Here is a 72,089-nt window from a genome sequence, read left to right as displayed (position 1 = left end):
CGGCGCTTGGAAGGTATATGACGCCCCAAAGTCACGTGGTACGGTTAGGCCAATGAACGCGTCGGCGGCGCGGGGAAAACGAATGCGGTACTCTGAAATGTTTTCCAGTGACTCTAATAAGATTCGGCCCCAGAATGACTCCACCCTCAGAGAGGGCGCGCGCATCGAGGCACCCTATTTCATCCTAAAACCCCTTGATAATTTGAAAGTAGCGACACTCTCCTCCTCACGGCGCTATCCTCCTTGATTCTCCTCGCCCGCCGGCTGCGCACGGCACGCTTTTCCTCCTGGGCTCCCGCGGCAGGCCGCAGGATTCTACGGAGGCGTTTTATTTTGGGCCAGTTGCGCGCCCCAGTGGGGTTGAAAATTTTGAGAAATGCTATAACAGCATCGATAATGCTGGAGGCAACGTTTAGGAGGAGGTTGGTTTTTTCTTAAAGCCGTCTGAACGGGATATACCAAGGTAAAGGGAGCTTTGAGGTGAGTTCTATACTGCAGACAATTTTTCAGCCCCGTGATCAGATGCTTTACTTCATGCGTCTGATCGAGTATTGCTTGTGACACATCCCTTTGTGTGTAGCTTATTAAGCGAAAGCCTTATACCTCTGTTTCAAGGTCCCGTTGTGAGCTACAGAAAACATCAAGTTACCAAAGGAAGGCGGGAAGCGAACCAAAGTATGTGCAGCTGCGTATAAGAAATGATTAATGATTAGCAAAGTAATGATTGATTAGTGATTTGATTAAGATGAATTCGGGTGTATTGAGGAGGTTTAAGGTAGATTAAAGTCGATGAAGGCGCATTAGGGTGAATGAAGTGGATTAAGGTGCATAAAGGAGGACTAGGTTGGGTTAAGGTCGATGAAGGTGTATTAGGGTGGATGAAGGTGCGTTGAGGTGCATTAAGGACGATTATAGTGGATTAGGGTGGATTAAAGTGCATGAAGGAGGTTAATGGTGGATTAAGAAGGACTAAATTCTATTAAGGAGGATTACGGTGGGCTAGGCTGAATTAGAGTGAATTAGGGAGGATTAGGGTGCATTAAGGAGGATTAGGGTGTACTAAGGTAGATCAGTATAGATACGGGTGGATTAAGGTGATTTAAGGACGATTCTAGTGGATTAGGGTAGATTAATGTGAATGAGGGAGCATTAGGTTCATTCACATTTAAAACAGCTCCAAAAAACACGGACAAGGGAGGACACAGGACGAGCGCAAGACAGCGCTCGTCTTGTGTCCTCCCTTGTCCGTGTTTTTGGCGCTGTTTTAAATATGAATGATCCGTACCAACTAGCTCGCACCCAAACCCTTCTGAGCATTAGGGTTGATTAAGGAGGATTAAAGTGCATTAAGGATGCTTAGAGTAGATTAAGGTGGATGAAGGTGGATCAGGGTGCATTAAGGAGGAGTTTCGTGGATTATGGTGGATCAAAGTGAATGAAGGAGGATTAAGGTCGATGAATGTGGATTCGGTGGATTAATGTGCATTAGGAGTATTATGGTAGAGTAATCGGTCTTAATACTCAATGAACCCTAATTCAGCTTAGTACACCCTAATCCACCTTCATAATCATCATCATCAGTCTGGTTACGCCCACTGCAGGGCAAAGGCCTCTCCCATACTTCTCCAACTACCCCGGTCATGTACTAATTGTGGCCATGTTGTCCCTGCAAGCTTCTTAATCTCATCCGCCCACCTAACTTTCTGCCGCCCTCTGCTACGCTTCCCTTCCCTTGGAATCCATTCTGTAACTCCTAATGACCATCGGTTATCTTCCCTCCTCATTGCGCGTCCTGCCCATGCCCATTTCTTTTTCTTGATTTCAACTAAGATATCATTAACTCGCGTTTTTTCCCTCACCCAATCTCCTCTTTTCTTATCCCTTAACGTTACACCTATAATTCTTCTTTCCATAGCTCGTTGCGTCGTCCTCAATTTAAGTAGAACCCTTTTCGTAAGCCTCCAGGTTTCTGCCCCGTACGTGAGTACTGGTAAGACACAGCTGTTATAAACTTTTCTCTTGAGGAATAATGGCAACCTGCTGTTCATGATCTGAGAATGCCTGCCAAACGCACCCCAGCCCATTCTTATTCTTCTGATTATTTCAGTCTCATGATCCGGATCCGCAGTCACTACCTGCATGTCCTAAGTAGATGTATTCCCTTACCACTTCCAGTGCCTCACTACCTATCGTAAACTGCTGCTGTCCTTAATCTTAATCCACCTTAATCTAGCTTAATATTCCCAATCCACCTTAATACAACCTAATCAACCTACATAGCCCCTAATGCACCTTAGCCTATCCTATATGGTCTTAATCCTCCTTTATCAATACTAATTCATCATAATCCGCCTTAATTCCCCTTCATCCATCTTAATCCTTACTCATGCACCTTAATCCAACTTAATCCTGCTTAATAGTCCCAATCTACCTTAATACACCATAATCCACCTCTATCAAACACAATCCAGCTCCATGGTCCCTAATCCACCTTAATCTACCCTATCCCATCCTAATCGGTCTTAATCCTCCTTTATCAACCCTAATTCACATTAATCGGCCTTAATTCCTTTACCCACCTTAATCCTCCCTAATCCTCGTTCATGCACCCTAATCCACCCTAATCGGTTTTGATAGCCTTTCATCAACCTTTCACCCTAATCCACCATAATGCGCCTTTCCTCCTCCACCCACCTTAATCTTTATTCATGCATCTTAATCCTTCTTAATGCACTCTAATCAACCTTAATCCTCCCTAATCCACCTTATGTCAATCACTAATGATTCATCAATTAACTTGGGTAATCTTTCTTTTATGCAGGAGTGGACATGCTTTAAGTCTCCTCTGGCCTTCCTTGCGTCACGTGAAACTTCCAGTTTACAACGCGACCTTGACCCACAGAGATAATAATAATATGATGATTTATTTCCATCACCATTACATTGATGGAGGGGATGGGAATAAAAGCGATTGACGCTTGACTAAGTTCCCACCCCCCGTACAGCAGGTGAGCAGTGGCATGCGACGGCACCTCTGTCACGACAGCAAATACAAAGTCAAAGAAAGCATTAGTATAAAAACAAGTATGCAAAATACACAATCACCTGTGTGTGTGAAAAAAAATATAAACCGATTCAAAAGAAATACAAGTACAGCAACTGAAAGCAAAAACGCTTACGAAACAGCGAAAGAACAGCAACCAAAAATGCGCTTATAACACAATTAGACACAAAAACGTTCACAGATGTCTAAATATTGGACAATCAAAGGGACGCGTTCATGAGAAAGTAGTTGCGAAGGTTAGAGCAGCTAATACTTCCCAAGTCTATATTTTCATCAATTAATTTGTTAAGTAAGAATGGAAGTTGAAATGCTACCATTTGGCGCCCATAGTTTGTTCTTACTTTCGCCTTAAAATTAAAAAAAATTCAATGTTGACAAGCTAACGCTCACTACGTGCAATACCACGGGTATACTTGCCACTAATTCTTTCAGGGCGCAAAGCAGAATCTATAATGCTGCACTTCCGACTGAATAACAACAGTTAGCGACGTGCGAGGTGATGGAGCCGCCCCAGAATATTAAGCATACTTAGGAGAACCGCAACAAAAACGCTGGTGAGCAGGCCGTAAGAATGAAAAAGAAATGCAGCATTACGGGATGCTTTGCTACGAGATAAGACGCCTCAGATCGCAAACAACGCTGTTCTTTGTCGGAACAAAATTCTTTCGGCCAATGTCATGCAGCCACTGCTTCCTGCGCAAGCCGTCACGCTTTCCTGGTGGTATCATAAAAACGGCATAACCATCTTGAGGCTTCTTGCTGCAGTTATATGTGCAAAAGCACGACATAGCGCTAGCACATAGAGCAGCAAACACAGCGTACAACGTTCGCTACGCCGAGCTAAAGCGCCGAGCCAGCCGTGCTCAGGAGGAAAATGGCGCGAACGAAAAAGAAAAACACAAGCAAAACTCAAGATCCGCGCGTTTCCAAGGGCAACGGCAGGGAGACCAATCGTCGTGAAGAAAAACGGGGGCAAAACTGGTTGCCGCCGGGGGAACGCACAAGGGGCGAGGAGGAGGCGAGGAGGGCGCGCGGCGGCGGCAGAGTTCAAAGAGTGTCGCTACTTCCAAATTATCAAGCGACCTTATTTCATCCTAATGTTCCTGTATATGATCCCGCAGGGCGCAGAGTTGCGCATAATTTTTCCGGCGCCGCTCGCACCGCTATTCACCGACTGCTATCACGTGTCGCAAACCGACGTCAAATGATCAACTGCGCCGCTGCAAAGCGAACTTTAAGGGCGCGACGCCGACTTGTTTTTGTCAGTGCCATCAAAATTGCAATCAGCGGACCGTCGAGCGTGCGTTGCACTGATCGGCTCCGGTTTGCAGGTACGTTATTCGACGATATTAAGTTAATAACTTTATTGAAGTGGTACGAAACACATCATTTTGAAACTTGTATTCTAGTATGACGGGGTGCAGCGCACCAAACTGCAGAAATCGCACGGAAAGTGGCAAAGGTCTTTACGCGGTGCCATGCAGATGGACCAGACCTGCCGGCTGCGAAAGGGACCAGGATAGGCGAGGTGCGTTCGCCTTGTTTACACAGGTCATTTCGGCTTGTTGACATTAAAGCGGCATTTTTCTCGAGTAACACTCATCTACATGCTGAAATGCATACGCCTGGCATGAGAGTTTGTTCACTTGTGCAATTTTTGGTGTATATGTGCAGCGCGACACAGACGCGGGTCAACGAATGAACGACACGTGTGTGTCGCGCTGCACATATAGGCCAAGAATCTTAACATACCAACTCCCCCAATTCGCTGTGTTGCTTGTACGATTGTTCTGACTATGCCCCTCCAGAAAAGTGTGTTAAGAACAGAGTAAATATTAGCCGGTACAATTTGCCCGCTGCACCCTGGCTTTTCTCTGCTCCGTTCTTTTTTAATCTTTTTTCGGCGTTCTGAATTTTTCATGTAAAGTCGATTGATGTGGTGTTCATTGTTTTGTAGTAAGTGAAAACACCATGCACTCCCGCTTGTGAGACAGCTGCGATATAGCTTCAGCGTTTACCGCCCGCAATATGTTGCTTGTTCGATCAGCCTTAGTCGACGTGAGGAATGTGAAATTATTTTTGTACGTTTAATAAGCTCTGCGTTATAGTGAATTAACCTGAGTAGTAGGAAGAGATAAAGAAAAATGTGCTGTCATTTACAGTCTGCAATGTGTGAACAATCACATTGCCAGTTTCTTATCTTATGTGATTAGTCCAACAAAATAACCTGTTGTTACTCTTAATAACTTGTTGCCTTTCCAGTGGCCTTGAATTCAGCCCCTCAAGGCGAAGAACCAGCACTCATCCCCTGCTGCCACTAGCCATTGCTCATCCATTCCCTTGTACGAAATAAATTTGATCTATAAGCTCATGCACCTTGAATCTTTTTCCACTTGCAGATTTGCTGCTACGAAGCAGCTGTTAAGTTTGCGGTATGAATCGTAAAAATAAGCTTTGCATAAGATGTGCGCATGTGAACATTTGAAATGCGTTTAAATTTACGTGTCCGCACCGCATATATGGAAAACGTGCAGCTGCTGTGAACGACGTTTAGTGATGAATGACGGTCGACGGTCAACGGTCACTAGCATAATTGCAGGCACGATATTTCTGTTGGCGACATTCATTATTCGTCTCGTTTCGGCAGCCAAAATGTGCTAACATAATTGTCTACCACACGTGTGTAAAGTTTTCTTTAAACACCACGTAAAACATTTCTTGCCTTCGGCCTCCGCGAGGAAACTTCACATGCATGCTGAAAAACATTACACCGCTTTTTGTTGCAAGGTAATGCGCTTTTGCACGAGAACTTTTGAGCTGTTCGAGCCACGGGCGTAGTCAGGATTTCATTGCGAGGGATGGAGGGGTCCTATGTATATGTACATTCGTGCGTGTGTTTGTATATGTGCGTGTATATGTGTACATGCAAACTACAAATTTCGGAGGGTTGCCGCCCTTCCGGCGGCGCCAATCGTTCGAGCGTCGCCTGCATTAAAAAGTGTCATCTTGCTCACCGCTTGCCAACAATTGCCACGTGTAGCTCACGACCAGCAGAGAAGAAAGCAAATGGAACACCGCGCTGCATTTGCCACCTGCGCGCTCGAGGAGTTGCTTCACTGCAGAGCTGGAACACAACGGCGGACCTATGCGCAACTCTGCTCCCTGCGGGAACATGTATACAGGGACACTATTTCATCCTAGTGTTCCTGTATATGCTCCCGCAGGGAGCAGAGTTGCGCATAGGTCCGGTTTATGATCCAGCTCTGCAGTGGAGCCACTCCTCGCGCGCGCAGGAGGCAAATGTCGTGCGGTGTTCCATTTGCTTTTTGTCTGCTGGTCGCGAGCTACACGGGGCAACTGTACGCAAACGCTGGGCCAGATGACACTTTTTAATGCAGGCTGAGTTTGACCGATTGGCGTAGCCGGAGAGGTGCCAACCCCCCGAAATTTTAGTTTGTGTGTACATTATACACGCACATATACAAACACACGCACGAATGTACATATAAAGAATAGGACCCCCCTCGATCCGTCGAAATAAAATCCTGACTACGCCCGTGGCTCGAACAGCTCAAAAGTTCGCGTGCAAACGCGCGTTACCTTGCAACAAAAAGCGGTGCAATGTTCTTCAGCATGCATATGAAGTTTTCTTGTGGAGGCGCAAGGCAAGAAATGTTCTAAAAGGTGTTTGAAGAAAACTTCACACACGTGTGGTAGACAATTATGTGAGCACATTTTCGCTGCCGAAACGAGACGAATAATGAGTGTCGCCAACAGAAATGTCGTGCCTGCAATTATGCCAGTGACCGTTGACCGTCATTCATCACCAAACGTCGTTCACAGCAGCTGCACGTTTTCCATATATGCGGTGCGGACACGTAAATTTAAACGCATTCCAAATGTTCACGTGCGCACATCTTAAGCAAAGCTTATTTTTACGATTTATACCGCTAACAGCTGCTTCGTAGCAGCCTGCAAGTGGAAAAAGATTCAAGATGCACGAGCGTCTAGATGAAATTTATTTCGTACAAGGGAATGGATGAGCAATGGCATGGTGGCAGCAGGAGATGAGTGCTGGCTCTTGGAGCCTTGGGGGGCAGAATTCAAAGCCACTGTAAAGGCAACAAGTTATTAAAAGTAACCACAGATTAGTTATATTGGACTAATCACATAAGATGACAAACTGGCGAAGTAATTATTCACACATTGCAGACTGTAATATCACAGCACATTTTTCGTTATCTCTTCATACTACTCCGGTTAATTTACGATAACACAACGCTTATTAAACGTACAAAAATAATTTCACATTCCTCACGTCGACTAAGGCTGATCAAACAAGCAACATATTGCGGGCGGTAAATGCTGAAGCTATCGCAGCTGTCCCAAAAGCGGGAGTGCACGGTGTTTTCACTTACTACAAATCAATGAACACCAGCACATCAATCAACTTTACATGAAAACTCAGAACGCCGACAAAAAATTAAAAAAACGGAGCAGAGAAAAGCCAGGATACAGCGGGCAAATTGTACCTCCTAGTATTTACTCTCTTCTGAACACACTTTAGTGGAGCCGCATAGTCATAATAATCGTACAAGCAACAAAGTGAACTGAGCGAGTTGGTAAGTTAACATTCGTGGCGTATATGTGCAGCGCGACACAGACCTATTGTCCTTTCTTTGTACCGCGTCTATGTCGCGCTGCACATATACACCAAAAACTGCACAAGTGAGCAGCCTCTCATGCCAGGCGTACGCATTTCAGCGTGTACAGGAATGTTACTCGAGATAAATGCCGCTCTACTGTAAACAAGCCGAACTCACCGCTGTGAACAAGGCGAACGAATCTCGCATATACTGTCCCTTTCGGAGCCGGCCGGTCTCGCACGTCCGCACGGCACCGCGTAAAAAACTTTGCCACCTTCCGTGCGATTTCTGCAGTTTGGTGCGCTGCACTCCGTCATACTAGAATACAAGTTTCAAAATGATGTGTTTCGTACCACTTCAATAAAGTTATTAACTTAATATCGTCGAATAACGTACCTGCAAACCGGAGCCGATCGTTGCTACGCACGTTCGACGGTCTGCTGATTGAAATTTCGATGGCAGTGACAGAAACGAGTCGGCGCCGTTTCCGTAAAGTTGGCTTCGGATCGCGCAGTTGATCATTTGACGTAATTTTGCACCACGTGGTCGCGCTCGGCGAATAGCCGTGCGAGCGGCGCTGGGAAAGTTATGCGCAACTCTGCTGAGCATATATAGGAACACTATTTCATCCTAGACGCCAGCGCTCGTTTCTCCTCTGGCGGAACGATTCAATCTCCACGGGTGTAGGTTTCCGCCGCCGCTTCCCTTCACGGTCGCGCCCGCGTTCAGTTCGCGCTGCGCGCGAAACGTCTCTTGTTTGCGACGGCGCCTTTACGGATGACCGGAAATTATTATTGTGTTGTTAACTGTCACGACAGCAATGTAAACACGAAAGGGTTGATGCCACCAGTTAAATTCTGCCGATTCACAAGAAAATGGTAAGAAAAAAGCAGACGACAGACATGGATTACTGCGGTGCGCCGAGCGAAGTAAACAATTGGCAAACGAAGCGAGCTCGTTCATTGATCACTCCTGAGTGTATGACGGTTTTTATATGTAACCCACATGAATTTAATAGTTACTCGGTACATAATCCTTTTATTCATACAAAAACTTTCCGTTGTTCGACGAGCGCTTGTGCTGTCTTCTTTCTCGTGTTTCGTTTGTGTGTGCGCTACCCAAGAATGGAAACCACTTCTGTTGTATGCGCTAGCAGTGGCCGAAGTTCACGCGTGCCGAGAAATTGAATATGTGCACGACGCATTGAACATGACCGGAGTTCATTCCCGCATCACCACTGCACCGATCGATCGATTTACTGGATGATACACGCCCGCGTCTTGGTCGCGCCCTGCATTGCTGAAGCAGGAACGATTACTGATACTTTCAACTTCCGTCTCTTGAGCACTGTTAAAAAATGGCCAAGCTGTCTACACTGCTGCCTGTATTCCATATTGCAGGGGACGTAATAGTAAAAGTTGTGTGCGCATGTCGTACTTGTGCTATGCAGCGATATTTTTTTGTTTATTTCCACACAGTGTCGATGGAAGTCCGTTGTCGCCATCAGAAACAACACGGATTTGTAGCAAACATATTGTGAGAAACTGCAAAAATGACTTTAGCTCGTATGTGCCGTATGTATGTGCCGCATCGTATATGCTGACGAGTTTTCCGGCGGCACATACGATGTCGTTTCCAATTACCTGCTCAGCGTCACTTACATGGCTAAGCAGACGCTGCCCTTTCGCCGCATTGCAGCCATAAAAATAATCGTCAAGCGTATCGATCTTCTTAAAGGCAAATGGAAGCGTGTACAGTCTGTTTCACACTTAGGGGAAAACTCGGAACGTATTGCATCGCGATGTGGCAAGCAATGGAGTCGTGCGGCGGCAGCATCTGGAGCAGGCGCAGACGCTGGAGGGGCGGAGTCGTGATCTGCGTCGTCTTTTACGGCGGCGCGCGCTGGCCGCATTGTCGGGAAGCGTGCTACTGTCTGGGGCAGTGCACCGATTTCATCGGTACTGCGGGAACTGAGCTGATGTTCTATACTAAACGTTGTGCGTCGCTAAACTCTGAGCCTTCATTGGCGATAATGGAGTTCCACAAACTTCTTTTGACAGCATGCTTCGTTTGTTATTTCGAAAGGCCGGGGTACTGAGCGCGTGCACGTATATTTCTTCACTGTGGGTGCTACCGTAATAAGCAGCGACAAGACGCACCAAGATGTGCGCGCAACGTGCTCAGTCTTTGTTTGACTCGAAAGCAAAACAAAGCACTCAACAATGATAACTACGGGGGTCGAACACGATGAAACAAACGGATACGATTAAAGGAATGTTTTAGGTTAAGACAATGAGCTGGAAGTGATTTTTCTCGACGATCATTCACTACACCAGACAGACCCTGCCCGCCGGCGTGGAACTGGACACGTCACGCTCGGAACTTCGGTTAGTATCTCGTCATGTCCCCAGAGGCAGTGATGACAGCGCTCATCCTGGAAGGCAGTGAAGTGTAGAATGACTTGATCGGGGATGTGTTCATTCGCAGCACGTCTCAGTCGCTGACGATGGTGGATCGAAGCCTATCCTCGGGCGAATAATAGAGGGGATGGTGCGCCAGCGATACTTTCAACGAGCCCCAGACATATTAAATGATGTTGGCGCCCGGGGATTGAGGCGGCCACTCCAAGAGAGTGACTGCGCGCTCTTCCAGCAGTTCTTGCACAACATGAGCAGTGTGGATCGGCGACCTAAAGCGTTAGAATATATAGTCGCCTTCCAGAAACGGGCCGTCAAGAATGTATGGAATCAGTACGTCGTCTATGACTGCCCTGTACCTTTCAGCGATGAACTTACCTTCGAGGCGTATCAGTGGGCGTCGCACAACGCTTAGTAAAGAATACCGGCTCATTTCACGCAGTAACGATGAGATCGGCGCCCTGCAACTGACAGTACAACGTTTCCCGACAATGCGGCCAGCGCGCGCCGCCGTAGCAGGCGACGCCGTTCAAGATCCCGCCCCTCGAGCACGTGCGCGAGCTGCTGCCGCCGCCTGACTCAAGCGCTCGCCGCATCGCGATGCAATGTGCTCCGAGTTTCCCCTAAATGTGAAACAGACTGTACACCGCCCTTCGAATGAAATGTCCACGCGCACACACGTAGCCACACACCGCGCGCGGCACGAAACGTGCCCAAACACGCGCAGTGCAGGAGGCAATCAAGGCGGTGCGAACGAGAGATGGGAGAGGGGCAATAGAATATTGCTTCGCATGCGGCGCTCTCAACGCCGGCGCAGCAGTGCGCTCTCGGTGCCGTTCTCGTCATGGCGGAGCTGGCGGAGCGCCTTGAGCAGTGACGTTGAGATCACGTGGTAGGAACGTGGCCGAAGCGCGGGGAAGCGGAGAACTCGCCTGCTCGAGCAGACGGTTCTAGCAGACGACGTGCGCTTCCAGTTTGGTATGCCTCGCGCGGTCTTCAACGAGCTGTCCATCACTCAAGTTGTGCAGCGTCCACTTGTTTGGGATGCTAAAATTAAGGATTTTCACAACCAAGGGGCGGGTTCTTTGGGAAGGAATTACGGATTGAAGCCGAAGGTATTCGTCGTCGCAAGTGACGCATACGTCCATGAAGTAAATCTCGGCGTCGCTCGAATAGGCCATGTCCGCCGCGCCATTTCTGGCACAAAACCGCTTTCATGTAAAACAGGCTTAATGCATGTAGAGGCGAAACGTGCTAAAGTGGTGAATGGGCGGCATTACAAATAAAAGCAATTCGCTTTTACATACATGGCGTAGAAAATAGCCGACTCATCCCAAACAAATATACCATACCACGAAAACATCCTATTGACACGTGTGCTTATCTTTATCGGCCGACCACGTTTCGCCGCTTAACAACTGTAATCGCACAGCGAGGGACGCGCCTGCATGTATCCGACGTTTCTGGAAAGTTATCGATGCTTCTACCCGGCTGTCTGTTGTCGCCGAACCTTGTGTTATCTGATTTCATCGCGTGACTCGAATGTTATAGAACTTTGTGGAAAGCATGCGGGTCCCAACGATTAGTCTGGAACATTCGACGACTGTTGTATAAAAGCCGACGCACTTGACCCGCTGATCAGATTTTCGACGATCGCCGAGCGTGTTCGCCGCTATCGTTGTGCTACAAGCGTAGCCTGTTTTGTGGGCACAGGTTCGCCCAATAAAAGTTTGTTTTGTCGTTCACAGTATTGCTACTGTGTTATTCAACGTCACCACCACGTGACACTATTTCCAAGCATTCCCCTCTTTCCGGGACTTATTTCCTGCACTTTAAGAGCACGAATACACGGGCTACTGTGCATTTAAAAAAGAACTTGGCTACAATCGACGCGATAGTACGCCGTGAATATACAGAGGTGGCCACAACACAGGCCCTCAACCAGACCATGCATGCTGGACGCTCGCAGAATTCTTTCTCCTTGCACTCAAGGCAAATACGTAGGTGCAAAGCCCGTCTTCATTTGTTCAGAAGACAAAGCTTTTGAGTTTCAACTTCCTGGTATTTGAGCTCCTTGGCGTTATCTTTTGCGTGTTCTGTCGGCGCAAGCAACACACTCCCGCTTTATCACTCTTGGCAATTGCTCGTCGCGTTTTGGACAGGCGTGAGTACCGAAAGAAGGTTTCAGTTATTGTGGGACCATAAAAATTGCCACAAACTTGTCGCAGTAAGATCCAATACACGCCAAACTACCCTTTTTAACATGGCCGAACTGCTTTTCGCTGGATCACGACAGGCGCGGCGAGTGTCCTCAAAATTATTCCAAAATGCAACGAAATTAATTACTATTGTGTTGGGTGTCAGAGAAAGCGTCACGAACTTGTCCCAATAAGATTCTGTACACGCGAAAGAACCACCACACAGCCAAGCTGCTTTTCACTATAACTGCATCACAAGGCCAGGCGTGGCGTGCGTGCCTCATCGGTAACAAAAAAGTACCGAAATTAATTTTTGAACAATGTTGGGCGTCAGCGAAAGTGCCACAAACTTGTATTGACAGTGCATTAAAGCGTGAAACTGCGTACTAGGGCGGAACTGCATTTTGCTAACGGCGTCACAATGCCAGGCACTTGAAAAGTACCCCAAAAAGTAATGAAATTAGTTACAATGATGTTGATCGAGGCTTAGAGAAAGCGCCAAAACTTGTCCCAGTAAGTTTCAGTGCACGCGAAACTGCGTCACCGCGCGCTGTGTGCCCAAAAACTACCGAAAGTTAAAATAATGTTCGGCCCATAAAAAGTGTCGCAAACATCTCCCAGTACGAGTCATTAACTCAACTGTGCCACGACGCTGAGCTGTTTTTTGCTAACTGCGTCACAAGTCTAGGTTCCGTGCCATAAGCCCAATTGCTTGAAATGCGTCGCACACTGTCGAATATTTCTCACCTTGCCGTTGTCCAATAATGCAGTGGTGCCATGTCGAAGTGCAGAAGGAACGCAATTAGCCAGAAGCCCAACAAACCAGGCTAAATACAAAAAACTCAGTGCCCTTCCACTCTGTGAAGGACGACCAGCGAAGCTGTGTATGTGTACCCCTTAATGTCGAACTGCACCTCCGCCACTCGTCGACCCTGCATTGCACTATCTTCGGGATCGGCCCCAGTGGCGTAGCAACAGGGGGGGCCGGGGGCCCCGGGTGCACGGGGTTAGTAGGGGGGGGGGGGTGTCGTATACGTCTGAAGACACCCGAAAATTGTCGATATCCTCGCCTTCTTCGACTACACCCGGGGGGGTGACAGAAGAGCTAAGGGCCTCGGGTGCCAGACGACCTAGCTACGCCACTGATTGGCCCACATATGGGGAGTGCTTAACGCCTGCTTCACTTATGCCGCGGGTTGGCCAGGCATTGCACTATCTCTGGAATCGGCCCACGTATGGGGTTTTTTGCTTACCACAGCGACACGAAAATTTCCTTGGACAGTAGAGGTATACAGCTTTGCTGTAAATACAATGCACAAATCAAAAGGTTAAAATTGTAGTGTTAGTACTGTGTAAACGCTCATGAAGGCAATGCACTTTTGTTGAGGAATCATTTTTACATAATTTACTGGCAGTGACAACCGTGTAAAGCCCTGTCAGGCTTCCTAGTGACTAGCTTGTATCAATCCTCAGTGCTCGACCTCAACTTCGGAGGGATCGTGGCTTCGATCTGTGTATTACTGTGACTGTCCCCCCTCCTCTTCTCTAAGACTTCGGTTTGAGAGTAAAAAATTAAGTCAAAGATGAGGGGGTGTAAATTAACACATACACATATAAAGTATTGACACGATGAGCACTTGTACTGTCTCTACTTCATATGTTAATTTGTGCCCTTCATTTAATAAATCTAGGAAGATTTTCTGAATACCCTCTCCATTCCTCAGCTAGCGAATACGTCTTGCAACAGTCACAGGCTTTGAATTTTCTTCATTGGGGTGTACACAGTGCTCCCAGTGAATGTTAAGCCTTGTGGGGTAGTCCCGGGTCTGAACCCCAGCTAGCCATTTCGGGCCAAACCCATAGGTCTTCTGCACTTTTCTTGCGATGTCGCTGCTGCTCTCCTGGAACGCTAGACGATGATTATCAACAAGGATTCATGCCGAGCTAACGGCAGCAACTTGTCATACAGTGCCACCAGTTCAGCGAGAACCTTTGATGCTGTGTCCCTCGAATTGCACAATGTGGATCGCTCCGTGTGCTTCAACCAACTTTCCCTTTGGATGCTGCCAGTTTTGTATTGATGCTCTAGCAGTTTCCTGCATAGAAATTTTTTTTTATTCTGCCAAAAAGAAACGTGCAGTCATTTTGATACCTATCATGTATGCCTGTTCCAAATTTATGGTATCAATAATACAGGCTTTAAGGCCTGCCCTTGTATTCTTCCGCAGCTCCGGCTGGCGTGGCACACTCCATAGCTTCTACTCCAGTGAAGACTTGGTGAGACAGAACAGAGTATTTTTCTTTCTTGCATGGGATCCAGAGCCGCGAAAATTGCAAGTAAAGAGTATTTCGTTGTATTTCAAAGTTCCCACATCTGATTCTACCATGCGTTGTCATAATTCATTCTGCTTTTTTATATGCCGAGAATATATTTAGAGAAAGTATGGTAGCTTTCAAAACATGCTTTAGAGATTCTTTACCCTGCATTATTGACTGGAGGATTTATCCCAGCTGATATCCTTTAAAAATAGAAAGGTAGAACAAAATGCAGCCAAACATTTAATGGATATATGAACAAAATTTATTGGGTTCCTTGTCTTACTTCGTCTTTTTGTTTTTTCAGATGAAAAAAACATGAGCAAAAATTTTATTAGTGTTGACACTGCAAAAAAAAAAAAAAAAAGAAGTTCTGGTACAAACACAGGGCTGACAGGTGCTTCCACATGAGTAAGGTATGCAGAAAATAAATCTAAAGATAAAATTCCAGGACTGCATGATGCTATGCTGAGGCCATGGTCGGGTAATAATCCTTGACATTCTGTATAGTCTCAACAACAGCATTGTAAGTGGCCATGTCTGGAAATAGAAAGAGAGCACAATTGAGGGCAAGTGCAACAATAAATCGCAATGTCACTTACAAGACCCACTCTTATCAGATGCATTCACACACTCACATTAAACTTGACACCCTTGAAGAGCCATTACTGTTGATTTGCAAAAGCATGAACTAATTTTGGCACCACTTTACTTATCACTCCCTCTGAGCACCACCAAAAGCAGTATATTTCAATGGCACTTTTTTCTTTTGCCATTGGCTTGAACACTGCCCTTATAACAGGGGTTAACCCCTAGGTGAGGCAGATGGAATGAGAATGCAAATTGACCTTCAATTCTCTGATGGCACTGTTTGACACCACTACATTGCATCGCTGTCACATTTTCTTTATTCTACATAGGCTTCACATTTTACTGTTTGACATTTTGGTGCTATTTGGCAGATGTGTTTAACCTTTTTTCAGGAACCACTGTACTTCACTGCATTGCCCTGCGAAAAATGTCAATAATCTGTGATCAGTGACAAAACAAACTAAGAATGAGAGGAGCTAGGAAGTGTAAAAATCACTAATCAGAAATGGACGAACTGCCTCAGCCTATTAGCATGCTTGCGGTGTTACGATATGCTGCTGCCGCTGCTGCCATGTTGGTGTTGTGCCTTGTTCTCCTTGACTGTATTTGTTTTATGAGAGAATTATTCAGCTAGCAGGCCATGATCGAAATCTGCGATGAGTGCCAAGAGGTCTTACCTGCCGATGGAAGCCTGATGAAATACAGCAAATGAGTGCCTTCCATTGAGAGGTTGTTCTGGTGGTTGAGAAGTTACTTTTAAAGGTAAAGGTAAACTGCCAATAATGCATGGTGATGGCTGAGGCACCACTACTCAAAGAGAGTGTTGGTGTGAACACTGACTCATTGCTAGTCTCATAGCCATAATGCAGAAACTTGATGCTCTCGTGAGTTTACCCGCACAGGTTGACAAAATCAAGCAATCAATTCATTTGATGTTACAAAAGTATGACGAAATATTAAACAAGCAGGTTCAACACAATAAGGACATAAATTTCCTGAAAAAGCTCGCTTGCAAATTCAAGAGTAGAGTCGCTGTCGTGCATGAAGTCCACATTCTATGTCCTAAATGACATAGAATGTGGAAGTAGAAGGAATAACACTGAAGTGTTAAGAAATCCACAATCCAAAAATGAAAATGTGCTTGCAAAGCTGAATGTCGTATCGGAATCAGTCAGCCTGCCCGATTTGTGTGACAACATCAAACATATGCACCCACTTTCTTTCAAGCCAGGTAGAAAATTTGGAATTATTGTTCGCTTCTCATGGCAGTCACTGTGATAGACGGCTAGCAATGCAGAAAGCCCTCATGAGTGCTAAATCACCTGTTGTAATCAACGCAAACATGTCTACACAAAATAAGGACCTTCTTCATTATTCTCGGGGATGGGCTGCCTCAAAATATGTTGCAACATAACTGCTTGTTGGCTTAGTTGGTGCTTGGTAACTGTAAACTGATGTAAAGAAAAACTTTGTACAGTATAGGAAATCTGAATCAAAGGTAAAGAGTAAAGTTGTCAAGCTATGTAAGGCGTTCAACTTGGCCAAGATATTAACAATCTGAGAGCTACAGCGCTAAACATATTTTTCAGTGCAAAGACGTGCAAGCCCAATATGCCGTTTAGCAGCATAGTGAGCGAACGAGGCACGTGGCAGTTGTTACTTAGTAGGCACATTCTAAAGGTGCTAAAATCTGTTAAAGTAAATTACCCTTTCTCGACAGGCAATTCAAAAGACATAGTGCAGTTTCTATGAAACAAGCAATCCATAGGCAATGTGTTTTCTGTGGATGTTGAGGATCTGTTTTATTCAATTCCTTATGATGCACTTTTTGTTGCGGTAAAGATATGCATGGAAGAAAGCGGCATCATAGCTTTTCAAAATACAGCTGCTGTTACACTTGAGGACTTTTTAACATTATTGGAAGCCTATCTTAATAGTACTATCATTTGCTTTCACAAACAGCTTTTTTTGCAAAAACGTGGCATTTGCGTTAGTTCGTGTATTGCGCTGCTGCTGTGTAACATATTCTTATCTAGTGTTGACTGCCTGCTTCGATGAGGCTTTTAAATGGGACAGCACTTCAACTATTTTAAATGTTTTAGGCACATGGACGACTTCTTTAAGGGCCCCTGAAACGGTTCAGACAAATTTTGTAGACACGTAGGGTACAGCATAAGTAGAACATTCGCACCACAATTTAAGTGAAGCATTATGTATTAATGGAGCTACAAGCAATTGCAAGTTACCCTTCTCCCTAGCCATGCTTTTCCTCCTCAACTCGTCCACCGAGCGATTGCAGCTAAGCTCCGTCTTCACTGGTTCTGCGTCACGATGCGACGTCACATCGTCCACTTCCGGTTGTTTTGGAGCCCGCCCCCGCCTGTGCGAAACCTCTCCGCTAGCTGCTTGGCCGTCGACCCCAAGCGACAGCTGTCGAAGCAGCGTGCGTTGCGAGCATTCTGACGTAGCGTCGAACGTGTCTGGTATTCCGGTAATCACACACTAGCCGAACGTTTGAATGGAACGGTGAAGGCATAAACTCAAGCTGATGAAGGAACTTTAGCATAGATATATGTGAGCTGCCTGATTGGTCTCCACGGTCCAGCCACCCATTGGTGCAGAGCTTAACCAGCTAAAGAAAGAGCTACTATTGCTGTAACCAAGTGCAAAACATTTTAAACATTTACAAAAACAACAATTACACTCCTGCGAAACATTTACACAAGCAGCAAAGAAGAATACATTTTGTTACTGCTACTGTGTGTGGTTGAGCTCTGTGCCATCAGGTGGCTACACCGTGCACATTTACACTTCTGTTCATCCCCTGAAATGACAATGACACAGAAGGGGACACGGCCAGGCCCTGTCCCCTTGCGCTTCGCGTTTACCCGAATACCGGACTCGCGAAACGCTATTGCGTTAGTAATCTTCCGGTGTAAAGTGACGGCCGCAATCGCGCAAATCCTGGCGCTGATCGGATAGCGGCAGTCCGATGCACTGCAGCCAGTCCGTTCGTCTACTGGCTTGCAGAGGGACACGATGTCACAGCTTGAAATATTGCCAGACGCTACGTTTGCAGTCTACAACGCAATAAAGTCGAATCATAGCGCTCACGAAAAGACAGACCGACACTGACGGCGGAGCTCTCGTCAAAGACATTGTAACGCAAGCAGGCGAAACTTCCTGTGCACCGGAAGTGCTTAAGTGTACTGAAAAACTGTTCTTGTGCATTTTTGTTATGTCACTTTCTTTTTATAAAAACAAATTAACTAACATTCCAACTATTACGCACATCATTTGTTTACCATAAAGTTGGAAAAATTATTGATCACGCAGTCAGCCAATCGGATAGCTGGCCCCACTGACGTCATATGGGTGATTTCTGTCATATGGGTAGGGGCGGCTTAAAATTCCGCCGAGCAGTGTGCTGCGATCGGCAGCAATGTGCATTTTTAAAACCGTATAATAATTTACACGCTTTACGCCGAGCACTTAGATGTGTCAATTAATGATCAGAAGGACCTACTCTAACGACTGAGTACATTTGTAGAAAATCGTCAAAATCGTTTCAGGGTCCCTCTAATCCTTTTTAACAGACAAGGCTCATTGAAGCGCTGCGATGATATTTTAAACATTTTTAGGGACATGGACGATGACATTTTAAACATTTTTAGGGACATGGAAAAGGGCTTTCGTTTACGCCTGAAATGCCACAGCGTAACACCCTGCACTTTTTAGATTTAAGATTAACCTTTCATGACAAGCAAGCTTGTTGGCAATATTTCCCACGTGCCTAGGAAGGGTTGCTGCCGTATAATTTATGTCATTCCAAAATTGTCAAGCGTGGTATTGCTCTGCTCTGCTTGGAGTCTGCCCTCGGAGAGTCGTGTACATAGACGATGCAGGCCTCCTTCAATAATCAAATTACGCGACTTAAAGCAGCATGGTTCTCTGATTTGTTGGTGACCTCAGTTACCGAAAGCCTTTTACGGAAACTTAAAGGTACAAGCGCCACATGGGAGGAAGAAAGTGCCACAACCGTAAGACCTGCAGTAATTCCTTATATTCATAAGGTCTCCCATAACCTCAAGAAGGTGGCAGGCCGGTATGGTGTACCCATTGCCTTTTCTGCCCCCATCAAACTGGGTCGACTATGTTCAAGATCCACTCGTGAAGAGATCGGTTTGCAAGGCTGTGGCAAGAAGCATGGCACGTCCTACGGGAGATGTGCTACAGGCGTGGTGTATGAAATTCCCCTTGAGTGTGGCAAGTCCTACATAGGACAGACTGGACGCTGCATAAATGAACGAGCCAGGGAACACAAACTAAATATAATGAAAGGCCTGCATGTGCAAACCACGTTTTTCTGAGATTAGGATTCTTGGCAGAAGGAGATCTCAAACAGCATGTGAGCTAACGGAAGCTTACATTAGCTTACATTAATTGCTTATGCGCATTGGCATGCGCGCAGGTGGATGGCGGACTGCGTTTTGTTCCGCAGGCGGTTTCGGCTTGTTGCGCTTGCAAAACTGATGTCTATCTTGTTACTAATCGCTCAAAGGGTGACCGCTTGTTTCTTGCTGGCTTAGTGCTCACAGGGGTGCCGCAGAAGAATGATGCCGCTAAGCATGCATTTCTGTTGCTTTTTTTTTTTTTTTGAGACTTGTGAAATCTAATTGCCTCTGGTTGGCGATAAGATGAAGATTAGCGGAAGTTGGCAGATTAGTGGAACGGGCACTAACCACACAGTTTTCTTGAGTTCGCGCACCTATGCAGTTCCATTACGCTGTGGATGTACATATTAGTGTAAGAGCAGGAACATTTGAGTCTAGCGAAATATTCTCGCGTGCACATTTCCTAAGCCTTGAACTATAACAATGCATCAAATTTTCAATTCTCACAAGTTTATTTCCTTTTTTACTGTTGTTATTCAGGAATGAAGAGTACATATATACCAACGCAAAATATTTTTTTCTCACTTTACGGTCACCCTAGAAAAGTTACGGTAATGTTTTTTCGAAATCAGTCCCCAAGAAGAATTGGAATCTGAAATTTAAAAAAATCGACCCTCGACAGGTTAAACAAGCCTGTCTTTGATGGCTGCGCACATGCCACATAGCAGCCGTTTGGCGACACTCTCAAGAGAAAATATCTAGGATTGTTTCCAGATAGACAGTGTCCACGGCACAGTTTTACATTGAATGTACAAAAGTCACCCCAAACGCGCGTTTTCGTGGAATTCAAGGAGCACATTTATTTTCATCAAGCTTTAAGCACCTTTGATGACCTTTTGCTTAATTCAAAGGTTTCTAAAACTTAAAGTAAGTGTACAAACTCTGATATTTGTCTAAACTACACAGTAGTTCAAAGTGTTTCTATAAGGAATCAATGTCTAAGATTGCTCATCTTATTGCTATCAATATCTTATTCATCTATGGCTGAAATTATCTCTGCTGATTTGATATATCATGCTGATTTAAATGAATTCTTGGGACCTGTGCTAAACGGTCTATTAGGTGTTTCTACCTAAACCGTCAATCGGCTAAAAATAAAGATGCTGGACTCGACACTTTTTAGCAGCTCGAATATTCACTTTGATTTTATAATACTGTAAAGAATGCGATACGGCCAAGCTCGGTACCATGGTGTCCTCTAAATTAACAGTGTTTGACCAGGCTCAAACCATTAAAGTGATTGGTGGTGTATCGTTACTTAGTGAAACAATTTTCATGTTGAGTGTACTGAAGAATTTTGCTGAGTAACAGATGAGTATGCGGTTTTATGGATTGTTTCTCATGCGAAATATTGAACTATCTTATGAAATACAAGGCCGCATAGCACATTTTGGTTATACGCTGGAAGTTGCTACGTCCCCTCTAGGAAGCGTTCTACCGCAATAATTTTTCAACTGGTTCATTAATAGCTGAGACAAATATTTGACGTACTATGAACACATGGTTTCAGGAGGAGAGCACCCATAGCAACAAGGAAACTCTCTTCGCTTATTCAAAAGAATAGCGCAAAGTAGCAGGGACAAAGACAGAGAAGACGACAGGACGAGCGCTCGTCCTGTCGTCTTCTCTGTCTTTGTCCCTGCTACTTTGCGCTATTCTTTTGAATAATCATGACACACCAACTAGCCCAGCTTTCTGCTTTGATCTCTTCGCTTGCCCCATCTAGCTCCCCCAAGCGAAATTCCTTCCCTGCGCTTTCCCATACCAGAGCTGGATGATCATTTGATGCACAAGACACAGGCCCAACCTTTTGTTTTCGCTTTCTTGCTGTGTGGTGAACTTCCGCTGACGGTCTCGTGCGTGAGCCATTGTGTTTTTCTCGTTTCGCTCAGCACTCGGTGTTGCGTGCTGTGTGCAATAACAGCTGCCTGACTAGCAGTACTATAAGCCAGTGCTGCACGAACACTGAGGCAGATGCAAGCGGATCACAGAGCATGACTGAGCGCTGGAACATGGTAGAAAATGACAGTTTTGTTTTCTGTGAGCACGCGACTGCACAACATGGGCACAAGTAAACAAAATGGAAGTACGTCTTTCTTGCTATGGTACAAAGTAAAACAAAGAACGCAGACATTTGGTTTGCTGCGTTTATTATTTCTCTAAACTTTGTTTCGTCTATTGAAGCAACAGATCAAATGAATAACTGCTGTTGCCTTGAATAATGCTCAGTCACATGTCACTGTGAGTGATATTACAGCACTGCAAACTACGTAGGCGCACTTGTGCGAATGATGTCCACTCTCATGCTGGTAGTGCGGTGCCCGACTCTCATGCTGGTAGTGTGAAGAAGGGCACAGGGTGCTTGATTTCAAATTTCAGCCCTTTTCACAGTGCTTAGCAGTGTGATACTATGCAGGCACGACCATTAGTGCGCATTGTATGCACTGTGCTTGTCAGTTCAGAGTGGCCAGACCTGGTGAGGGGCTCTTTAATGTCTGCCGAGCGGTAATGTAGCCTTCCTTCTTTTTTAACCTTTTAAACTGGCAGAACTTTTTAGCCTTCCTTGAAAAGTTCTGCCAGTACACATTCGACAACCGATGTGAGGTCATATGCAGGGGAGACATCAACATCAATAGGCTGTCTAACTCTACCGCTTAAAGAACTTTTGATCTGCTGCTATATATGCATGGCATTTTAATGCTGTCTCGGCACTAAAAAAATAACTTCTGTGGCATCCAGTTGTATAGGCTTGTTTATAACAATTATTGCCCCACAACATGTAAAAATCAGAGCACTTCTGTACAGTTTGAGCGATATTTGCCTACATTTCTCAGTGTGACTTCCCAAGTAAGAAAACCTCAGTGTAACTTTTCGAGTAAGAAAATCCTGTGGCTGCAAACCTGCTGTTCAGGCGTTTACAAAGAAGGGACTTTCGGACCTTTGAAATTAGATATATGGGCAGAGGTTTATGCAGCAGATATTGTGTACCAATTATTCCTGAAATATTTTAAGGATGTTTATGAAAAACTTTTCTTTGGCGAATCCCATGAGCACCCCTATCAAAAACTTGGAAACCATGGGTAACTACCGAACTTTTTGGCAAATTACAAAAGAAAGAAGCTTCATATAAATTCAATGTCTAACCTACAAGATCTTAAAATATTTAAATGATTTCATAGTAAACTGAACAATGAACTAAGTAAAGCTACACATAATTACTACTAAATGTTGTTCTCTTCCTACACACACAACACTAGGAAAACCTGGGATACAGTAAATTTCCTTCTGAACTGTTTACCACTCCCCCCTGAAATCTTATAAAGGGAGTGGCTATTCTGGACTCTACCCAATCTCGTTAATGTATGCATCACTGGCATGACAGGTCTAACTGACAACAGGTCTAACCTTAATATGAGTGCGTGCTGTTATATTAGCACCTGCTACAGGGACACAATAGTTTTGAATTGCACCGATGAATATGAGGTAATTTCCAATCAGCTGAGCAACAGCAATGATGTTTGAAATGCAGATGATGTGCAAATTAAAGTTGCTAGATTTGAAATATCATAAGAAGCCAACAAACACTGACACCAAGGACAACGTAGGGGAAATTACTTGTGCTTAATAAATTAAATAAAGAAACGATAAATTAATGGAAATGAAAATGGATGAAAAAAACAACTTGCTGCAGGTGGGGAATGATCCCACAACCTTCGCATTTCACGTGCGGTGCTCTACCAATTGACCTATTGCGCCGCCGTTTGCCCCTCCACTTACTTGGGTATTTATGTGTCCTAGTAGAACTCTGGGAGTGTTAGCCAGCGCCACCACTCATGGGGGCCCCTTGATTAACCCCTTTTCTTCTCGTTTCGATTTGAAATAGACATCCTTGTACCAGTTTTGACGTGGGTGCACAATATCTGTGACAACTGGTACATTTCTAGAGAAAATGCAGATTTAACGCACTCACTTTATTAAAGGCGACAAAACCTCCACTTGTAGTTAGTTACTGCCGCATATATAGCTTACCTATTTTTTCAAGGGGGCTTAGAGAAAATTATAATTTTGAACCTTACCAACTTTTTAACAAGAACCAAGTTCTCACCAACTACCAATTTGGGTTTTAAAGTGAATGTCCACATATGTTCAATAGTACTATAAATCATGAACTACTACTAATGAAGATTCCCTATTATGAGAACCGTGGTATTGCATTAGAGCCGATTCGATCGTACTTAGGCCATAGAAGCGAGTATGTGCAGATTAACAATAAGTCATTGCCGGTGCAACCACCAAAGCTAGGCGTTCTTCAGGGAAGCATATTAGGCCGGTTGCTATTCAATACCTATGTGAATAATATTGCTAATGTTGACCTGGAATCAAAATATATAATTTATGCTAATGACACTACTCTTCTATTTACATCTACAAATGGAGTAGAGCAAGTTTAAACAGCGAATTCCGTGCTGGACGAAATATATAAATGCTGCACCAAAAATGGCTTAATACAGCAAAATCTAAAGCTGTATTATTTCAAGCAAAAATAGAAATGCAGTCTTGGAGTTAGAAATTTCAATAAACTAATCAAAAATAGAACTTGTAACATCAATTAAAATGCTAGGCATACTTTTTGATCAAGAACTTTCATGGAATGCTCCCATTAGCTTTCTAGTCAGCAAACTCTCCCAGGTTGTTGGCCAACTTTACAAAGGGAAATTACCGACTTACAATGGTTAAGATGTACAATTCGTTATTCCTTAGTCGCATTAACTTCTGCAACTTCTGCAACAAATTTAAATTGACTGTTCATGCTACAGAAAAAAAAAATTGTTCCCTGTATCTGTAACATGCTCCATGACTTTCTCTGAGTGCCACTGTTTAAAAAACTATGTAATAAAGCATTCCAATTTTTATAAATACTGTCTATAATACACTTTCACCAATGAATCTAAAATATTAAGACTCTACAAAATAGGAAACCTAAACAGAAGCATGCCTCACCACTCCACTCGTGTTCAAAAATACTTGTACACGCCACATCCTCAGACAGACTACACTCTGCAGATTGGTTACAACTTTCCTAAGCCATTAAATAATAAGTTAAGAAATTATATTGATCATACTTCTTGTACAACTTTCTATATAAACAAATTCTTTGCGTCTTCAAAGTGTCAGTGTGCCTTATTTGTATGCTTGAATTAGTCTTTCTTAAATGTTTCATTATTTGTTTTTACTTGAATTTACGACTCTTTTTGAATTTTGAAGCATTTTTTAGTTACTCCATTGCTTTGGTAAAACAACTTTTCTTGCTTATTTTTCTTATCTATGTGCTCGGTTTGTAGTGTTTAATAGCAATACCTTTTCCAATGTGTATACATATGGTGCGCTTCTGCGCAACAAATTATTGATTGCTTTATTATTTTATCTGTTTCCATCACAATATTTCATTTTTCATCACATGCTGCTACTGATCATACCACCATGTACAGGAATCAGGGCTTTCTCAAGATCAACCTTTTTTTTTTACATCCTTTCATTTCATGTAAAACATCATTAATTCGACCCTCATTATTTCGGAAAATCAGATAATTCAGACTGATCCTCTGGCGCTGGCAGGCGTACATATTATTTAATGCACTGAAACAATCAATTTGGACAATTCTTGGAATTCGGGGAGCGCGGAGCACCGCCAATGTGCAAAAAGGGTGCAAACGTCCAACCGAAACGAAGCGGCGGAGACTGCATCGCCATAGTCATCAGTGGAAATCGTACGTGAATGCCAGCAACGCGAGAACACTTCGTGCCTATTTGTGCCTGTAAAGCCTATATTCTTGCGTTTACCACAGCGCATCGGCCATGTGCCTTCATAACTGTACAGGCGCCATCCATGAGCGGTGTCCATAGCCACCACGGTTTCGTCCACAGCAGTTGTGGCAAACACTAGTTTTGTTTTGAATCTGTACATGCATCAGCCACATTCCTTCAAACTGCGTAGTCACTATCTATGCTCGCATTGGCAGCGACTGCGGTTTCATCTGCAGGGGTTCCGGCAAACAGTAGTTTCGTTGTAACTCTACACGCGTCAGCCACATTCTTTCAAACTGTCTAGTCGCCATCTATGATTGCGTCGACAGCGACTACGGTTTTGTCCGCAGCGGTTGCAGCAAACACAAGTTATGCTTTGATTTTTTGGCAGGGCCAAAGAATGGGGACTAATGAACACAATTCCATAGATACTCTGACCTGAGTGAGTCCAATCAACTTAGAGGAACAATATGCCAATTAATAATGGGTGTTTTAACAAATGAGCAAATAAATTATGCTAGTGCACAGGTCAACAGATGACTGATGTGGTGTGTGTGCCGAGGCACAGACGTAGAGCCAGAGCCAGGACTTTTCTTCAGTGGCAGCATGAGAGGCCATGTGGGTTGCAATGTGGATCAAGTGTTGTGGTAGAGGAGAAACAGGTGACATGGCACCATATTCTGAAACGACTACATGGCACCAGAATGATCTATATAGTTTTGACTGCTTTGACAAGTGCAAGTAGGCAATCAGCTTTATTTTAATCTGTTTAAGTAATATGAAAACCCACATGTTCAGCTAATGGTGGCAAAGGCAGCATATGTTTGTTGATAAGGTCAAGCAAAATGTATGAATTAAAGAGAGAGAGAGAGAGAGAGAGAAACTTTATTGAAATTGTAATGATTTGAAGGAGGGGTGGTTGGAGCCTCTCAGTCCAGGGCCCCACTGGCCTCTGCCGCCTGGCTGACCTGACCTGACCTGTCCGACGGCTCGGACATGAATTAAAGAAGTTGTGTAATTTAAATTAGGCACCTTTTGAGTACACTGAAGACATAGCAGGCCAGCCAATATTTAGAATTTTTTTTGAATTAAAGTACAAAATATTGTTTGAATTATCATCAGTTTATTGTAATGAAGAAGCGAACAGAAAACTGGACATAACTGACGCTTTTCAGTTGAAGAATAGTGGTCTATCCTGTTACGTTTCTATTTGTCTAGTGCTAGCTACAATGCACCAGTGAAGGCAGTCATACCAACTAGCCCAGTCTCAAGAGATGTTCAATGCCAGAGAGTTAAATATGCACCACGTTGACATGGTCAGGTTGCATTCAGAGGTTGCTTACTAATTTTTTTCTTCTTTCCATCATTTTATTGTCCACTGCTTTCATGTGCTTCTTACTAAATACTGATTCCCTAGGTTCCCCTCATTGTTACCTATATTCAGTGCTTGCACTTGGGGGGAAATGACCGGGGTTGTGCAGTTATGTATTCCATTTTGATAAGCTAGTCTAGTGGCAAACACATTTTTCCCTGCTGGCATGAAGTTGGTCTACCCTTAGAGAGCAGGCAATGGCTCTCAAAAGAAATCAGCAAAACATGTGAGGATGCTATAGACCATCGTGCTGTTTACAGAGATGCTGGAAAGCTTCCAGTTTTCCCCACAGTGGGCAGCAAGGACAATGATAAGCAGTAGCAGTGAGGTGAAACATAAGCCCACAGATTTTCACCAGTTTCCCCTGCAGCTAATCACAAATTTACAAACCAATTTTGTCATATATTGTGTACAAAATTGTAAATATTTGTACTTGAGGCACAGCAAGCATTCCTTCCATTTAAAAATGTAGAAAGTGGCTTCTCGAACACTGAACACACACATGGACGTTTTTTTGGGTGCAGGCTCAGTGTTGCCATGGCGGCTACATAACTGTAAATGCAGCATTGCTGAACCATTGGACACTTGTCAAAGACGCACAGTCAATTTCTGCAGCAGTCATAACACAAAGAACATATCTGCAAAAACAAAAACTCCACCCTGGAACATGACAAGCACTTCACAGCAGCATGTGCTCATGGCACAGTAAAACCACACATAGGCCACAGAAATAAAAGTTTAAATGAAACAAAGATGTTTCAGTTCCCATATGGCAGCTTTGCCCACAAATCAACAAGGCTCCTGTATGGGAACTTAAATGTTTTGTCTTTGAAATTTTTGCTGTGGTCAGTGTCAGCTTTACTGTGCCATATCATCACCGACCAGACAAGTTTTCATCAAACCCTAGATTTCTTTCAGCACGTGCTTACCGAAGTCTTCCGTTACTGCAGGTGGGAAGAGCACATAACTTTCACAGACAATCGCCAACTTAGCCGTCACTTCCCCAATTACTTCGATGATGCCCTCCAGTGGTTCTTGAATCTGCATGAACAGAGTGCAGTGCATTACTGCCGAGAGCCAAGGCATCTCAAAGGTGTGTCAACGAAGTACCTTCTGGATTTTCCTGGGTCCTGAAAAGAATATTCAAACTTTGCAACTTCACCCACTATTGCCGGTGACAAAAGCACTCCAAGTATATAAATACTTGAAACATTGGCTATTTTGGCAGTCACACCACTTCACTGTCTTTCCATACACACCATCTGAATGTCTGGATCACACAACATGCCTTTGAAAAAAAAAATGTTGACTCGTGCCTTCTAGCTCAGCTGGGCAACAATAAATAATTGCCCAAATGGTAGCAATTTTTAACAAGAAATATAAACGTGGAGAATTACTTCAACAAACATGTCGAAATTTTTTCAGCTAGGTATATCTGTGAAGGTTGAAAAAAGGTTGGTTTATTTGGCATGCAATGACCCAGCTAACACCAGTCAGAGAAATATCTTTCTCAACACTGGTGTCACAAATTTCAGTGCTCCAGAAATGGACAGAGAGACAATTCAAATATGTTAAAGAACATTTATCTAGAAAAAAAACAACAAACTACGCTGACATACTATAAACACTATACACACACGAGACACTCCAAAAACTAGCTATACACATAAAAACAAACAAGCCATTAACTACATATTGTGCCTCCGCTCGCCTAACCAAAGCGAAGTCACGAGGAAACGAACATTCTGACCGTCACTAGTCCTGTCGAACTCCGGCCCCACGTGGCAAGGACCTGCGTGGTTGAGAGCGTGTTTGTTTTTACGCGTTAAGCTAGTTTTTGGAGTGTCTCGTGTTTGTATAGTGCTTATAATGTGTCAGGGTAGTTTGCTGTTTTTCTTTTTTATTTGAGATAAATGTTCTTTAACATATTTGAATTGTGTCTCTGTCCATTTCTGGAGCGCTGAAATTCGTGACAATTTGCGAGCCTGCCAGGATTCGCCAATTGTCAGTGTCGTCCAGCTTGCAATCTCCAAAAGCCAACAAAATCTGTCAGCGTAAGTTAATGGCACCATTTGATGAAAAGTGTAATGACTTGGATGCATACTTGCACCGGTTCAAAGGGATAGCCCTCGGACAAGGCTGGGACTGGGGTGAATAGGCCACAGGCCTAAATCTTTGCCTGGTAGGTGAGGTACTGAGTGTCTTTGGGAGGATGACTGCCTCCGACTCCCTAGACTATGACCAAGGTTAAGAATGTACTACTACAAAGATTCCGACTTACAGCGAAAGGTTTTCGCGAGCGGTTGCGAAACTGCAAGCCAGAAGACGCAGAAACGGGAAAGCAATTTGTGTGCAGCCTGTCAAATTATTTTGACCAGTGGGTGGAAATGGCCGAGGTCGCGAAGACTTATGAGGGGATTCGCGATTGCATAGTCAGTGAGCAATTCTTAGCTTGCTGTAGTCACAATCTGGGTGTCTTCCTAGAAGAGAGAAAGTTGGATTCACTCAATGATCTAGCCAAACACGCTGATCAATTTTTGGAGGCAAAGGGGCTGAGAAACCTAGTAAGAATGAAAGAGGACCTAGCCCGAGAGAAAGTAGACAAGGTAAAATACGAGCTTCAGGGAACCGTGCACCCACCGCAATTAAGGTGTTTCCTCTGTAATCGTACTGGGCATCGCGCCGTTAACTGTCACGTGTAGGGTACAGCTGCCTCCACCAACAAATAGTGTGTCAATTATGCAATAGAAAGGGACACCATGCGAATGAGTGTAGCTTTGGCACATCACAAAAACAGCATGCGTAATGGGTAAGTGTGGAGAAATTTACTCGCAACCGAACTGTGTAGAGGTGAACCAGGCTCAAGAGAGCCAACAGGTACCGAGGAAAAAGCAGAAAGGAGACCAAATGGAACAAGCTCTGCCTGTCGTAGAAGCGGAGGTTCATGGTCAACGGGCAACGGTGCTAAGAGATAGCGGCACAAATACAGTTTTAGTAAAGAGGAGCCTGGTACGTGACGAAGATCTGACAGGAGTGCTAACGCAAGTTACCTTGGCTGAAAACACACTGAGGTACCTACCTGAAGCATGTACCCAAGTCTCCACGCTGTATTATACGGGGTGGCTTAAGGCAAAATGCCTTGAAGTGCCATTATGCGATCTGATTCTAGAAAATGTATCTGGAGTACAGAGAGTGGATGATCCACATTGGAGCTGGAAGAGAAGTACAGCTATCGCAGTAAGAGAGATGAATGACTGTGGTGAAAAACCAGCAACTCTACATCAATAATTCACGAGAAGCAGCAACTGGGGTATGCCGTCCAGTTATATTGTCGGCTGTACAAACCAGAGCCCAAACCCAGAGCAAGGCACCCATGTCAGCCCTGAAGGCACCTGCAATTCAGTGGATAAAAATCACGGCCACTGATTTCCTGGAGGAACAAGACAAAGACGAGTCGGTCAGATCGTGCCACAAGAAGACAGGAGAATTAGTGGAAAGGAAAAGAAGCTGCACTACGATTGAGTTTGTTATGCACAAGGGTCTTTTATACAGAAGATGCGTATTCAGCTCGGGCAGAGAGGCTCAGCAGCTCATTGTGCCTAAGGCCTTTAGGAAGACAGTGATGGGATTAGGGCATGATAGTATCATGGCTGGTCGCCAGTGCGTAAAAAACGCTCTAGCAAGGATTACAGAAGAGTTCTTTTGGCCCGGAATCCAGAGTGATGTGAAGAGATAGGTGAGGTCTTGTGATGTGTGCCAAGGAATGGTACCAAAAGGGCGAGTGCGGCGGGCACCGCTTGGGGACATGCACATTGTCGGCGTGCCGTTTCACAGAGTGGCCATAAACATAATAGGCCCCATAACACCTGCATCTAGCAAGGGAAACCGTTGTGTGCTCACGCTGGTGGATGTGGCTACCAGATACCCGGATGCAGTTGCGTTGAAGACCATTGACACCGTACAAGTGGCAGAAGCTCTCCTCAAGATATTTGCTTGGTATGCGGTTCCAAAGAAAGTGTTTAGTGACCGAGAATCAAACTTTATATCAGAATCGATGGAGGAGGTCAACAGGTTAATGTCCATTGAGCAGAGACTGACGACGCCATATCACCCAATGTCTAGTGGGTTGGTCGAAAGATTAAATGGTACGATTAAAACTATGGTCAGGAGAATGTGCCAAGAGAGGCCCAAAGACTGGAACAGGTATCTGCCGGCTGTCGTTTTCGCCTACCGGGAGGTACCACAGGCAAGCATCGAACTCTCGCCATTTGAAATGTTGTGTGGAAGAACAGTGAGAGGACCACTGGTGATTCTCAAGGAATTATGGGCAAATTAAGAAATCAGGAGAGAGCTAAAGACCACTATACATATACGTATAGGAGTTGAGGGAAAGATTAGAATAAACATGAAGAGTGGTGCACCATAACTTGAAGCAGGCAAAACAGACACAAAAAGTACTACGACCTGTGGGGGTTCCACTCTGCGTGCGGCTAGGGCTGAAAGCGAGCTCCGGATGTAGCCCTACACAGTCACTCTATGGTACTCCCCAACTTGTAGTGTGGGAATCGCAACTACGTCGCATTCGAACGAATAGGGCGACCAGCGGCGCCAACTGTCACAATGTTTATTGCTAGCAGCAATAAAGAACAGTGGCAGAGGGACGTTCTCTCTGTAATAAGTAATAATAGGCCGGCCTCGTTGCCCGGGATAGTCAGGCAAACGAGGCCACTCATGGGTTGTGGCAGGTACTCCAGTCCGGCAGGTTAGGGGTCCGACGTCAGAGAGAGCGAGTCTCCCCCGGTGGCGCTATTTTGTACCTTTTTACCTTCACGAGGGGAGTGTTCTCCTCACCTGTCGACTACCTTCCTGCAAGTCGGGGAGGAAGGGTGCGGAAGGGTGCGCACGCGTCGCGAGAGCGAGGGAGAAGCGGGAGAGGGCGTACTGCACCTCTCCCGTGTCTCTGCCGGCTCTCGACGCTACCGCAACGACGTGGGGGAAGGTGGGCGCATTTTCCCCACTGACAGCAGGACAGTGAGCTGAGGCCTTATGCCAGAAGACAAGGCTCTGATTCTCTTTCCCAGCGATAGCAACAAGCTACTGATGCAGTGGAAGGGACCTTGTCCTGGGACTCAAAAAAAGAATGACGTTGATTATGAATTCCTCATAAAGAGTCATAAGAAGGCGTTTCACATAAACATGTTAGAGGAGTACGAAGAGAGAGAGACAAAAGAAGATTCCACAATAGCTTGCATGGTCGTGACTGACGAAACTGTTGTGGCTAAAATGCCCTCGTACAGCTCCAAAAAGAGTATGGGTGTAGAAAACGTGGTAACCCATCCCTGTCGGAAAAACAGGATGCGGAACTGAAGGCTCTACTGTACAAGTACAGCTATTTGTTTTTGGACCTTCCAGGAAGTACAGAATTAGTGCAATGCAAACTGCAAGGCACGACTGAAGAACCAGTATGTTTGAAGCAGCACCCTCTAACGCTGACAGTGCAAGAATCGATAGAGAAAGAAGTGGATGAAATGCTGCGACAGGGAATAATAGAAAGGACTAACTCGGCATACAATGCACCCTTAGTTGTGGTCAAGACGGCTGATGGTTCAAACAGAGTCTGCGTGGATTTCAGATGCTTCCACAGCGTCCTGAAGGCGGATGCCAAGCCTATACCGAGGATTGACATTGTATTCGCGAAAGTCACAGGCAAGAAGTTTTATTCAAAGCTGGACTTAACGAAAGGCTACTGGCAAATCCCTATGGAAACATCATCCAAGGAGAAAACAGCATTTTCATGTTCTAGCAGACTTTAAGTACATGCCTTTTCGGTTAAAAACAGCTGCAGCAGTATTCACAAAACTGATGAGACGAGTCTTGCATGGAATGCAAAATGTAGAGTACTACATTGATCATTTTAGTAGGCTACACTACAAAAATACGCGAACACTCCCTGGCACTAAAGTCAGCCGTAAAAAAGTGAAAAGATCAATACATGAATGTCACCTTAAGCAATTTTATCAAAACATCTCCGTATAAGTTTTGGCAATACCTTAATTCGAAATCCCGTCAGACAAGTAATCCATCACCAATTGAAGTTATGGGAAATGCTACAGAGTTCAATGAATACTTTATTTCAGTATTTACACAAGACAACGGTAAACTACCCAACCTCAAACCTCTTCCGAGCAACACAGCAAAACTAGACAACTTAATCTTAACCAAATCGTGAATTTTTTCCCTCTTACTTGAAATAGACCCCTAAAAATCTTGCGGTCCTGACAACATACCAAACGCATTTTTGAAGTGCTACGCGGAATAGATGTCCAATTTCTTGCTGATTATTTTTGTAAAATCATAGCAAATAAGCAAAGTTCTGGTGAAATGGAAAACTGCTAAGGTTATTCCTATACATAAATCCGGTGACCTTACCAGTACAGCAAATTACCGACCGATCTCGCTTAATTGTACGGCTGGCAAAATCCTCGAACATATAATCCTAAAACACATTGTATCATTCGTAGAAAAAAAATAATTTAGTTGTCCCTAATCAGCATGGCTTCAGAAAAGGATTATATACTACTACTCAATTGATTGAGACAATCCACGACTTAGCGCTTACAATGGACAAACAATCAAACCAATGATATTCCTAGACATATCCAAAGCGTTCGATCGGGTTTCCCAACCAAAGTTACTTCAGAAACTTATCCACTACCTCAGTGATAAACAACATCACCAAGTGGATAAAAAGCTATCTGGCAGGTTAACGTCAATATGTATGTTTCAGACTACTCTTCGGATTGCGGCGATGTGCTATCTGGTGTCCCACAAGGTGCCGTTTTAGCTCCTATCCTCTTTCTTCTTTTTATCAATGATTTACACATTAATACTAACGCCACAGTAAGAATGTTTGCAGGCGACTGCGTTATCTACAAGAAAATAACCTGTCGTGATGACCAGATAACCTTACACAGTGCACTTGAAAATATAACAATGCTGCCAAACGTGGCAGATGGTGATTAACATAGAAAATAGTTTGTATGACAGTCACGAATAAAAGAGCCCCCATGAACTACCCATACTATTTACATGGACAGATGTTAAAGAAAATAGAAGAGTATAAATATTTAGGCATCATAATTTCATCAGATCTTAAACGGGGCAAGCAGATAACATATATTGTTAATAAAGCACTGGCAGTTCTATACTCGTTAAAAGACTCGCTTAGATCCGCATCAATAGATACTAAGCGCTTAGCATACCTGTCACTAGTTAGCTCTATACTGGATTATGGATTGAATAGTATGTTGGTTTCCCTACATCTAGATCTGCAGGCTTGGAGTGACACCTGATACTGGCGAAAGATGCCAAGGGAGTGGGGCTATACTAATCCAGGTGTAACCAAATTAGGAAGGCCCACTAAGCTTGAACAAAGACACTCCTTCACCAGAACAGGAATTGGCCTCCCTGGGGCAGTATTTGGCCACGACCTCCCTAATGATATCTTCAATGAACCAGTGGCCCTCAGTCCCCAGCAGCTGTGGAGCACCTGACCAAGGCGGCGGTCAGACTTGTAACGCAGCAGAGGGTGCTAAGAATCTCTGGATCCGGACAGGCCGCCAATAGAAACTGACCCTCGCAATGTTTAACACCCGAACCCTCTCGAGTGAGGCTGGCTTAGCAGGACTCTTCGAAGAACTATCAGACATTGTTTGGGATATTATTGGCCTTAGTGAGATTAGACGAACTGGTGAGGCTTACACATTGCTGAAAAACTGCCATGTCCTCTGCTATAAAGGTCTCCCGGATAAGAAGCAATACGGGGTAGGATTCTTAATCCATAAGGACATCGCGAGCAACATTGAGGAATTCTACAGCATCAACGAGATGGTAGCAGTAGTCGTAATCAAACTCAACAAGAGGTACACATTAGAGTCAGTACAAGCCTACATTCTAATGTCCAGTCACGACGATGAGGAAGTAGATCAGTTTTATGAAGATGTTGAATTAGCAATGAGAAAAGTGCAAACTTGGTATAGAGTAGTAATGGGTGACTTTACAGCAAAAGTGGGGAAAAAGCAGGTGGGTGAAGAAGCAATTGGCAACCACAGCATCGATTCTAGAACCGATAGAGGAGAGATGCTGGTAGAATTCGCAGAAAGAAATGAGCTGACAATAATGAACACCTTTTCCAGGAAACGTAGCAACGGAAACTGGACCTGGAAAAGCCCTAATGGTGAAACAAGAAACGAAATTGATTTCATACTTTCTGCCGATCCCAGCATAGTGCAGGATGTAGAAGTGATAGGTAGGGTAAAGTGCAGTGATCATAGGTTAGTGAGGGCTAGGATTCACATCAATTTGAACAGAGAAAGAGCAAAATTGGTCAAGAAAAAACAGGTCAACTTAAGAGGCAGAAAGGGTAAGAGCAGACAAATTTAGGCTGGTAATTGCAAACAAATATGCAGCCTTGGAACAGAGAGATGAGGATAATGACACAGCAGTAGTGAATGAAACCGTAACGAGGCTGGCTTCAGAGGAAGCAGTTGAAGTGGGAGGCAAGGCACCAAGGCAACCAGTAGGCAAGCTCTCCCAAGTAACAAAGGACCTAATAAAGAAACGAGAAAGAATGAAAATATTCAACTCAAGAGATAGAATTCGTGGAACTGTCAAAACTGATCAACAAAGCGAAAATAAGTGATATTAGAAATTATAACGTGAGAAAGACTGAAGAAGCTGTAAATAATGGATGCAGCCTGAAATCAGTGAGAAGGAAACTTGGCATAGAACAGACCAAAATGTATGTACTGAAAGATAAGCAGGGTAATATCATCAGCAATCTCGAAAGTATAATAAAAGGAGCAGAAGAATTCCATACTGAACTGTACAGTACCCAGAGGACTCAGGAGTACTCTATTCGAACCAATCATGAACAGTGTACAGAAACTCCTCCTGTATATAGAGATGAGGTCAGAAGGGCCTTGCAAGGCATGAAACGGGGAAAAGCAGCAGGAGAGGATGGAATAACAGTCTATGTAATCAAAGATGGAGGAGACATAATGCTAGGAAAACTGATGCTCTCTATACAAAGTGTCTATCAACTGCAAGGGTCCCAGAAAACTGGAAGAATGCAAACGTTATACTAATCCACAAAAAAAAGGAGACGATAAAGAGTTGCAAAATCATGCGGCCATTAGCTTACTCCCAGTATCATATAAAATATTCACCAACATAATTTGCAATAGAATAAGGGCAACACTTGATTTTAGCCAACCAAGGGAACCGGCGGACTTCAGGAAGGGATAATCTACAATGGATCATGTCTATGTCATTGCTCAGGTAGTCGAGAAATCCGCAGAGTACAATCAGCATCTCAATATGGCTTTCATAGATTACGAAAGAGCATTCGATTAAGTAGAGTCATCACCAGTTATTCAGCAATTAAGTTATCAAGGAGTACAGACCATCTACGTAAATATCTTGGAAAATATCTACAGACATTCAACAGCCGCCTTAATTTTACACAAGAAAAGTAGGAAGATAGCTATGAAGAAAGGGGGTCAGACAAGAAGGCAATCTCTCCAATGCTATTCACCACGTGCTTGGAGGAAGTATTCAAGCTATTAAACTGGGAAGGCTTAGGAGTAAGGATCGACTGCGAATACCTCAGCAACCTTCGGTTTGCCAATGACATTGTTCTTTTCAGCAACACTGCAGACGAGTTACAACAAATTATTGAGGACCTTAACAGGGAGAGTGTAAGAACGGGGCTGAAGATTAATATGCAGAAGACAAAGATAATGATAAATAACCGGGCAAGGGAACAAGAGTTCAAGATCGCAAGTCAGCCTCTAGAGTCTGTGAAGGAGTATGTTTACCTAGGTCAACTGATCACAGAAAGCCCTGACCGTGAGAAGGAAATTCGCAGAAGAAAAATGGATTGGATCGCATACGGCAGGCATCGTGAGCTCGTGACTGGAAGCTTACCATTATCAATGAAAAGGAAAGTATACAATCAGTGCATTTTACCGGTGCTTACATATGGCACAGAGACTTGGAGACTGACAAAGAAGCTTGAGAACAAGTTAAGCACCACACAAACAGCAATGTAACAAAGAATGCTAGGCAGAAAGAGAGTGGTTTGGATCAGAGAGCAAATGGATATAGGCAATATTCTAACAGACAATAAGAGAAAAAGAATGGCGCTCGGCAGGTCATGTAATGCGCGTTGGACCATTAGGGTGACAGAATGGGTACCAAGAGATGGGAAGCGCAGTAGAGGATGGCAGAAGGCTAGGTGGTGCGATGAGATTAGGAAATTTGCGGGTGCTAGTTGGAATCGGTTGGCACAAGACAGGGGTAATTGGAGATAGAAGGGAGAGAGAGACCTTCGTCCTGCAGTGGACATAAATAGGCTGCTGATGATGATGATTCCCTTCCGTAAACAGAACATAGCAAAATTGGAGAGTTTGACGTAATAGTTCTGTGGAAACCCGCAAGGTGGAAAGACGTAATTAATAAAGGAAAAATCTGACATCCACCCGTTCGTAGCAATTGCTACAAAGGAAACCCATACGGGTTCCTTGAAAGAAAAGCCTCACAGTTGAAAAAAATTCATCTTGGTCCGGGACTTGAACCCGGGACCACCGCCTTTCCGGGGCAGCCACTCTACCATCTGAGTTAACCAGGCGGCTAGCAGATGGCAGGGCAAAGTCAAATCTGTCGACAACACGAAGCAAAAGCAAGAGTTTGGTGTAAGAGTTCTATGGAAACCTGCAAGGTGGAGAGAAGTAATTAATAAAGGGAAAATAAGAGGGAAATAATAAAGGGAAATAAAGGAGAATGTCCATCAGCTGTGCAGCACAGCATCACAGTTGCTCGCTGCTTCTCGTAGCCCGCAGAACGCACCTTCACCTCCTTGGCACCATTTCATTTACGGTGTACGCCACTGGCATAGCAGAATACACAGCCGTCTGGTCGGCATTGTCGCTTTGCCTAAGGTTGTAGCCTGCCGCTTCTCAGTTTCGCAGCACGTAGCTCTGACAAGCTATCAGCTTTTCTTTGAAATCGCTTGGCAGCTTCTGGGTGATTGAAGTGCAACGTCGGAGGTTGAAGCCAAAGCGCTTCATGAATTTCTAAAGCCAGCCCTGACTGGCTTTGAAATCCTTCGGCGTTAGGCCTCGCTCCCTCGAAACTTCCCTAGCTTTTGCTTGGAGCACTTCTGTTGTTACTGGAAGGGCAGCTGCTCTTTGCGTTAGAACAAAGTCGGCCAAAACTGTCTACACTTCGTGGTGACGGCCTTTCTTTTGTCCGCTAAATGCCATCCTCGTTGCGGTGCATGCAGAAAGCTGCTGTCGTTGTCCCCTCCAATTATGGACATTTTTCTCGTCAACGCCAAAGTCCTGCCCGGCTTGATGGTTCAACAATGTCTCTGCGGCTATCACAACTTCTCGCTTGAAAGCAGCACTGTAGTGGCATCTCCTGCTTGGTGCCATCGCAATAACACCACACCACACACTGATACGGCCGATATGACACGGGTCAAAATGGCGACCTCGCTTGTGTACGGTTGGCTACTGGCACGGCTAGTAGCCGCTGCGACACTGACTTTTCTAGATGCCGCAAGCTATGCACCATATTTAGCAGTTTCAATGAAATACTGGCAAGGTTTTTAAAATCCTAAAATCTAAGCCGACCTAGAGTTTGGAATATGATTATTTGAAAAAAAAAAAAACTATGGGCCTAGATTTGAATAGATACGGTAGTTCTCGAACAAAACAGACCGAGCACTTAACAAAATACAGATTACACAACGACATATTCAGGTACTCCTTTTTTCCAGATGCAATCCGTGAATGCAACATGTTGCCTGATGACGTCACTGCACATCACTCGAAACTTTTATCGCCAAGTTATCAAACAATGTTTTGTAGCTACGATCTGTGCGTAGGTGAGCTACATCGTACAGTGGCATTCTGATTCACTTCTCAGTGTCTTGTCTTCTACCCCGATAGATATATATTGCCGCTAGGTGTCACGCGCCAGCGCTGAGAAAGAAGTGACTGGAACGCGCGCTCTGCAAGAGGTGGGCGCTGAAGAAGAAGAAGCAGAGGCTGAGGACGCCGGCTTGAGTTTTTGTGTACGCCATCTTGGACAACTGCCTGTCTCGCCGACGCCGGGTACATCTTCAATTGTCGTTTCGTGACAAAACTGGTGGAGGTGCGGGGTACGGTTCATCCGATGCCACAAACTCCTCCCGGTAGCAGGAGTACCAGCCCTATACTAGTGGACACCCCTGTTCACCGGGCCAGCAGGAGAATCCGAGGATTACCTCTGGAGCTTGATCACCTCTCCGCAACAACATCGACGCCCCCACGGACCAGTATGGAAAGAACATCGACGTCTCTATCGACCATTATGCAAGGTAGGGCCATAACGGCAACTCAGTACCTGCTGCAGAATCTCAGGGTGCCGAAAGCGTTCCACGGGGATGTCTTCGAGGATGTTGAAGACTGGTTAGCCCAGTTTGAGCGTGTTGCTGAAATAAACGAATGGAGCGACGCGGCAAAGTTGAGAAACGTCTACTTCAGCTTGGAGGACGGTGCTTGCACTTGGTACGAGAACTGAGAAGGGCTCCTCAAATCGTGGCTCGAGTTCCGCCATGCCTTGCTGGAGACATACACCAATGCTGATCGCCGCGAACGAGCTGAATGGCACTCTAATCCTGCATTCATCTGCCGAATGAGAGCGTGACGTCGTACGTAGAGGATATGATGCGCCTCTTCCGTTGGGTGGACCCTACCATGTCAGAGGAAAAGAAGCTGTGCCATCTAATGCAGGCAGTAAAAGAACAGCTATTTGCTGGCCTGGTTCGAAGCCCACCGAAGACCGTGGGTGAATTCTTAACCGAAGCCACCACGATAGAAAAGATGCTGCACCATCGCTCAGCTCAGCTTTCTATGAAAGGCAAATGAACGCTACTTCACCTTTGGACCAGCGCTCAGCTACGTATCACAGGCACGCGAATGCTGCTTCCCTGACAGACGCGGTTGCCTTTGAAAACCCGGACGTTCTCCGAGACCTTATCTGCTCCGTGGTTCGTGAGGAGCTTGAACGGCTCAGCTGCCCGCCTCAGCCCACGCTGGCTTCCATTTCTGCCCTCGTGAGAAGTAAAGTGCAGCAAACGATCCAAGGTCCCGGCCCAAGCAGCAGTGCGCCGCCTGTGACAGCACAGTTGCAGCGGCCGTCGTATGTGGAAGTTTTGGGGCGAGTCCCTGTCCGCGCTCCGACCCCCACGCCACGTCTTACGCCGTGTCATACATCCCGCCGCTCCCATCAGAGCAACCGATCAAACGTATGGAGGATTAGTGCCCGCTCGAAAGGAAATCTGACGTCTGGCGTACCCCGGACAGAAGGCCTCTGTGCTATCACTGTGGAGAAGCCGGTCACGTATACCGCGAGTGCCCATACCGCCGCCTTGAACTGCAATGTTTTGCCACGGATTCACCAAGGCCCAGATATGGCAAAAGGTCTAGGGTGATTGAAGAGTACCTGAACCAGCAGGGTATGCCACTGTTCCCGCGGAGGCAGTCGTGCTCGCCGTCCCCCAGGCGATCTTCCCCAGCTCCTAGATGCCTTCGAATGGCAGCGCAGGCACGATCGCAAAGCCCCCGCCGGAGAAACTAAGAACACCGACCTTTGGGGGCGAGGCCGCTGATAATCACCCTTCTGAAGACCTCCCATCGAAGCAAGCACGGTCTATTCAGCACGATTCAGCGACGACAGAAGCCGAACTCAGTGACAGACTCTCGCTAGACATACCTGTTGTGCTTGACGGCCGCCACATTAGTGCGTTATTGGATAAGGGTGCCGACTACTCGATCTTGTGCGGAAAACTAGCGACGGAACTTAGAAAGGTTATGACGCCTTGGTCTGGAACGCAAATTCGTACTGCTGGTGGGCATATCGTAACACCGCTGGGCATGTGCGCGGTCAGTGTACAAATACGTGGGTCTACGTTTCCAGCCAGCTGCCTCATACTCCGCGATTGTTCTCGGGACCTCATCTTGGGCGTCGACTTTCTGTGAGAGTATGGTGCCATTATAGACCTCCGAGAGCGCACAGTAACTTTTTCGACAGAGAGAGAGCAGCGAACAGCCGCGACAATTGCCGACGTAGCGCGCTTCGGCTTTATGCCGACAGTGTAACTTTACTACCACGCGCAAGTGTCCTGGTAGCAGTCGTATGCGATGATCTGCGTGATGGCGAAGCTGTTGCAGAGGGCAATTCCTCCCTTATGTGACTCATGGTGTATGTGCAACCAGCAGTCTCATTATGCTTCGAGGTGGACATTCTGCGCTCCTCCTGACGAACTTCAGCCAGGAACATCGGCACCTGTTTCGTCGTACTACTATCGCTTTTGCTGAGCCCATAGCAGACATTGTTGAATGTTTTGCGTCTATGACAAAGGTCAACCCAGCTCAGACACTCAGCAATATCGACATCAATTCAGACCTTTTGGAGGAAAAGCAAAAAGCGCTGCGAGAGTTCCTACTTCGGTTCAAGGAGTGCTTCGCATCTACTTCTAAGGTACGCCAGACGCCCATCACGAGACACCGAATAATCACGTATGACGATTCTCGTCCCATACGACAACTGCCTTATCGCTTATCGGCAAAAGAGCGCAACGTGATTAATGCACAAGTGAAAAAAATGCTTGAGGATGACATCATACAACCATTCCAAAGCCCTTGGTCGTCGCCGGTGGTCCTTGTCAAAAAGAAAGACGGAACGCTTTGGTTTTGTGTTGACTATAGAAAGTTGAATAACGTCACAAAAAGGACGTTTATCCGCTTCCGCGGACGAATGATTCGTTAGATCGGCTGCGGCAAACCAAGTATTTTTCATCCATAGATTTGAAAAGTGGATATTGGCAAATCGAAGTTGACGAACGAGATCGCGAAAAAACTACCTTTGTTACCCCGGATGGACTGTACGAATTTAAAGTACTTCCATTCGTCCTGTGTTCTGCACCGGCCACATTCCAGAGAATGGACACTGTTCTTACAGGTCTGAAGTGGCACAGTTGCTTAATATACTTAGATGACGTCGTGTTTGCGGCGACCTTCGAAGAACATCTGAAGCATTTAGAGGCGGTACTTGAGGCGCTCCGCTCCGCTAATCTCACACTAAAGCCAGAAAAGTGTCACTTCGGTTACGAAGAGTTGAACTTTCACTATGTCATGAATGCCAATGGTGTCCTGCCTGACCCAGACAAAACATCTGCTGTTGCTGCTTTTCCGACTCCTTGTGACAAGAAAGCAGTACGCCGCTTTCTCCGTCTGTTTGCGTACTATCATCGCTTCATCGCTAATTTCTCCCGGATCGCCGAACCACTCATACACCTCACGCGAGAAGAAACACCCTTCGTTTGGACGGATGAGCAGGACGCAGCTTTCACTGAGTTACGGCAGCGCCTGCAGGAATCACCCGTTCTCGCTCATTTTGACGAGGACGCTGACACCGAGGTGCATACCGACGCAAGCAACATCGGTCTTGGCGCTGTTCTCGTTCAACACCAAGAAGGCGTCGAGCGAGTGATCGCTTAAGCCAGTTACACCCTTTCACATGCCAAAATCAACTACTACAATTCCGAGAAAAAGTGTCTAACGGTTGTGTGGGCCATCATGAAATTTCGGCTTTATCTCTACGGTCGCCCTTTCAAGGTGGTGACAGACCACCATTCTTTGTGTTGGCTAGCGAACCTACGAGACCCGTCCCGGCGACTTGCTCAACGGAGTCTCCGCCTGCAGGAGTTCGATGTTACCATCGTCTACAAATTGGGCCGCAAACACGAAGTTGCGGACACGTTCTCGCGTGTTCCAGTCAAAACTTGCGATAAGGACATGGACAAAGACGGCGCATTCCTTGGGGCCCTCACCGCATCTGACCTGATCACACGGCAGCGCGAGGACGCCGAAATATGCCCTCTCATCGATCACCTAGAAGGCAAGAATGTTACAATTCCACGACACATTTCTCGCAGTCTCTCGACCTTCTGCCTCCGAAAGGGTGTCCTCTACAAGAAAAACTCGAGTGCCAGCGACAAAGAGTATTTATTGGTCCTACCTGCCACCCTCCGTGATGACATTCTCCTAGCCTGCCATGATGAGCCCACGTCTAGACACTTGGGATTTTCACGCACTCTTGCAAGAGTACGCCAGACGTACTACTGGCCCAGACTTTCTACCACGGTGAAGCGTTACGTGCAAAGCTGCCGTGAGTGTCAATGCAGGAAATCACTGTCTTTGAAGCCCGGGGAGTTACTCCAACCCATCGCACCACCTAGTGCACCATTTGATCAAATCGGCATAGACCGTCTGGGACCCTTTCCCTTGTCAGCCAGCGGAAGCAAGTGGATTATAGTTGCCACAGACACTATCTAACACACTACGCCGAGACGAAAGCTGTACAACGTGCCACGGCCTACGAAGTTGCCCTTATCGATCAGATAGTCCTAAGACATGGTGCCCCATTACATGTCATCACCGAGAGAGGAACTGTTTTTACGGCCCAACTGATAGAGGACATATTCGAGCTGAGCTGCACGCAGCATCGCAAGGCAACTGCCTATCATCCGCAGATTAACGGACTGACGGAACAGCTAAACAAAACCATTGCTGACATGCTGTCTATGTATGTAGACGTCCAGCATAAAACATGGGATCAAGTCCTGCCGTATGTTACATTCGCGTTCAACACCGCCATTCAGGAAAAAACACGATTCACGCCGTTCCGTCTTGTCTACGGGCGCGAGGTCCAGACAATGCTAGACGCAATGCTCCCGCACGACACCGACGCATCACTTACTTCAGACGCCGAGCAACTTACTCAACATGCAGAGGAAGCTTGTCAGCTAGCGCGCATACACATCACGAAGCAGCAGAGCACAGACACGCGACGCTACAACCTTCGACATCCGCAAGCCGAGTACCAGCCAAGTGACCAAGTCTGAGTGTGGATTCCAATTCGTCGCCAGGGGTTGTCTGAGAAGCTGCTTAGTAGATACTTTGGACCCTACAAAGTGATACGCCGCGTTAGTCAAGTGAACTATGAGGTCATTCCCGACAGTGCCGCGTTGCCTCGACGTCGACAGCACCACTCAGAGAAAGTGCATCTTATTCGCCTCAAACCGTATTTCACGCGTTAAGGCAGTGCCAACCCGATCTCATACGACTTCCACACTTCCACTTTCTTTTAGAAAGCATCATAGTTTAGTAAGCATCGGGTCGATGCTTTTCTTTTGGCGGGGGGATAATGCCGCTAGGTGTCATGTGCCAGCGCCGAGAAAGAAGTGACTGGAACGCGCGCTCGGCAAGAGGTGGGCGCTAAAGAAGAAGCAGAGGCTGAGGACGCCGGCTTGAGTTTTTGTGTACGCCATCTTGTACAACTGTCTGTCTCGCCGACGCCGGGTACATCTTCAATTGTCTTTTCGTGACAATATATATATATAATCTTTTTTGACCATAGCATGGTAAGAACTCGAATTAGCCTAGACTTGAGGAGGGAACGGAAGAATCTGGTACATAAGAAGCCGATCAATGAGTTAGCGGTAAGAGGGAAAATAGAAGAATTTTGGATGAAGCTCCAGTACAGGTATTCCGCTTTAACTCAGGAAGAGGACCTTAGCGTTGAAGATATGAACGACAATCTTATGGGCACCATTAAGGAGTGAGCAATAGAAGTCGGTGGTAACTCCGTTAGACAGGATGCAAGTAAGCTATCGCAGGAGAAGAAAGATCTGATCAAGAAACGCCAATGTATGAAAGCCTCTCATCCTACAGCTAGAATAGAACTGGCAGAACTTTCGAACAGCAGTTTACGATAGGTAGCGACGCACTGGAAGTGGTAAGGGAATACATCTACTTAGGACAGGTAGTGACCGCAGATCCGGATCATGAGACGGAAATAATCAGAAGAATAAGAATGGGCTGGGGTGTGTTTCGCAGGCATTCTCAGATCATGAACAGCAGGTTGCCATTATCCCTCAAGAGAAAAGTGTATAACAGCTGTCTTACCAGTACTCACGTACGGGGCGGAAACCTGGAGACTTACGAAAAGGGTTCTACTTAAATTGAGGACGACAGAACGAGCTATGGAAAGAAGAATGATAGGTGTAACGTTAAGGGATAAGAAAAGAGCGGATTGGGTGAGGGAACAAACGTGAGTTAATAACATGTTAGTTGAAATCAAGAAAAATAAATGGGCAGAGGCAGGAGATGTAATGACGAGGGAAGATAACCGATGGTCATTAAGGGTTACAGACTGGATTCCAACAGAAGGGAAGAGTAGCAGGGGACGTCAGAAAGTTAGATGGGCGGATGAGATTAAGAAGTTTGCAGGGACAACATGGCCACAATTAGTACATGACCGGGGTAGTTGGAGAAGTATTGGAGAGGCCTTTGCCCTGCAGTGGGCGTAACCAGGCTGATGATGATGATGATTTTTTTGCTGCCCGTGACTCCCCCAGTACCTGCCGAGTCTTGTCTCTTGCGCAATGAACATCCAATATATGTAATTTTCTTTCTTTGTTCTGTTGTGTGCTAAACTTTCCAACATTGTGTTTACTACATTTTTCCCCCTCCTTTTATAGCATTTGCATAATGAATAATGAGTGCATATGTACTGCCTTGTTCCCTAAACTTATCTATGTCCCCGTCTACTTGAACTGTGCTCTCTTGAATATGTATCCTGCCCCTTTCCTGCAACGGCCTCAAATGTGAGGCTAGCACTATGTTCAAATAATAAATATTCTGGTTGCTACTGACACGTGGGAGGAGCACTTAAAGACATTAGAAGAGTTATCACAAAGGCTCAAGGGGGCGAAGTTAACCAGTAAGCCAACGAAATGTGAATTTGGCTTCCAAGCGGTTTCTTTCCTAGGACGTAAGTTAGAGACATGGGCAGAATCGCTGCTAAAGAGGTCATTTTAGAAAAAATCCAAGTGGCAGGGCGACCAAAAACCAAGGAGGTTCAATCGTTCTTAGGGCTGAGGGGATTCTACAGTGTTTATACCTCATTACACGAAAATAGCTGCGCCATTAGTGGAACTTACGAAGAAAGGCGCTGGTAATGTGGTCAAACAGAGCTCATCACACACTAAAGACTTCGAAAAACTAAAGGAAAAAATGGTGATACCGCCAATCCTGTTAGCCCCAAATATGGAGGACGAGTTCATGTTGTGCACTGATGCATCCGACAAGGCATTGGGAGCGGTGCTCTTGCAAGAAAAGGACAGGGTTTTACATCCAGTATTTTATGCCAGCAAGCTTAATGATGCGGACAAAAATTATTCTACAGTGGAGAAAGAATGCCTGGCATTGGTATGGGTTGTCAAAAGGTTCCACATTTATCTGTTTGGCAAATGTCTCAGAATACAAATGGACAACCAAGCCGTTGGAATTCTTGAGTAAGGCTAAGTTAACAAACGGAAGAGTAATGAGGTGGAGCCTCGCTTTGCAAGAGTACTGTTCTCATGCCGAACATATTAAAGGGAGAGAAAACGTGGGTGCAGACTTTCTGAGTAGAGTTACTTAGGTTCAGACGTTAATTCACAAGACAACAAGCAGTGTAAACTGTATTTTGCTGTGCAGAGAGTTGTGTTTAAGTGCAGTGAAGAGATTAATTGTTTGGTGCTGTGAGGTGATGTATCGACAGTGGAAATGGAGTGGCATTGTGATCATTTAATTTCGAACCTGGTGTGACAAGTGTGTGATGAGCAGTTTTTTGTGCAAAAAAACTCTTGAAATGGGGGCCTATGTCACGAGTCATTGGCAAGACCTGTATGAAAATGTGAAAAAGACGAAGACGCCCGTCAATGAAACAGAGAAGGGACCCGCAGACGAGAAGCACATGAAGGGCGTGAAGCTCAAGAAAAAAGAAGAAATTAAGAAAAAGGAGACGCAGGCATGGATGAGCTGGGATTGCAGACGTGGTCGAGAAGCAAGACAGTGGCATCTCCATTTGTGCTCTGGAGATGGGAGGCAGCAACTATGGGGACAGAGACCGGAGAGGGGACGTTCGTGAGTTGGCCAGCGACAACTCCAGCTCTTGAGCCTTGACTGTATCACCGTGGCTGTGTTCCAGTCAAACCCAGGCCCCAGTCCAACCCCATGCTGCCATAACCGGTTGCTGTCCTGTGCCACGAAGGCAATCGCCTGGCCACGTCAGCGGCACAACGGCCAACTGGCCCAGACCGCGTTCTGTGCCACGCAGGTCTCTGCGGAAGACCACAACCTCATTGCTCTCGTCGGAGGTCGACGCCCACGCTGCGTCGTCAAAACCATGCAGGCCAACCTCCTTTGCCATGCTGGGCCTGAGTCAGACATGACTGGCAATGGTCAGAACGTTCATTTTCTTGCAATGTCGTGTTGGTTAGTCAAGCGGAGGAACAATATGTACTTGAGGGCTGGTTTGTTATTCTGTGTATAGCTACTTTTTCCAGTGTCTCGTGTGTGTATGGTGTTTAGTGTGTCAGGGTAGTTTGCTGTATTTTTTGTAATTTTTTTTAGACATATTCTTTAACATATTTGAATTGTGTCTCTGTCCATTTCTGGACACTGAAATTCGTGACAACTGGCCTGTCGCTACAGGATCAATAATGTGTTTTTCGGTACATCAGCCAGCTTAACTCGTCGTAATAGGCCTTCTCTAGCCTGCATATTGTTACATAGAAAGAGGCACAGGACCTGCTATATACAGGCACATTCACAGGTGTAGTTGTTTATTTTTCTCGGTTGACCGCTTTTCACCAGCTAATAAATGTTAAACATTATCGCTCAGTGAAGATGCAACTGCATGTATTGGAAGTTTCTTTAATGTTATCGACGGTGCAAACCGTTGTCAGTCATCACCAAACCTTGTGTAATCTGATTGTATGTGCAACACGAATTGTGTAGTGCTTTCTGGAAGACATGCGGCCAGCAGCAATTGCACTGGAAACTTTGACGACTCGTATAAAAGCTCACGCACTTGACCTGCTGATAAGATTCCGATGATTATGGACCGCGTTCACCGCTATCATTGTGCTTTGAGTGTAACTTGCTTATGTGGGTACAGGTTTGCCTACAAAAAGTTCAGTTATTCACAGTTTTGCTGCTGTGTTTTCCCCATCACTACTATGTGACATCTGGTGGAGGTGCTGGGCACGAGAAGGTAGTCTGCACGGACTAGCGAGACATTCTTTTTTACAAGGACGTTGTGTGCAACGAAAATGAAGACAGCCCATACCAAATACCCTAGGGACAATATTGGTCGTGCTTGTACTCGCAAGTACTCCCAAGGCTTCGTAACTCCGGGTTTGTTTGCTGCTGTTCGGTGAAGTCATCTGCGGTTATTGCTAGGATGGTGTCGTCGTCCAGTTCCCCTTGCGGCGGCATGGCAATAGGGGCACACGACAGGCAGTCAGCATTAGAATGCTTCCTCCCAGACTTTTACACCACTCTGATGTCGAATTCCTGGAGTTTGAGACTCCATTATGCTAGGGGACCAGAAGGATCCTTTAAGTTTGCCAGTCAACACAGGGCATGGTGGTCGCTTATCACTTTGAAGTGCCTGCCATATATCTAAAGCCGAAACTTTGACATAGCTCAAATGATCGCAAGGCAGTTTTTCTCCGTCAAAGAATAACTCGCGTCCACTTTTGAGTGACCGGCTAGCATAGGCTATAACGTTTTCAACTCCGTCCTTTCTTTGAACTAGCACAGCACCGAAGCCTAGGCTACTTCTGTCAGTGTGGATTTCTGTCTCGGCATCTTTGACGAAGTGTGAAAGCACCGGCGGTGACTGCAGCCGTCACTTCAGCTCCTCAAATGAGTCATCTTACCGTATTTCTCAGTTAAAGTCGACAGTGACTTTCATGAGATGATCTAATGGTTCCACAATGCTTGAAAAGTCTCTTACAAAGTTCCTGTAATAGGCACACAGGCCAATGAATCTGCACACTGCCTTTTTCCCAATGGGCCGTGGGAACTTAGTGATGGCAGTCTCCTGCGGGTCAGGACGGCCTCCAGACTTGCTGATGACGTTGTGTAGGAACAGAAGTTCTTCATAAGCGAAACGGCACTTTTCTGGCTTCAGGGTGAGTCCAGATGGCTTGATCGCCTCTAGTACTGTCTGAAGCCGCCTCAGGTGACCTTCAAAACTCGTGGCAAAGACTACAATGTCATCAAAGTAGATGACACAAGTCTGCCACTTGAGTCCTGCCAAGACTTCAGTCCAGCATGCCAAAGAAGCCCAACACCTTGCCCGCCTGCGCATCAAGAACCAGCAGAGAACGAACAGCCAGCACTACAATCTTCGACGACGTTATGTGGAATACCGGCCCGGTGGCCGTGTTTGGGTCTCAACTCCAATACGCCAACGAGGACTCAGCAAGAAACTGTTATGATGCTATTTCCGACCTTACTAGATCATGCAACGTATTGGTGTACTGGACTATAAGGTCGTGCAAGATGGCATTTCGCAATCACAGCGGTGCCACGCACGACCTGAAGTTGTCCGCATGGTGCACCTTAAGCCTTTCTATGCCCACAGACTTAGGAATTTTGTTTCTATGTTGCTTTGTTGTTTTTTTCTTTATTACGCATGGTTTTGTTTTTCACTTTCATGTCTGTAGCGTCGGGACGATGCTTTATAAGAGGGGGCATTGACACATGTACTTGTTTATCTTTCTCAGTTGACCACTTTTCATCAGCCAAGAAACGTTAAATGTTATCGCTCGGTGCAAGACACACCTGCTTATACCGGAAGTTTCTTGAATGTTATCAATGGTGCTAACTGTTGTCTGTTGACGTCATCGAACTTTGTGTAATCTGATTGTATGCATGACGCGAATTGTGTAGTACTTGCTGGAAGACACGCGGGCACTAGCGATTACTCTGGAACCTCCTATGACTTGCATATAAAAGCCCGCGTGCTTGACGCGCTCATCAGATTCCGACGATCCCCGGCTGTGTTTGCCACTATTGTTCTGCTTTGAGTATAACTCCAGGATGTCTACCAAGTTGACATTTCCAAATTCCCAGAGTTTTCCAGGTTTTCCCTGAGTGCCCTTGCAAAATTCCCTGAGTTATGCAGAACTGTTTTATGTCAAGACGAGCTGAAACCATATCGTCCGATGCGGTCACTCTCTAGTAAGCATATAAAAAAAATATAAAGAACGACTTAATCCAATTTGAATACTAAGGAGTAGTGTTCATGTTATTCAAGAATAGAATAGAAGGGAGGGGTTAGTAAAATGCACAGCAAATAAAATGTTTTAACAAAAAATTGCAAATCGAGTCGGACATTCTCAAAGACAAATAAAAAAGGAAATGCATACAAAAGCAAATATTTTCGAATATGAGCTATTTCTATCAACTGATAGAAATCAACTGATAGACTCATGTTCAGTGGTATGAGGCCCGAACTTTGTCACAATTGAGATTCTCTCTCAACAGCTCGTAACTCAACCTCAACTGTCCTGACATACTCTCAGCCCGCGCACGACGCCTCATTGTTGTGTTTAACTGCTTCAAAGAGCTTATTTTGGTTTGGATGAGGGACACCTGCATCTCAGCATCAGCCAACACTTTGTTTTTTGAGCTCAAGCTCCTTCAAAACGGCGGCAGCATGCTTCTTTTCCCGTTAATTCCTCAATGCATAGGTCCTATCTGTTCTTGTACTCCTTCCGTCATTTGTTCGCCCCACGGACCATTTGAAGCATCTCCTTGGTCAGTTGCAGTCCACGTCCTAGTTTTCAAACTCCTTAGGGGCCACGAAAATGTCCTAAAAATCAGCCAGTTGGAAAAAAATAAATGCATATCATTTACTGCCTTTAAGGGCTCAAACTGCCACAGGCACATTCGAAAACGCTCTGAAGGCCTGTTGGTACACGTATTAGGCATATCGGTGCTCGTACTGTGATAGGAAATACGGGGTGCATGCGTGTACAATTAAGGAATACATACTGTGCCAGTGGCAATAGCCCCTTCCCACGCTTGTTACGCTTAACTGCAATACTATTGCATACGCTTCACCAAGTAAAATTTCTGTACGGAGGCGAAGCTGACTTCCGGGAACCGGCATTATGCAACGCACCGTGCTTTCCAAGTTTCTAAGCCAATCGTGATGACCGCAAAGGTTGAGTCCATGCCATTGCTGATAGCAGTTAATTCTTTCAATAAAAAACACGGCACCCAATGGCAAGAAGCTTCATAGCGAACATTGAAGCAGTAAGGCCTAGTGTTGCCGCATGGTGGATACGGCTGCCAGCGGAGCTGCGTGCGAGAGCGCTGGTTTCAGGCGACGAAGTAATCAAAATGGCAGCAGTGGTGGCTTTGATTAATGCCGTTTCGGACCTGCGGTCATGGCAAAACGTACGGAAAATCGGATGGAGAAGGGTTTTTGCATCCGAAATTTCAGACGTTCTGATACATTGACTCTATAGGGTACGTTGTGGTGCCGCGAAGCCATCCAAATTATTGGAAATCCGGAAAGTCGGTCGTTGACTGTACACTGGCAACTCCTCCAGCCGAACACAGGACGTCAAAGACGATTCATTACGATTCCTGTCTTTTGCTCGAGCCAGCATTACCGTGACTTTCGACCCTTTCAATAAAATTACAGCTAAATTTCCCTGATAGAGGCACGAATTCCCTGAGTTTTTTTTCACACCACTCAAAATTCCTGAGAATTCCCGGTTTTCCCGGTTGGTAGACACCCTGAACTTGCTTTCGTGGGGACAGGTTCACACAATAAAAAGTTAAGTTATTCGCAGTGTTGCTGCTGTGTTCTTCCACGTCACTACTACGTGACAGTACTGATACATGCATATTGCGTGTTGCTTGTGGACGATGCATGTGGGCGCCCCGACGAAGATGAACACTCTGGCTCTTGAGATGTCGGTTGAACTGGCCAGCGCTGCAGTTATCCTTTGTAAATATACCTTGTACATAGTCTCCAGTTCTTAATTCTTCGTTTGCGTAACACTTTGGTGGAGGGTGTCGTTCCCCGTCCTTGCCACGGAGCACCGCGGCGGCCACACCATCCTGCTTTCTGTCATGGCTCCCGGTGACGACACCTCATCTCCTCCTACCTCTGCGACGTCGACAACAACGTACGTTAAGGTTACTAATCTCTGCGATCCTGGCATATTCTCCGGCCAAGATAATGTTGATGTCCAGGACTGGCGCAGCCTGTATGAGCGTGTTAGCCGAAACAACTGCTGGGACCCTACCATTATGCTAGCGAATGTCCTATTCTACTTGGGTGGAACTCCTCGTTTCTGGTTCCAGACACACGAGGACGAGATCTCTAGCTGGGATGCTCTCAAGGAGAAGCTCAGCGACCTCTTTGGAAATCCCACCAGTCGGCAGCTGGCTGCTAGAAATTGGCAACTACCAATTTCCCCCAGATGAGGGAAATTGGAGGTGCCATCTACGTGAAGCCGAGGCCAAACGGGTGTTGCCTCTGCTGAGGGGCCTTAAAGGTCCAGACACACATCACCAACTCAACCCCCAGGATCCTCTTTCTCCCGGACACGGCTAAGCTACGCACGGTTAGACAAAGGAGGTTAGACTGGTTAGCACAGTTAGACCGCATCTTACCGTGAGCGGCTTAGCTGTGTCTGGGTCCAACCCTCCTGTGCTTTGAGAATGACGGCCCACAAATAAACATCATGAAACGAAACACTGACAGCACGTAGCTTTTATGTTAAATATTCTGAAACCTAAATATTAAAAGTGCCAAACAATAACAGAAACCTCAAAATTATACATTCTTTTTGGTGCCGCTCTGCACCACCTCAGGGAACAGTCCATTGCAAGAGGCAGCAGTTCCACCAGAAAGCTCGCCTTTGTGCATAGCTTTCACCGCCAGCATATCTCAGTAAACAATATGGTTACATAGGCTGCAGTTGCCAGGAAGCAGTAGAAGCAGTGAGGGATCTCTGAATGCTACCGCGTTCCACTCTTAAAGGTGAAGCTTAAGCATCCTCCAATTTTTCGTTAAAATTTCAGTGTTAGCTGCAAGAAGCACATGGTGGAAGTAATCACCTACTCACGTTTCTTAAAGGGGCCCTGAAACACTTTTCTAACTCATCATAAATTGCCATCACTGAAGGATGTCGTCTCACAAATGCCATGCCCAAATTTCTTTTTAATCCTTCAACTTTATATGGAGTTATTGCACCGTTACCCGACTTTCTCTCTCCTTTCATTCATTTCCACTAGCACGCTGGAAGCTACACAGTGGAGAAGCCAAAAGTGCGAAGCCCTGGCCAAACATCGAGTGCAGCAGTAGACAAAAGGCTCATCACAACACCCCATGCAGCTGTGGTAGACTACGCTGGAATGCCACGTGCAGCAGATGCAGCTACACACAGTGCAAGGATGAGATTAGCTGTGTCTTTTTCAGATCGCAGACACATATTTTTCATCTATTTAACTAAAAATTAGGAGTTAAACAAGAATACTCTTGCGATCACAAAATAAGCCAACAGAACTGGTGGCCCAGCTGCTTTCAACGCAGCTGCATGGCAACATTGTGGAAAGCAAGAGCAAGCAATATTTCACTGTGTTTGACAAAATATTGTAAATTCCCTGCTGTATGCAGTACAGTATTATTTGGCTCACTTGTTCACAGCAGCCTCCAGGCCAGATCAGCAACATTTTATTACAGTGTTCAAAAAGTGTTTCGGGGCACCTTTCAAATAAAAATTGTTTCTTTATATAAACATGGAGATGCAACATCACATGATGGGCTGCTGTATTGACAATGAGTCCTATATTTTCATGTTATCGAGTTCTGTTCAAGAAAAACTTCATGGTCGCTTTTCGTATTCTGTGGCAATGCAAGGGCCTACATTAAATGAGTCAAGTTTATCGAAAGCTGGTGGTAAGAATATGATTAAACCCTACCTGTTCAGTTCTGCATACATGGGACCACATATCCAGGATTAATATGTTACATAAAGCGAAGACATGTGTTTGTGCTGCACCTGCAGCCAGTTGTTTTTATCCACTTTCATTTTTATTAATTTGTTTAATCAATTATTAACTACATGTAATTTACCCTATGCTGTTGCTGTCTATTTCTTAGCTTTTTATGATATGACATATAAAGATCGGGCCCTCAGTTTCCTTTCTTCTCATTCATTACGTAGGTAGGCCTCGAATCCAGAAGCATTGCTGCCTTTAGGTAGCATGCGTGGGTTTACTGACCAATTGCCTTCACCCAAATGTTCATGTACATGTGACGCCTGCGACAAAAAAAAGGATGGTCATCTACCGTCAAGGTCGTGAGATGTGGCACTGGCTAACACCCCCTGGTTTAATTCTAGTAGATTAACATAAATACCCCAGAAAGTAGATGGTAAAACAGATCTGCAGTAACTCAATTGGTAAGAGCATCACACGCGTAATGCGAACATGTGAGTTCGTGCCCCACCTGCGGCCAGTTGTTTATTCATCCATCTTCATTCTTACTAATTTATAATTTCTTTAATTGAATAAGTACATAGTACATGTAATTTCCCCTATGTTGTCCTTGGAGTCTTTCTTTGTTGGCTTCTGATGATAATCACTCAGTTATTTATGAGAAGGCTTGAAGGAAATGTACAAACTGCGTATCTGTATGGTGCAAATTCAGGCTTTGTGGTCTCACTTTGGCTGTAGGGGCTACTTATTGACCCCTTGACAAGGATTTATTGTCTTTTCTGATCTTATGGATTATATAACGAAACACAAACTAAACTGTTGTAAAATTTCAATTGTTGGTGATTTCAACCCCCCTGGTCAACGCTATCTGCGAGTGGCCGTCACAAAGTCATTTGTGGTGGTTTTATTAACATGACTATTTCTTTTGATTTGACCCAACTTGTCAATTCTGTAACCCACAAAAGCTCAATTTTAGATCTTGTTTTTATTAATGAGCAACTTAGACAAAATGGTAATGATTGTAATATTGTTGAAGGCCTGTAGGACCATAAAAGTATCATTGTTGATTTCAATTTAAGAACTGTGCCTAAGCTTCGTTCATACCACACTGTTTTGAACATTGAGCATACTGATGAAAACTTCATAACTAGGGCTGCTCGCATCCCCTTCGGCGAGTTTTCGAGCTCCGCTAACCATCCCTCCCCGGACGCATTAGTGAACCATTTTTATACAGTGGTCTATCAATGTTTAACTGATTACATTTCAACCAAGTGAGTAAAATGCAATCCCAAGCACCCGTGGTACCCATGCTAGGTTATACACTTAGTTCATCGCATCAGGCATCTCTGGAAACAGCCTTATGCTAACAATGCGATGAAAGTTAGTTCAGCATTGCCTACACTTAAAGCTACTTAAAATATGATATGTCAAACGCAAGAAGTTTCTATTTTAATGACACTTCGTTATGCTTCATCAAAAGCAAACCATCATTGTTCTGAAGAGCTATCAGTTCACCGAGTCAAAGCTTTTTCCAGTAATCTCAGCATCCCTGAAGTCTTTAATGACTACTTTAAATCATTCATTTGTGATGATGGAAGCACCCCCCGTATTGCACTTATTTTTTGTCATCACCTTTTCCTAGTATGGTAATCACTACAGCTGGTGTACTTAACCTTATACTCAAGATGAAAAGTACTGGGCCAGATAATATACCAGATATGTTTTTACGGTGATATTCTGAATGGTGTTCTCGGTATTTATCCCTAATTTCTTTAAAGCCTCTTAAATCATAGAGTGCTCCAATACTCTGGAAATGTGCTAAGGTCGTTCCCATTCACAAAGACAGAATAAGCAGGTAATGTCTAGCTGCAGACCTATTTCTTTATTATGGACATCTTGCAAACTATTGGAACACATTATTCACAAATATATAATTGAGTACTAATCTGAACATAACATTCACTCGCATGCTCAACGTGGCTTCTGTTCTGGCTTCTCGATGGTAACATAACTTCTTGAATTCTCCCATGGTATTGCATCCACACTAACCTTAGAGCACAGCTTGATGCCATTTTCATTAATTACAGTAAAACGTGTGATAGTGTGTCATAACAAACTTCTCATTAAACTCACACCATTAATTATTTATTTTAAAGTACTAGGCTGGATAGAGGACTAACTAGGTTCAATAACCCAGTTTGTTGCATTGTCTCACATGTATCTCGTGTCAGGGTTACATCCGGTGTACCCCAGAGTACAACATCTTGGGTCCATTGCTGTTTGTTATATATATAAATGATGTTTAAGTAACTGCAGGCACTTCTGTTAACATAAGACTATATGCTGATGTCCGAGTCCTTTATTCTACTATAGTCAAATCCCGGCACGACGAAGTCCACTTCAACGAAATTTTCACCACAATGAAGATTTTTGTCATTCCACGTCAATGTCCCATAGAAGACAATGCTTCGACATTCCCGCCAAAACAAACTACTTCACGGGCAATTTTCACTTCAACGAAGCTTTTACGGAGCAGACGTAGGCAAAATTATTTAAACTGTAGCTCATCAAAACCCCTAAAACTGCTTTTCATGCCTTGACAAACCATCGACGTTGATAGCATTAAAAAAAAACACACACAAACTGGAGCTGTTCAGACCATGATGAGACGTAAACAAAACAGAAAGCCGCCAAGCCACGTTGGTGATGGCGATGCAACGCGCTCTTATGGAGGAGCACCCGAGCTCCGAAAGAACGTTTTGGGTCATATTGGTTAGAAAAATGGTGTGCATACAAATAATACACACACAATAATTTATTTTGATAGTATTTCTAATCACTCATTTTCTACAAAGTTTCATGAAAATGGCTCCGGTGTACAACACCAATGACTATCCGAGGTAGCAGTTGCGAGGTCAAATCTCGGTAGGGTGTGATGAGGCGTTCGGCAACGCACCCCTGACAACAATTGCATACTTCAGTGGGATCCAGCTACAGGTATGCTTGTATTGCAGTTTACAATTTTATTAGAGAGACAAAAAGAGCAACTTGCTGAATTTCTAAAATTATCAATTATTTGTTATTGCAATTCTGCATGCTAACTTATTTTACCTTAATATTCTTAATAGTTTATTAAACTTCTAAATCACATTTCTTTAGTCCGATGCTCTACTACTCAAAGCTAGTTTTGTCTTAATTCTAAACATAATGGGAACCGCCTGCTTCTTGGCCAATCCCCCATGGTGGCTATGCGCCAGTGTTTGGGAGACAAGACAAGGCGATTGCACGCCATTTGGTCATTGTCTCTCGAAGCTGTTCGATCGCCAGCTGAAGCATGTCGCAGCTGACAAAGAACGGCAAGTTTTTGTCACTAGAAGACAAGGCTCGAGTTATCAGTCATCGCACAAAAATCAGTCATCGCGGAAGAATTTGGAATTCCGGCAAGCTCTCTTATGACAATACTGAAGGGCAGGAATGTTATAGCCAAAGCGCTTAACTTCAGGGACGTCAGCGAAACAGAGGAAAGTGACTCCGTCGATGCATGATGCTTTGGACAAGGCAGTTTGCACCTGGTTTGTGGAGACACGGGCCAAGAAAATTGCCCTTAGTGGTGATATTGTGTGGCAAAAAGCACTGGATTATGCCTGCATGCAAGGAATAGATCACTTTAAGGACAGCGTAGGTTGGCTGAACAGATTCAAGTCACATCGCTGCATCATCGGCAAAGTTTTGTGCAGTGACGCTGCACAAAAGTGATGGCGCCATTAGGTGCACGTCAGTCAGCCTCGCAGGCATCCTGAAAAACTACGCACCATCGGATATTTATAATGCCAGTGAGAATGGGCACTTCTACGAGATGCTGCCCACCGTGACCCTGGCATTTAAGGGACTGCACTGCCACGGAAGCAAGCGCAGTAAGAAGAGAATAACCATGTGTGCTAATATGGACAGTTCAGACAAGCGGTCCCTTTTGGTCATCGGAAAAAGTGCCAAACCACGCTGCTTCAAAGGAAATCAGAGCGTTGCCGTGAAGTACGTGGCTAACACTTGGGCATGGATCACCCGGGCCATTTTTGGAGAGTGGGTCGAAGCCTTCGACAGGGACATGGGCAGACAAGGCCGAAAGGTTTATCTACTTTTAGACAATTGTTCCGCCCACATCATAGAGGATGCTGAGCTGGAAAACGTGCAGGTAAAGATTTTTCTACCGATGTGCACCTCGATCATTCAACGCCTCGACCACGAGGTCATCCAGAGCGCCAGGAGGGCCTACTGTGAGCACCTTATTCATAGGCTGCTTCTCAACATGCAGTTGCGCCGCAAAACAAAAGCAGCCTCTTTATGTTGCTCCAAGTGATTGCCGCTTCATGGTGCGCAATGAGAAGCACCATAATATGCAACTGGTTCCGTCATACTGGGTTCACTGCGCAGGCTGCCGATACTTCGGACTTTGAGAACGAAGGTAGCGATGGAGACGGGTTGCCATCTGATGAAGTCACAGCCACGTGGGCAGCCCCGCAGGAAAGTGGAAATGTGCCTGCCGATGTACATCCCAAAGCCAAGCAGACTTGTGCATGGTGGTGCGCGAAGAATTGACAGACCAAGAAATCCTGAAGAGTGTCCAGGAAGACAGTGTTTCATCGGATGAAGATGAAACAGCCACACAACGTGAGCCTGGACCACCGACTGCATCGCAGGTCATGGACACATTCAATACAATCAGGCGTTCCATCGGGTCCCAGAACAGCGATGAGGCAATGGCTCTGCTAGCAGCATGCGAGAGTCGTGTTGTGCCATCGTTTGGCAAGATGGCGTCAACAAGTTAGGCTGACCGATTTTTTTAATTAAAGCTTGCTTTTTGCGTCAGCAAGTCACGTGTCGTCTATGTACTTAATAATATCACAACGAATTTCTGCTACAACAAAATTTCTCACGTGCCCCATCAATTTTGTTGTAGTGGGATTCAACTGTATAACTAGTACTCATGATCAGTCAACTGTCAGTTATTTTTACGAAAAGAGCTTCAATTACTTTTTCAAATAAAAAAACTATTTCTATTTACATATTTTAATGCAGTGCACAATCTTGCATGCGTCCAAACGCTAAAATATCTTGGTGTTACTTTCTCCCCGATTTAAAATTGGATGCTCACATTAAATGCATAACCAATAAGGCTTTGAGAAAATCCAGTTACCTTAAAGGAAACTAACAAGATGCAACTAAGGAATATAAACTAATGGCATACAGATCACTAATAAGGCCTCTACTTGAGTGTGCGTCAGTTGTGTGGTGACCACATCATTGCAAAGATATAGACATACTTCAGTATATTCAGAAAAAAGCCATTAGACTTATATATAATCGTTAGCACCACCATTTCTCACCGACAACACATGCTAATAAGCTGCTACTAAAGCCTCAGGGCCCATAGGCGTACTTGCGACCATGTTCTGCTACATAAAATTGCGCATGGGAAAGCCTACATCAACACACCTATTGTTTTCACTAACCCTTCTTCTCGGCCCACCAGAAGAAGTCATCGTCTTAACATTGCTCCTTTGAATTTATTGATTGATTGTCTTAGGTTTCCCGTTTTTCCACACAGAATTGCGGTTTGGAATGGCGTTTAGGGGTCCTTGCATGAGTTATCCTATGATGAATTCGCCGACCAATTGCCCAATTATGTTCATTAATCAACTATTTCCGCCTGATATTGTATATATATACACACACACACACACACAACATGCAATATTTTATCAATGCACCATACACTACTAAAAACCAACTCTGTTGCACTGGACATGGCTGTTGATTGCTACACACAACATTCAGCTTTACACAACATCCCCAAGATGAGGCACGAAGTAGACAGCGGCACTTATAAGTCAAGATTAAAACACATCACATCACATCATGTGCCAAGCAATGATATTAGTATATCTAACATAGAAAGCGAAGGCCAGATAGAAACCTGCATTATACACAAACAGAACCATGGACAGAGTTGCAGTGCGAGAATTTTAAACTAGAGTACCTGTCCAACATAACCTGTACCAAAATTTTTAAATATGCGAGTGCCATGTAGCTGGGCAGAACTAAGGTAACATTGTTTGCTGTCAGATTGCGCAAGTCGGATTATTTTTTGTATTTCGCCTAACTACATGATTACTTATTTATAAACTCCATTAAATATTACATTAAGAACAAGAGTGTCAATGAGAAAATTACGGACCATCATGAAAAATTCCCCATACAGCTTTCTATTACTCAATACGTGCTACATAAAACATTTCTTCCAAGCCTGAAAGAAGTCCAGAAAGAAAAAAGTGCAATGCAGCACTTTTGCCTGGCTTCTTTCAGGCTCAGAAAAACTTTTAAGTGAGACATATTGAGCAATAGAAAGGTGGATCGGGCATTTCCCAGGATGGTCTGCAATTTTCTCACCCACCCCTTTAGTGCAAATATATTTAATGAGCTGATTAATAATAGCCAATCATGTAATTATGCGAAATACATAATCTGACTTGATCCAAGCAACTGCAAACATTACTTTGGTTCTGTCCAGCTACATGGGATTCACATATTTTTAAATTTTGGTGTAAGTGGGACACCCTGTACGTGTTTAGATAGCAACACTTTCAAAATATAATTGCTATCACAACAAGGTGTATATTTGGACAAATTGGTACAGCACTACATTGAAATGAGGGCATCACAGCAAGCAAGGACGAAGAAGGCAGCACGCGCCCTGACTTGCAACCAACTAAACGCTTACCCTAAATTAAGTTTTTGCGATTCTGTGTCAGAGCAGTAGTTCACAAAAAACTAGGCAAAGCTACAGGCCCCATCAAATAAGGACCACATCATTAAGTCCTCAGAAAATTAATTGCATGTGCAAGCGAAGTTGTGTGCCTAATTCCCACGTGCTGTGGGTGGGTCTACATAAGACAGGGAGATGCTTTATTATGCAACTAAGGGAGCAAAAGAGTTTAGGCACACATCTTGCTTCGCATCTGGCAGCACAGGGCAAGTCCTCTCATTGTTTGCCATTGCAGGGCAATTTTGAATAGGTATAAGAAAATGTTATGAGAAATTATGTAAAGGTTTTTTTATGCAGAAAGCTGGTGAATCTAGCATTATTGTGCCTTCGGTGGCATTAACATGCAGCGAGGATAATTCCTTGAAGCGTGATAATCTAGAGCAGCCTGAGTGGTCTTCTCTTTTGAATCCTTGCGCCTGCGCTGTTTGTCATTTTTATTTTATTCATTCACTCCGTCTTTACTCTTTTGCTGACTGTGAAAAGTGATTTCCATACAATTTTGGCAACTGCACAATTAGTACTGCTTGGTTTGAAAAACTTGGATCTCTTTGAATAAACTTTAGTGGCTAATAAGCATTCACCGTCCTTGTTTACTGCACTACCTTCCCTGAAATGCTAGGCTTCCTCATCAATTTGTAATACTCTGAGGGTTTTATTATATTGCTGTATTGTATTGCATGGATTATTGTGTCATTTAATTTTAGTGTAGTTATTGGGGCTTTTGTATTTCCTAAACACATTGCTTTTGGAGCGCTCATTTCATGTAACCTCCCCATCGAAAGTCTGTATGTTGACCCATGTTCCGAGACTTCCTCCTGTAAATTGTGTAGATACGTCTTTCTCCCCATCAAGTATAGATCAGTAGGCGAATGATTGATAGCATAAACTGCAGGCTGAAAGCCAAACGACGCCCGTCAGGAGAAGCTTCCAATTCCAACTCACTGGATTCTTCATGATTACTTGAACCACCTGCTTGTCTGGGGATTCCATCTTGAAGGACATGCCCTGGGGTTCGCTCTGTGTAAAAGCAGGGCAAGGCAGTTATAATACGATAAGCAGAACTTTGCCCGCAAACTCTTACAGCGTGTAATGAGTCAGTTTGTGGCAAGAGCAAGATCGCGTAATACAGAACAGGCGGGAAAGACGCGTCCGAACGAACAAGTCAGCTACTGGCTCTCGTTCTTGTAAACGCGCCCTTTCTCAATTATTTTTCTGTTACATGCTGCCACATGCCGGTTCTCGTATTCCACGGTACACCTCTCCGGTTTTTCTTACAGGATCAAATGCCGCGCGTCAATGGTTGATAACCTCGGCCGGCTAACAACGGAATAAAGAAAAGACGGTACCTGGAGAACTTTGCCGAGGAGGCATACAGTCTGCCTCTGGTAATTAGCGAGGAGCTTGGCGTTAACGCGCATGTTGCACTTAAAAACTTTCAACCGCTTTCAACGGCTCGCAAAAACCGAAGGGCTGCTAGCCAGCGCTGGTCGCGAGTAAACGAGAATGCCGTGTAGCAGGGTTGCCAGGTCTTCGGGCGAAAAGTCGCCGAAAATTGCTGAAAAGTCGCCAACTATGGTAAAAGTTGGCCGGCGCTCGCAACCACGGTGCTGGCAACTATACTGGCAACGTTATTAGGAGCTTTCATGGGAGCTTTTCATCTGGCGAGGAGGATAGGGCGCGCGGCGAGGCTTTCCTCCTCTCTGGCTTGGGCGATCCGGCGCGGCGCTGCTCGAAAGTATTGCTGCCGCGCGGAACGATTTCGAGATGTTTTAGATCGTTCTTTGTGAAATTTACGCAACGTCCGTTCATATAAGGTCGTCAGGGAAGCCTTTCGGAGCATCGGTGACTACAGTAGGCGGAAATATGTCTTGGGGGCGCGAAAATGTGACGCGCTTTATCAGCCGCGGTGTACGCACATTATCAGTCGCGGTGTCTGTATGTGTAGTGAACTATTTTGCTTATATCGGTTTTAATTCAACAAAGAAAACCGGTGTCTCTGTATTACCAGCATTAAATGGTAAATCAGCTCACTGTCTGATCGCTTGGCGCAGGGAGTAAAACATAAGATCGCATGCTCGTGCACTGCCAACCTAGCTAAGGCAACCACGAAACATCTGAGCGGCAGACGTTACCAAATATTTGTGATGCACCGGCATCGTTCTCACGCATATAAAGTCTAGTAGACTTGAAATTACTATATGTCTACGCTAGCCTTCCTGTATGAGGCCGATTGCGCTGCTCAACACAGTGATCACTGCGGTTGGTGAACCAGCACGATACATATATAAGCTGTGCGCTTCCGCATTGCCTTTTTAGCCTGTATACAGCCATAATATATGAGAGGGATCGCATAAAAAGAATGCGATGGCTATTTTTGAGGACCAAATTTCCGTAATACGTGTGAGTGCGTCGTAGAGAACGGAACGAACACAACCGAAAAAAAAAAAATTCTGTTATCCTTTTTCTAGAAAAAAAAAGAGACAACGGGCTAACACCGCAGTACGACCTCGCAGACTCACGCCGCACAACGTTTATGGATCTATAAACGTTGATGCCGCATGCTTGTACCATGCGGTATATAGAACAAAGATATGGGCACGTTGCAAGTTCTAGGCGGCGCCCTGTCTTTCCGACCCCTAGCGCCATCTGACGAATAGTTGCGCGAATGTGGTAGGATTACTCACGGCGTCAGCAGCCCGCGCTGCGTGTTTGGCGTCCTGTCAAACGGCAGCGATGGCGCGAAACAGCGTGCAGATATTAATTTTAACCGGGTTTCGGGAATTACAAGATCTTCATAGCTTTTTTAGGGAAAAGAATTTAGAGAAAGGAAGTCGTCTATTTGAAGTGGGGCACGTCTACGGCGTGAGCGAAGTGCTGAAATCGCACTGATCGGAAGTGACTGCTAGGTTTTTCCGCAAACGAAAAATAATGCACCAGCGAGACGCGTGAAGCTCAGCTTAAGTTACTTCGTTATCTATGGTGTTGACGCATGAAATTATAGGCGACATTGATTCTTGAAGATCGGCGACAGCAGACAAATCCTAGCGGGGAGCTGCGATTGCCGTGCTGGTATCGCAGGGAAGTGCAAGGACGCCGCGGTAGTTTCCCTGTACATACAGGACGGCAAATGCGAATCCAAAACATCTCATCCAAGAACGTGGGGTCTACGAACGACTCGTAAGACCTACCACAGGTATTCTAACGTTGCTCTCCCCAAACACAAATAAAGGGGATGAACTTACCAGTTGTTAGACTACGCTGGGAAAATATTTTCGCCCAAGTTACTGGAAGTGCGATACTTTTATGTTGCGATTTTTCAGTGCGTGCAAAGGAGGTTCCAATAAACCACGTTGTCAAAAATTTTGGTGATCTCATCTGCCCCTTCGTTGATATGCTGGGCGCAGAAGGGTGTATGCCAGCTCAGCCGGCTGCAACCCCTCCTTAAATCTCTCAGCAAGCCCTAGCGCTGTTTCAATGGGAGAGGATTGGGAAAGAGTTCCACAGCTTTACTGCGGTATAGTGTGGGAACAAACTACTTTGTTTGCTGCATATCCCGGTACGCACTGCAGGCAGTGACGTGGCTGGGGGGGGGGGGGGGGGCGTGGGCTCCGGGTGCAAGGGGCCAGGGGGGGGGGTGTCATATACGTCTGGAGACACGCGGAAATTGTTGATATCCTCGCCTTCCTCGAATAAACCCGGGGGAGGGGGGGGGGGGGACAGAAGACCTATGGGCCCCGGGTGCCAGACGACCTAGCTACGCCACTGACTGCAGGTGTCCCGTTGCTGCCATCATTGCTTTAAAAGCAAAGAATTCAGCGTTATAACGCACTTGGCATAACGCCGGAACATAAATCAGCTTATGCCGTCGGACGAGCGCTATCCAGTGTTGACGCCGTTCTGGTTCATATGGTCGGCTTGGAAACCTGTAAAACTTTGTTCCTCGTTAGTTGGTGTACGTGGTGTTGCAGCCCACTACTCAACAGCTCGGGCTGCACTTCGGCATTGCTCAGAAAAAGCAACAGCTACGCGCGAAACAGTGCACATACAGGCTTTCCGAACGCAAGCGAGCCGGTCGTATCCTGCCGGTTCCGCGCTCGCCGCCGCGAGGGGCGCCCTAGTAGGCGCGGGAACTACGTGCGCAACCTGCCTATATGTGTAATCCAGCATGCTACCACTGCTTTAGGACCCTCGCGCAGTTCGTAAACCGTCCCTTTGCTGGAGAAGCTTAATTCAGACTGTAAGGTATGCTGCTATTACTAGCCAAAACTATTTTATTCAGGGGCGGAAACCTCCTCCATCGAATCAAGTAGTCACTCAATGTAACCTGCAGCGAACAGTTTGAACGCTTGTCAAAGTATAACATCACAGCTCGGTACAGAACGGTACCCACGCTGTTACGATCATCGCGTATGTTTCATCGCTCCTAAACCGCAGCTTAGAAATAGAGAATACTATGTCACATTAGTGACCTTAGCATAAAGTTTCCTACAAAAAATTGCTAGAGGGAACTCTGGCGCTAGTGTCTACGGGAGCTGCAATGGGAGTGGTTGTCCCAGCATGGGAATTATGGTAAGTACATGGATTTGCCTAAACTTCGTCCTTTTGGCTTCAAACGGCTTTGTGACTTTGTAAACGCGTCATTATAGTGCCTAGAATATACTGGCTAGTGTGCCGTCCGCGGCCTCCCGGGTGGCACCGGATGCAATGAATGCCGGCGGCTGCCGCTAGGAGCGCTGCCATGCAGGTGGGTGCCGCGGCACCATCCGGTCTTCGTAGGCCGCCGTGTTTCCACCGCATCGGCAAGCGGGCTGTTGCGGTTTTTCTTTTTATTAAGCTGTAGCAGCAGCACAGTTGAAATGTGGGCAGATGATTTATAAATCGTGGTTTGTTTTTAGACCAACAGGCTTCTCTAGCGTATGTCGCTTGTGTGAAAATCTCAGCTCGGCTTCGAGCGGGGAACCTGATGTGTTTCTATGCTGGCGAAGAGAGAACGTAATTTTTAAGGCAAATGCCTTAGATCTCCATGTTCCAAGGCCGTTTTGCGAGGTACAGAACACATCACACGTTCCAAGGAAGGCCAGAAACGAAGCAAAGCATGTCCAGCCGTGTATAAGAGATGCTAAATGATTAGCAAATTTAATTATTGATTATAGTGATTGGATTAAGGGGTATTAGGTCGAATAAGGGGGATTAAGGTGTATTAATTAAGGAGGATTAGGGTGGATGAAGGAGGATTAGCATGCATTAAGGTGAATTACAGTAGGCTTTACAAGGCGTTCGTCGTACGTGTCTCTTCGGCGGTAGCTAAGGACACTTGTTTTTTATTCTAGCCATGATGGCAGCGTAATTCTTTTAAGGGTAAGTTTTAGGTTACATTTTTCATTCTGATAAAGTAAAGGAATTCTAAGGTTACGTTACTGTTCTATTGATGTTATATTAATGCATAACCATTGAAAACCGCTGTAACCGATCCTCCATGGAAATGACTTGAATTTCGCTGTCCTCTCTTTTTATTTGCTGCTATTTCTGCCTATTATCGTATTGTTGTACTCATAGGTTTGAATGTTTTTTTATTGTTTGTAAACCATGTACCCATCTCCTCATAATGCCCATTGGGCCACAAGGATAGGATAATAAGTAAAAAATTTTGCCTGTAATATGGACTGCATGCGGTGTTCTGTGTACTATACATTCTTTAATACCTGGTAAACACGTTTGCTTGTAAACACTGGTAACACTTGTAAACACTTTGCTTGTAAATACCTGGTAAACACGTTTGCTTCAGAGACTTTCCTTTCCTTCCTTCTTCTCCGCCCTTAAACTGGCTCTCTTAACTACTACACGCAGAGACAAAGCAACAGCGCGCGCATTAGGTCCCATAGATGAGATGAATATTTACAATTATTATTAGGGTTATAATTATATTCGAGTGCTGATTGCTGTGCTATTGTTTGTTACCGAAGCTTTCCCTCAAGTCTAAATATTTTAAGGCAGTTTATCGTGTGCGTATCATGGCTACGCACGCTTATATCGCCTTCCGTTTCTCTACCACGGGTGCGCTTTAAAACTACGGCGCTGCAGTTTTTGCTTTCCTTTCCTTCCTTCTTCTCCGCCCTTAAACTGGCTCTCTTAACTACTACACGCAGAGACAAAGCAACAGCGCGCGCATGCGATCCCATAGATGGGATGAATATATATATATATATATATATATATATAAAGAAAACTATCAGTCATAGCTCTCGTAGTATAGCCCTCTGGGCCGTTTCCTTTTTTTTTTCTTTCGAAAGTAGTCCTATTAGGGTTATTATAATTACACGAAGGTATTTCGCCCTCGTCAGCAGCAGTCCTTGAGATTGTTATTCTGGCGGCTAGCTTCCCACGCTATGCGTGCCGCCATCGCACCTGGTTAAGCTTCTCCTAGACGCTAGAGTTATACTATGTCCGCGCAACCTTGAGCGATCGGAAAGCGCGTTTCCCCCTCTTGGCAGGCGGGGACGGTAGGCTTTGTTCCGGCCGCAAAGCTCTCCACGTCTCAGTAAGGTGCCTGGTGGTGGTCTCGTACGGACGATGCCCTCTCGGTGAGCGCAAATTTCCCCTCATCTTTTAAGAGGTTCAATACTTACAAGCATTTGTCTCGCAAACCATATTTATTTCAAGGAAATTTTCCACGTCTCAATAATTTCTCTCGTCGTATTCGAGTTCTGATTGCCGTGTTATAGTTTGTTAACGAAGCTTTCCCTCAAGTCTAAATATTTTAAGGCAGCTTTCCTTGTCTCTAAAGCCGCTCGAGTTCGCTCTTCTCCTCGGGCAGCCATTTTTCCAAGAAAGTATGCCTTCCAACCACTTCCGGACAACGTGAGTCCCTTTCCACGTAAGTGTGAGGCTCGGAGCAGGAGCTGTGGCGCTTGAAAGTAGCCTGGGGCCTGACGAACCAACCGACTGAGCTCTCTTTCCGGGCAACATCGAAGGGTCACGAGTTCAAATCACCTGTTATGTTCCTTTTCTTTCCGCCCCTTTTTCCTTCTTTTTTTCTTTCTTTTAATGTCTTTTCCTTTATTTTATCACTGTACGGGAACCCTCCTAAAATAAAAAAAAAGAAAGATATATATCTTTAAATATGTATGGCCTCACATGTGCAGGTCATAAATACCAGGTTCTCTAGCCGAGTGCCATCCGTGCGGTATAACCGAGCTCAGATTGGTCCACCTTGACTGATCAAATAGGGCACCACTGTATATTAAATGAGGCGTACAACTCCTGCGGGACCCGCCGTGGTTACTCAGTGGCTATGGTGTTAGACTGCTGAGCACGAGGTCGCGGGATCGGATCCCGGCCACGGCGGCCGCATTTCGATGGGGGCGAAATGCGAAAACACCCGTGTACTTAGATTTAGGGGCACGTTAAAGAACCCCAGGTGGTCGAAATTTCCGGAGTCCTCCACTACGGCGTGCCTCATAATCAGAAAGTGGTTTTGTCACGTAAAATCCTACAATTTATTTTTAAATTTAACTCCTGCGGGGACGGTAGAGTATCCGCCTCCCGTGCAAGAGGACCGTGATTCAAATCCCGGGCCGCACAATTCTCCACCGGAAAATACCAGAAAAAAACAACAACCGTGTGTTGAGAAAATTGCACAAAGAGGCCTGGAGTGCGGCCTGATCCCGGTGACCAGAACCGGTAACGCACTCTCTCACCAGAGAAGGATTGGCCACCCTGGTGCAGTACTTGGCCACAACCTCCTATATGAACACAACAATCAAACCCCGGCCCTCAGTCCCCAGCAGCTGCGAAGCAACTGACCACGGCGGCGGTCAGACCTGCGACGCTGCAGAGGGTGCTAAGAATGCCTGGCTCCGGACAGGCCGCCATTGGAATATGAACCTGGCAACGTTTAACGCTAGAACGTTATCTAGTGAGGCGAGTCTAGCAGGGCTATTGGAGGAATTAGAGGGCAGTAAATGGGATATAATAGGGCTCAGTGAAGTTAGGAGGCCAAAAGAAGCATATACAGTGCTAAAAAGCGGGCACGTCTTGTGCTACCGGGGCTTAGCAGAGAGACGAGAACTAGGGGTCGGATTCCTGATTAATAAGAACATAGCTGGTAACATACAGGAATTCTATAGCATTAACGAGAGGGTGGCATGTCTTGTTGTGAAACTTAATAAGAGGTACAAAATGAAGGTTGTACAGGTCTACGCCCCTACATCTAGTCATGATGACCAGGAAGTCGAAAGCTTCTATGAAGACGTGGAATCGGCGATGGGTAAAGTCAAAACAAAATACAGTATACTGATGGGCGATTTCAATGCCAGGGTAGGCAAGAAGCAGGCCGGAGACAAGTCAGTGGGGGAATATGGCATAGGCTCTAGGAATAGCAGAGGAGAGTTATTAGTAGAGTTTGCAGAACAGAATAATATGCGGATAATGAATACCTTGTTCCGCAAGTGGGTCAGACGAAAGTGGACGTGGAGGAGCCCGAATGGTGAGACTAGAAATGAAATCGACTTTATACTCTGCGCGAACCCTGGCATCATACAAGATGTAGACGTGCTCGGCAAGGTGCGCTGCAGTGACCATAGGATGGTAAGAACTCGAATTAGCCTTGACTTGAGGAGGGAACGGAAGAAACTGGTACATAAGAAACCAATCAATGAGTTAGCGGTAAGAGGGAAACTAGAGGAATTCCGGATCAAGCTACAGAACAGGTATTCGGCTTTAACCCAGGAAGAGGATCAAATATGTGTTGAAGCAATGAACGACAATCTTATGGGCATCATTAAGGAGTGCGCAATAGAAGTCGGTGGTAACGCCGTTAAACAGGAAACCAGTAAGCTATCGCAGGAGACGAAAGATCTGATCAAGAAACGCCAATGTATGAAAGCCTCTAACCGTACAGCCAGAATAGAACTGGCAGAACTTTCTAAGTTAATCAACAAACGTAAGACAGCGGACATAAGGAACTATAATATGGATAGAATTGAACAGGCTCTCAGGAACGGAGGAAGCCTAAAAGCAGTAAAGAAGAAACTAGGAATAGGCAAGAATCAGATGTGTGCGTTAAGAGACAAAGCCGGCAATATCATTACTAATATGGATGAGATAGTTCAAGTGGCTGAAGAGTTCTATAGAGATTTATACAGTACCAGTAACACCCACGACGATAATGGAAGAGAGAATAGTCTAGAGGAATTCGAAATCCCACAGGTAGCACCGGAAGAGGTAAAGAACGCCTTGGGAGCTATGCAAAGGGGGAAGGCAGCTGGGGAGGATCAGGTAACAGCAGATTTGTTGAAGGATGGTGGGAACACTGTCCTAGAGAGGTTGGCCGCCCTATATACACAATGCCTCATGACCTCGAACGTACTGGAATCTTGGAAGAACGCTAACATAATCCTAATCCATAAGAAAGGGGACGCCAAAGACTTGAAAAATTATAGACCGATTAGCTTACTGTCCGTTGCCTACAAAGTATTTACTAAGGTAATCGCAAATAGAAGCAGGAATACCTTAGACGTCTGTCAACCAAAGGACCAGGTAGGATTCCGTAAAGGCTACTCAACAATAGACCATATTCACACTATCAATCAGGTGATAGAGAAATGTGCGGAATATAACCAACCCTTATATATAGCCTTCATTGATTACGAAAAATTATTTGATTCAGTCGAAACCTCAGCAGTCATGGAGGCACTACGGAATCAGGGTGTAAATGAGCCATATGTAAAGATACTGGAAGCTATCTATAGCGGTTCCACAGCCACCGTAATCCTCCACAAAGAAAGCAACAAAATCCCAATAAAGAAAGGCGTCAGACAGGGAGATACGATATATCCACTGCTATTCACAGCGTGTTTACAGGAGGTATTCAGAGACCTGGAGTGGGAAGAATTGGGGATAAAAGTTGATGGAGAATACCTTAGCAACTTGCGATTCACTGATGATATTGCCTTGCTTAGTAACTCAAGAGACCAATTGCAATGCATGCTCACTGACCTGGAGAGGCAAAGCAGAAGGGTGGGTCTGAAAATTAATCTACAGAAAACTAAAGTAATGTTTAACAGTCTCGGAAGAGAACAGCAGTTTACGATAGGTAGCGAGGCACTGGAAGTGGTAAGGGAATACATCTACTTAGGGCAGGTAGTGACCACGGATCCGGATCATGAGACTGAAATAACCAGAAGAATAAGAATGGGCTAGGGTGCGTTTGGCAGGCATTCTCAAATCATGAACAGCAGGTTGCCACTATCCCTCAAGAGGAAAGTTTATAACAGCTGTGTCTTACCAGTACTCACCTACGGGGCAGAAACCTGGAGGCTTACGAAGAGGGTTCTGCTGAAATTGAGGACGACGCAACGAGCCATGGAAAGAAGAATGATAGGTGTAACGTTAAGGGATAAGAAAAGAGCAGATTGGGTGAGGGAACAAACGCGGGTAAATGACATCTTAGTTGAAATCAAGAAAAAGAAATGGGCATGGGCCGGACATGTAATGAGGAGGGAAGATAACCGATGGTCATTAAGGGTTACGGACTGGATTCCAAGGGAAGGGAAGCGTAGTAGGGGGCGGCAGAAAGTTAGGTGGGCGGATGACATTAAGACGTTTGCAGGGACAACATGGCCACAATTAGTACATGACCGGGGTAGTTGGAGAAGTATGGGAGAGGCCTTTGCCCTGCAGTGGGCGTAACTAGGCTGATGATGATGATGATGAAACACGTGCAGATTTCTTTTTACGTCTGATATAAGTGAACGAAAATGGGAAACAGATCTTTCATTTAAGCGTAACGAATATTTTATTCTCGCGTAACAACAGTCAAACGCAGGCATATAAGACAGCCCTAGATGAGATAATGCACACATACCTGAAGAAGATAGATCTAGTGGCAGTGACGCAGTTTAAATGGCTTCTGCCGTTGCCTTTGCGCTTCCCTCTCTTTGTTGATGCGTTTTACAAAAAAACCGAAACCTCAAGAAAACGTAGAACTTCTTGTCAAAGCTGGTTTTTTATGCTCTGGGCACCCTAGTTGGGGAAAGGCCAGTGTCTGCAGCTGACCTGAAAAATCAGCTAGACTCGCTACATGTAACTTGTTTTTGCTAAAGAACACAGTAAAAGCATCTTCCACGGCCTTCACAGCGGTTGACAAGGTCTGACTAAGATAGACAAGGCCTCCATTGTCAAAATGCGTAGTGCAATAGCGAAGCAGCGTCGGCACTAGCTTCAGCTTTACTTACGCAAAGGAAGCCTGCACACTGTGGTCAGGAATTTTGGGCAGTGATCTTTCTTGCAACATAACAGTATAGTAGATCAAAGCACTACTGCTCCTTTTTTCTTGTTTTTTCCCCCCTGGTACTCACGAAAAGTAAGGTGCATGCTTAGGATACTCAGGAAACATCGTGGGTATAGCGTAGGGTTTCAGGCGTGGTTT

The 72,089-nt window shown here is 45.2% G+C and overlaps 1 protein-coding gene across 1 annotated transcript; it reads right to left on the bottom strand.

The window, feature by feature from the left end:
* Positions 1-14,883: 14,883 nt before the first annotated feature.
* On the bottom strand, positions 14,884-62,196 carry LOC126539972 (replication protein A 14 kDa subunit-like). The gene is made up of 4 exons (XM_050186798.2): positions 62,008-62,196; positions 61,604-61,678; positions 27,793-27,904; positions 14,884-15,181 (listed from the first exon to the last, which is right to left on the bottom strand). Exons 1-4 carry the CDS (start codon positions 62,077-62,079, stop codon positions 15,105-15,107), a joined length of 336 nt encoding a protein of 111 aa, XP_050042755.1. The 5' UTR covers positions 62,080-62,196; the 3' UTR covers positions 14,884-15,104.
* Positions 62,197-72,089: the final 9,893 nt, after the last annotated feature.

Source organism: Dermacentor andersoni, chromosome 2 (assembly GCF_023375885.2).
Source record: "Dermacentor andersoni chromosome 2, qqDerAnde1_hic_scaffold, whole genome shotgun sequence".
NCBI classification, from domain to species: domain Eukaryota; kingdom Metazoa; phylum Arthropoda; class Arachnida; order Ixodida; family Ixodidae; genus Dermacentor; species Dermacentor andersoni.
Note: the sequence above shows the minus strand (reverse complement) of the source record. Positions and strands in the feature narration are given on the sequence as shown.

Coding starts and splice junctions, on each gene's coding strand:
- LOC126539972 (XM_050186798.2), bottom strand. CDS start 62,079: ATGCGCGTTAACGCCAAGCTCCTCGCTAATTACCAGAGGCAGACTGTA. Junction 27,905..61,603: donor AAGTAATCATGAAGAATCCA/GTGAGTTGGAAT, acceptor CTGTTCATGCAG/ATTCAAGAACCACTGGAGGG. Junction 15,182..27,792: donor TGCAGTAACGGAAGACTTCG/GTAAGCACGTGC, acceptor TTCTATTTCCAG/ACATGGCCACTTACAATGCT.